Source organism: Scyliorhinus canicula, chromosome 12 (assembly GCF_902713615.1).
Source record: "Scyliorhinus canicula chromosome 12, sScyCan1.1, whole genome shotgun sequence".
NCBI classification, from domain to species: Eukaryota; Metazoa; Chordata; class Chondrichthyes; order Carcharhiniformes; family Scyliorhinidae; genus Scyliorhinus; species Scyliorhinus canicula.
In genome coordinates, this window is record NC_052157.1 from 64,608,414 (window position 1) to 64,679,957 (window position 71,544).

General features: G+C 51.9%; 1 protein-coding gene across 1 annotated transcript; it reads left to right on the plus strand.

The window, feature by feature from the left end:
* Nucleotides 1–9,034: 9,034 nt before the first annotated feature.
* Nucleotides 9,035–39,679, plus strand: LOC119974742 (fish-egg lectin-like). The gene is made up of 4 exons (XM_038813929.1): nt 9,035–9,263; nt 30,111–30,338; nt 36,611–36,950; nt 39,404–39,679. Exons 1-4 carry the CDS (start codon nt 9,215–9,217, stop codon nt 39,543–39,545), a joined length of 759 nt encoding a protein of 252 aa, XP_038669857.1. The 5' UTR covers nt 9,035–9,214; the 3' UTR covers nt 39,546–39,679.
* The last annotated feature ends 31,865 nt before the right edge of the window (nt 39,680–71,544 follow it).

Consider the following 71,544-nt stretch of genomic DNA (forward strand, 5'->3'; position numbering starts at 1 on the left):
TGGCTACCCTCACCTGTGGGACCCTGCTGGCTACCCTCACCTGTGGGACCCTGCTGGCTACCCTCACCTGTGGGACCCTGCTGGCTACCCTCACCTGTGGGACCCTGCTGGCTACCCTCACCTGCTGGCTACCCTCACCTGTGGGACCCTGCTGGCTACCCTCACCTGCTGGCTACCCTCACCTGCTGGCTACCTTCACCTGCTGGCTACCCTCACCTGCTGGCTACCCTCACCTGTCGGACCCTGCTGGCTACCTGCTGGCTACCCTCACCTGCTGGCTACCTGCTGGCTACCCTCACCTGCTGGCTACCCTCACCTGCTGGCTACCCTCACCTGCTGGCTACCTGCTGGCTACCCTCACCTGCTGGCTACCTGCTGGCTACCTGCTGGCTACCCTCACCTGCTGGCTACCCTCACTGCTGGCTACCTGCTGGCTACCTGCTGGCTACCCTCACCTGCTGGCTACCCTCACCTGTGGGACCCTGCTGGCTACCCTCACCTGTGGGACCCTGCTGGCTACCCTCACCTGTGGGACCCTGCAGGCTACCCTCACCTGTGGGACCCTGCTGGCTACCTGCTGGCTACCTGCTGGCTACCTGTTGGCTACCTGCTGGCTACCACTACCACTACACCTACCACTATCACTACCACTTCACTACCTGCTGGCTACCCTCACCTGTGGGACCCTGCTGGCTACCCTCACCTGTGGGACCCTGCTGGCTACTTGCTGGCTACCCTCACCTGTGGGACCCTGTCCTAAAATAAAATAATGATTACTTAGTCCCACTCTAACAATCCACAACTACAAGATGATCTCCAATGAATCCATGCCCCAGATTTTAATACTCATACTGTGTGACTAACGCAAGTCAGAAATATGTGAGGAATTTTGTCAGTTTAACTGTCACTAAACTGCTGAAAATTTCACAATGAAAAAATCGTTGGAAATTAGTCATTCATTAGGAAATCATCAATGTGTGGGGCACATTGCAACAGCGGAGATAAAAGATGTTCAAATCTCTCTCTGCGCTGAGGCAACTGGTCCTGGATTTAATTCCCAATACAGGGACCCAACTCCAAAATCCAGGGCAACACTCCCAGTGTCAATACGGAGGGAGTGCTGCACTGTCAGAGGGTCAGTACTGAGGGAGTGCTGCACTGTCAGAGGGTCAGTACTGAGGGAGTGCTGCACTGTCAGAGGGTCAGTACAGAGGGAGTGCTGCACTGTCAGAGGGTCAGTACTGAGGGAGTGCTGCACTGTCAGAGGGTCAGTAATGAGGGAGTGCTGCACTGTCAGAGGGTCAGTACTGAGGGAGCGCCGCACTGTCAGAGGGTCAGTACTGAGGGAGTGCTGCACTGTCAGAGGGTCAATACTGAGGGACTGCTGCACTGCCAGAGGGTCAGTGCTGATGGAGTACTGCACTGTCAGAGGATCAGTACTGAGGGAGCGCTGCACTGTCAGAGGGTCAGTACTGAGGGAGTGCTGCACTGTCAGAGGGTCAGTACTGAGGGAGTGCTGCACTGTCAGAGGGTCAGTACTAAGGGAGCGCCGCACTGTCAGAGGGTCAGTACTGAGGGAGTGCTGCACTGTCAGAGGATCAGTACTGAGGGAGTGCTGCACTGTCAGAGGGTCAGTACTGAGGGAGCGCCGCACTGTCAGAGGGTCAGTACTGAGGGAGTGCTGCACTGTCAGAGAGTCAATACTGAGAGAGTGCTGCACTGTCAGAGGGTCAATACTGAGGGAGTGCTGCACTGCCAGAGGGTCAGTGCTGATGGAGTACTGCACTATCAGAGGATCAGTACTGAGGGAGTGCTGCACTGTCAGAGGGTCAATACTGAGGGAGTGCTGCACTGTCAGAGGGGCAGTACTGAGGGAGTGCTGCACTGTCAGATGGTCAGTACTGAGGGAGCGCCGCACTGTCAGGGGGTCAGTACTGAGGGAGTGCTGCACTGTCAGTGGGTCAGTTCTGAGGGAGTGCTGCGCTGTCAGAGGGTCAGTGCTGATGGAGTGCTGCACTGTCAGAGGGTCAGTACTGAGGGAGCGCCGCACTGTCAGAGGGTCAGTACTGAGGGAGTGCTGCACTGTCAGAGGATCAGTACTGAGGGAGTGCTGCACTGTCAGTGGGTCAGTACTGAGGGAGCACTGCACTGCGAGAGGGTCAGTACTGAGGGACTGCTGCACTGTCAGAGGGTCAGTGCTGATGGAGTGCTGCACTGTCAGAGGGTCAGTACTGAGAGAGTGCTGCACTGTCAGAGGGTCAGTACTGAGGGACTGCTGCGCTGTCAGAGGGTCAGTGCTGATGGAGTGCTGCACTGTCAGAGGATCAGTACTGAGGGAGTGCTGCACTGTCAGAGGGTCAGTACTGAGGGAGTGCTGCACTCAGAGGGTCAGTACTGAGGGAGCGCCGCACTGTCAGAGGGTCAGTACTGAGGGAGTGCTGCACTGTCAGAGGATCAGTACTGAGGGAGTGCTGCACTGTCAGAGGGTCAGTACTGAGGGAGTGCTGCCCTGTCAGAGGGTCAGTACTGAGGGAGTGCTGCACTGTCATAGGGTCAGTACTGAGGGAGCGCCGCACTGTCAGAGGGTCAGTACTGAGGGAGTGCTGCACTGTCAGAGGATCAGTACTGAGGGAGTGCTGCACTGTCAGAGGGTCAGTACTGAGGGAGCGCCGCACTGTCAGAGGGTCAGTACTGAGGGAGTGCTGCACTGTCAGAGGGTCAATACTGAGGGACTGCTGCACTGCCAGAGGGTCAGTGCTGATGGAGTACTGCACTGTCAGAGGATCAGTACTGAGGGAGCGCTGCACTGTCAGAGGGTCAGTACTGAGGGAGTGCTGCACTGTCAGAGGGTCAGTACTGAGGGAGTGCTGCACTGTCAGAGGGTCAGTACTAAGGGAGCGCCGCACTGTCAGAGGGTCAGTACTGAGGGAGTGCTGCACTGTCAGAGGATCAGTACTGAGGGAGTGCTGCACTGTCAGAGGGTCAGTACTGAGGGAGCGCCGCACTGTCAGAGGGTCAGTACTGAGGGAGTGCTGCACTGTCAGAGAGTCAAAACTGAGAGAGTGCTGCACTGTCAGAGGGTCAGTACTGAGGGAGTGCTGCACTGCCAGAGGGTCAGTGCTGATGGAGTACTGCACTATCAGAGGATCAGTACTGAGGGAGTGCTGCACTGTCAGAGGGTCAATACTGAGGGAGTGCTGCACTGTCAGAGGGGCAGTACTGAGGGAGTGCTGCACTGTCAGATGGTCAGTACTGAGGGAGCGCCGCACTGTCAGAGGGTCAGTACTGAGGGAGTGCTGCACTGTCAGTGGGTCAGTTCTGAGGGAGTGCTGCGCTGTCAGAGGGTCAGTGCTGATGGAGTGCTGCACTGTCAGAGGGTCAGTACTGAGGGAGCGCCGCACTGTCAGAGGGTCAGTACTGAGGGAGTGCTGCACTGTCAGAGGATCAGTACTGAGGGAGTGCTGCACTGTCAGTGGGTCAGTACTGAGGGAGCACTGCACTGCGAGAGGGTCAGTACTGAGGGACTGCTGCACTGTCAGAGGGTCAGTGCTGATGGAGTGCTGCACTGTCAGAGGGTCAGTACTGAGAGAGTGCTGCACTGTCAGAGGGTCAGTACTGAGGGACTGCTGCGCTGTCAGAGGGTCAGTGCTGATGGAGTGCTGCACTGTCAGAGGATCAGTACTGAGGGAGTGCTGCACTGTCAGAGGGTCAGTACTGAGGGAGTGCTGCACTCAGAGGGTCAGTACTGAGGGAGCGCCGCACTGTCAGAGGGTCAGTACTGAGGGAGTGCTGCACTGTCAGATGGTCAGTACTGAGGGAGCGCCGCACTGTCAGAGGGTCAGTACTGAGGGAGTGCTGCACTGTCAGTGGGTCAGTTCTGAGGGAGTGCTGCGCTGTCAGAGGGTCAGTGCTGATGGAGTGCTGCACTGTCAGAGGGTCAGTGCTGATGGAGTGCTGCACTGTCAGAGGGTCAGTACTGAGAGAGTGCTGCACTGTCAGAGGGTCAGTACTGAGGGACTGCTGCGCTGTCAGAGGGTCAGTGCTGAGGGAGTGCTGCACTGTCAGAGGGTCAGTACTGAGGGAGTGCTGCACTCAGAGGGTCAGTACTGAGGGAGCGCCGCACTGTCAGAGGGTCAGTACTGAGGGAGTGCTGCACTGTCAGAGGATCAGTACTGAGGGAGTGCTGCACTGTCAGAGGGTCAGTACTGAGGGAGTGCTGCACTGTCAGAGGGTCAGTACTGAGGGAGTGCTGCACTGTCTGAGGGTCAGTGCTGATGGAGTGCTGCACTGTCAGAGGATCCGTACTGAGGGAGTGCTGCACTATCAGAGGGTCAGTACTGAGGGAGTGCTGCACTGTCAGAGGGTCAATACTGAGAGAGTGCTGCACTATCAGGCGGTCAGTACTGAGGGAGCGCTGCACTGTCAGAGGGTCAGTACTGAGGGAGTGCTGCACTGTCAGAGGGTCAGTACTGAGGGAGTGCTGCACTGTCAGAGGGTCAGTACTGAGGGAGTGCTGCACTATCAGAGGGTCAATACTGAGGGAGTGCTGCACTGTCAGAGGGTCAGTACTGAGGGACTGCTGTGCTGTCAGAGGGTCAGTGCTGATGGAGTGCTGCACTGTCAGAGGATCAGTACTGAGGGAGTGCTGCACTGTCAGAGGGTCAGTACTGAGGGTGCGCCGCACTGTCATAGGGTCAGTACTGAGGGAGTGCTGCACTGTCAGAGGGTCAGTACTGAGGGAGTGCTGAACTGCCAGAGGGTCAGTACTGAGGGAGTGAGGGCAGCACGGTGGCCTAGTGGTTAGCACAGCTGCCTCACGGCGCTGAGGTCCCAGGTTCGATCCCGGCTCTGGGTTACTGTCCGTGTGGAGTTTGCACATTCTCCCCGTGTCTGCGTGGGTTTCACCCCCACAACCCAAAATGTGCAGAGTAGGTGGATTGGCCACACTAAATTGCCCCTTAATTGGAAAAAATAATTGGGTAATCTAAATTTATTAAAAAAAAGTACTGTGGGAGTGCTACAGTGTCAGAGGGAAAACAAAGCCACTGCCGCGACGCACAGAACAGACGTTTCAGCCCAGGTCTTGAGGGAACACCCGGCCTGGAAGCTACATTTAAATGTCCCCCAACCAGCCACTTACCGCGGGAACTCGTATTCTACCAAACCCACGGGGGTATCAATCAGTCGTTCCCCTGGGTCCTCGAGAGGGTTATCATTATCACACTTCCCTAAAGCTCATTCGTAAACCAGATAGGGTTTTACAGCCGTCAGGGATAGTTGGGATGGGACAGAATCATCTCAGCTGGCTGGGCGAGGGAGTCACAGTGTTTAGCGGAACATGATGACCTGACCTTGCATACGTGGGGGTCTGGCCTCACATGTCGGTCAGACCAGGCAAGGATGGCCGATTTCCTGTGAAATGACCGAGTGGGACACTTGGATGAAGAGGTAAATAGGGATGGGCAGTTCATTCTGGCCCAGCCAGTGACACCCATACCCCCATGAATGAATTTAAACAAGTGATACAACATAGGGAGCATGAAGTGGATGGCACACATTCATTGCACCTGCTCCATCTGCTGCTGCGACCTGGAACCCTAACTCCTAACCTCAATCTCTGCACAGGATGTCACACTTGGGCCCACCTGCCCAGGCTGAGCACAACAGATCTTTCATCCTTATAAGACCATAAGACCGTAAGACATAGGAGCAGAATTAAGCCACTTGGCCCATCAAGTCTGCTCTGCCATTCAATCATGGCTGATATTTTCTCATCCCCATTCTCCTGCCTTATCCCCATAACGCCTGATCCCCTTATTGATCAAGAACCTATCTATCTCTGTCTTAAAGACACTCAGTGAATTGTCCTCCACAGCCTTCTGCGGCAAAGAGTTCCAGAGATTCACCACCCTCTGGCTGAAGAAATTCCTCCTCATCTCTGTTTTAAAGGATCGCCCCTTTAGTCTGAGATGGTGCCCTCTGGTTCTAGTTTTTCATACAAGTGAAAATATCCTCTCCCTGTCCACTCTATCCAGGCCTCGCAGTATCCTGTAAGTTTCAAAAAGATCCCACCTCATCCTTCTAAACTCCAATGAGTACAGACCCAGAGTCCTTAACTGTTCCTCATATAACAAGCTCTTCATTCCAGGGTTATTCTTGTGAACCTCCTCTGGACCCTGTCCAAGGCCAGCACATCCTTCCTTAGATACGGGGCCCAGAACTGCTCACAATACTCCAAATGGGGTCTGACCAGAGCCTTATACCTCAGAAGGTCCCTGGTCTTGTATTCTAGCCCTCTTGACATGAATGCTAACATTGCATTTGCCTTCTTAACTGCCGACTGAACCTGCATGTTAATCTGAAGAAAATCGTGAACAAGGACTCCCAAGTCCCTTTTTGCTTCTGATTTCCCCATTTAGAAAATAGTCTGCCTAAATTCCTCCTTCCAAAGTGCATAACCTCACACTTTTCCACATTGTATTTCATTTGCCACTTCATTGCCCACTCTCCTAGCTTGTCCAAATCCTTCTGCAGTCCCCTTGCTTCCTCAATACTACCTGTCCCTCTACAGATCTTTGTATCATCTGCAAACTTAGCAACAGTGCCTCCAGGTGGCACAGTGGTTAGCATTGCTGCCTACGGCGCTGAGGACCCGGGTTCGAATCCCGGCCCTGGGTCACTGTCCGTATGGAGTTTGCACATTCTCCCCGTGTCTGCGTGGGTTTCGCCCCCACAACCCAAAGATGTGCAGGATAGGTGGATTGGCCATGCTAAATTGCCCCTTAATTGGAAAAAATAATTGGATACTCTAAATTTAAAAAAAAAAACAGTGCCTCCAGTACCTTCTTCCAGATCATTAATGAATATTGTAAAAAGTTGTGGTCCCAGCACAGACCCCTGAGGCACACCACTAGTCACAGGCTGCCATCCTGAAAAAGACCCCTTTATCCCCACTCTCCTGCCAATCAGCCAATCCTCTATCCATGCTCGGATCTTACCCTGAAGGTGGATAAGTCACCTGGACCGGATGGTCTACACACCATGTGCTCTTAACTTATTTCATAGTCTCCGATGCGGCATCTTCTGGAAATCTAAATAAATCACGTCCACTGGTTCTTCTTTGTCTAACTTCCATGTTACCTCCTCAAAGAACTCCAACAGATTTGTGAGACATGACCTCCCTTTGACAAAGTCTTGCTGACTCAGTCCTATTTTACCATGCACTTCCAAGTCCTTTGCGATCTCATCTTTAATGACAGACTCTAAAATCTTACCAATGACCGAAGTCAGGCTAACCGGCCTATAATTTCCCATCTTCTGCCTCCCTTCTTAAACAACAGTGTTACATTCGCTACTTTCCAGTCCTCTGGAACCCTTCCTGCCTCCAGTGATTCCTGAAGGATCACCACCAATGCCTCCACAATTTCCTCCGTTATCTCTTTTAGGACCCTGGGGTGTAGTCCATCTGGTCCAGGTGACTTATCCACCTTCAGACCTTTCAGTTTCCCCAGAACCTTCTCCTTAGTGATGGCCACTGCACTCACCTCTGCCCCCTGGTTCTCCTGGAGCTCTGGCATCCCACTGGTGTCTTCCACCGTGAAGACTGATGCAAAGTAACTGTTCAGTTTGTCTGCCATTTCTTTGTTTCCTATTATTACTTCTCCACCCACGTTTTCCCGTGGCTCAATGTCTATTTTTGCCTCCCTCTTACCTTTTATATACTGAAAGAAACTCTTCCTATCTTCCTTTATATTACTAGCTAACTTGCACTCATACTTCATCTTCCCCCCCTTATTGCTTTTTTAGTTGTCCTCTGCTCGCTTTTAAATGATTCCCAATCCTCTGGCTTCCCACTAATCCTCGCCACTTTGTAAGCTTTTTCTTTTGCTTTTATGCTGCCCTTGACTTCCCTCGTCAACCATGGATGCCTTGTCCTGCCCTTAACATGTTTCCTCCTCCTTGGGGTGAATTTAATGTTGTGCCTCCCGAATAACCCCCCAAAACTCCTGTCATTGCTGTTCCACTGTCTTCCCTGCTAGTCTCCTTTTCCAATCAACTCTGGCCCGCTCCTCCCTCATGTCTTTGTAGTTACCCTTATTTAATTGTAATACCGTTACATCTGACTCCAGCTTCTCCCTCTCAAACTGCAGGGTCAATTCTATCATATTGTCGTCCCTAAGGGTTCCTTCACCTTAAGTTCCCTAATCAAGTCTGCCTCATTACACATCACCAAATCCTGAACTGCCTGTTCCTTAGTAGGCTCTGTCACAAGCTGCTCCAAAAAAAAACATCACTTTGACATTCCACAAGTTCCTTTTCTTAGAATCCGCTGCCAACCTAATTTTCCCAGTCCACCTGCGTATTGAAGTCCACTATGATTATTGTAATGTTGCCTTTCTTATATTTCTTTTCTATTTCCTGATTTATTTTCTGCCCCACCTTCTGACTCCTGCTGGGGGGCCTGTACATAACTCCCATCAGGGTCTTTTTACCTTTGCGATTCCTCAACACTACCCACAGAGATTCTATGCCTTCTGATCCTATATCGTTCCTTGCTATCGATTTAACTTCATTCTTTACTAACAATGCAACCCCGCCCCCTTTTCCTATCTGCCTGTCCTTTCGATAGGACACATATCCTTGTATATTTAGATCCCAGCCCTGATCCCCTTGCAGCCACGTCTCTGTGATGCCCACAACATCGTACCGGCCAATTTCAATGGGCGCAACAACCTCTGCTTATCATTAGACGGGGCATCTGAATTACAAATACAGTGTCATCACCACTCGGCTTATCATCTGCCCCCAACTCCCAGGTCCCCTCCCAGAAGGAAAAAACAGTGAAATGGGAAAAGTAGAATACTGGTCTGAACTACTCTTTTCTCCTGGGCTCCTCTTTCCCTTCTCCGAGTCCTGATAGGTGGTGACAGGGAATATTAAATATCTACCCTTTCCCTCTGTTGTCTTTCCCATGACAACCCCATCAATGCAAGTCTTTCTGGGCTGCTGTGGATTTGGTAATCACAATTCTGTGGTGAGTTTTGTAAACTGACCAACTTATTGGGACATTGTAACTGCCTGAGCTGTTGGGAGTTTCGTAAGTCACAACAGCATTGGGGATTTGTCAGCACTTCCCAATAAATATACCTGCAGCATTGTGTTGGGACACTGTACATCTGCAGGATTGTCAGTGTGTGTGACACACCACAAGACAATGAGAGTGTGCATCTTCCTGTTGCTGCTCTGTGCTGGAGCCTCTTGGGGTGAGTTTGACACCTTAAACGCAGAGTTGTGTTAATGTTTAGGGACTGCAATGTGAAACTGTAAACCGAGTGTTCAGGGTCAGACATCCCCCTGAACTGCTGCTTCTTTTCACTGTACCCATTGGAACATGTGTCTGCAAAGCTTTCATCACAGGTTCTGTCACTCAAGGTCATTAATTTAGTGCCTCTGGTTTGCTGTCTGTCAATCTTGCTCGCTCACATCGTTTTTCATTTTCTCTCAGTCCTTAACTTACTGGTGCTCTCACTCTCTCTCCTCCACTCACTCTGTCTCACTCTCTCTCTACCTCCTCCACTCACTCTGTCTCACTCACTCTCTTTCTCCCTCCTCCACTCACCCTGTCTCACTCTCTCTCTCTCTGCCTCCTCCACTCACTCTGTCTCATTCATTCTCTCTCTCTCTCTCCTCCACTCACTCTGTCTCACTCACTCTCTCTCTCCCTCCTCCACTCACTCTGTCTCACTCACTCTCTCTCTCCCCCTCCACTCACTCTGTCTCACTCACTCTGTCTCACTCACTCTCTCTCTCCCCCCTCCACTCACTCTGTCTCACTCTCTCTCTCTCTCCTCCACTCGCTCTTGCCTCACACATTCTCTTTTACCCCCACTCACTCTGTGGGCGAGATTCTCCGAGCACTGCGCCGGGCCGGAGAATTGGCGCAACTGCGTCACGCCGCCCCCCACGCTGGGTGGCAGAATAGCGGGAGGGCCTCCCGACATTTTTCAAGTCCTCCCGCTATTCCCCCCCCCCCCCACCACCGCCACGGCCGCCCCACGACACAAATCGCTGCTCGCCGTTTTTTACGGCAAGCGGCGATTCTCCGAGGCCGATGGGCCGAGCGGCCGGGCCTTCACGCCCGTTTCACCACGGCAGCAAACACACCTGCTCGCTGCCGTCGTGAAACGGGCGCCAGATGCCCGTTTGTGGCATCTGGGGGCCCGATTGGCACGGCAGTACCACGGCCGTGCCAAGGGGGGCATAGGCCAGTGATCGGTGCCCACCGATCGCGGGCCGTGCATCCGTAACTCTTTATCCCTCTGCCGCCCCGCAAGATCAAGCCGCCACGTCTTTCGGGGCGGGTGAGGGAAAAGACGGCAACTGCGCATGCGCGGGTTGGCATTGTCCAACCTGCGCATGCGCGGCTGACATCATCGGCCACGTCAGCCGACGTGACGCTTGGCGTGCGGCCGTGACTCATGGGGCCGCTCTCCTGGCCCCGCCCGGGGGTGAGAATCGGCCCCGGAAGTGGGCATGAAGGCTGCCGTGGGTCACGGCCTGTCCCACGGCAGCCTACGATTCTCCGCATTTGCGGAAAATCTCGCCCCCTGTGTCTCACTCACTCTCTCTCTCCCCATTCACTGTGGCTAACACACTCACCCTCTCTCTCTCCCCATTCACTGTGGCTAACACACTCACCCTCTCTCCCCATTCACTGTGGCTAACACACTCACCCTCTCTCTCTCCCCATTCACTGTGGCTAACACACTCACCCTCTCTCTCTCCCCATTCACTGTGGCTAACACACTCACCCTCTCTCTCTCTCCCACTCACCCTGTGTCTCACTCACTCTCTCTCTCCCCATTCACTGTGGCTAACACACTCACCCTCTCTCTCTCTCTCCCACTCACCCTGTGTCTCACTCACTCTCTCTCTCCATTCACTGTGGCTAACACACTCACCCTGTGTCTCACTCACTCTCTCTCTCCATTCACTGTGGCTAACACACTCACCCTCTCTCTCCCTCCCCATTCACTGTGGCTAACACACTCACCCTCTCTCTCCCTCCCTCTCACCCTGTGTCTCACTCACTCTGTCTCTCCCCATTCTCTGTGGCTAACATTTCACCCTCTCTCTCTCTCTCTCACTCACTCTCTCTCTCCATTCACTGTGGCTAACACACTCACTCTCTCTCTCCCTCCCTCTCACCCTGTGTCTCACTAACTCACTCTCTCTCTCCCCATTCTCTGTGGCTAACACATTCACCCCCTCTCTCTCTCTCTCTCACTCACTCTCTCTCTCCATTCACTGTGGCTAACACACTCACTCTCTCTCTCCCTCCCTCTCACCCTGTGTCTCACTCACTCACTCTCTCGCTCTCCATTCACTGTGGCTAACACACTCACTCTCTCTCTCCCTCCCTCTCACCCTGTGTCTCACTCACTCACTCTCTCTCTCCATTCACTGTGGCTAACACACTCACTCTCTCTCTCCCTCCCTCTCACCCTGTGTCTCACTCACTCTCTCTCCATTCACTGTGGCTAACACACTCACCCTCTCTCTCTCTCCTCATTCACTGTGGCTAACACACTCACCCTCTCTCTCTCCCACTCACCCTGTGTCTCACTCACTCTCTCTCTGCTCATTCACTGTGGCTAACACACTCACCCTCTCTCTCTCCCACTCACCCTGTGTCTCACTCACTCTCTCTCTGCTCATTCACTGTGGCTAACACACTCACCCTCTCTCTCTCCCACTCACCCTGTGTCTCACTCACTCTCTCTCTGCTCATTCACTGTGGCTAACACACTCACCCTCTCTCTCTCCCACTCACCCTGTGTCTCATTCACTCTCTCTCTCCTCATTCACTGTGGCTAACACACTCACCCTCTCTCTCTCCCACTCACCCTGTGTCTCACTCACTCTCTCTCTCCCCATTCACTGTGGCTAACACACTCACCCTCTCTCTCTCTCTCCCACTCACCCTGTGTCTCACTCACTCTCTCTCTCCCCATTCACTGTGGCTAACACACTCACCCTCTCTCTCTCCCCATTCACTGTGGCTAACACACTCACCCTCTCTCTCTCCCCAACTCACCCTGTGTCTCACTCACTCTCTCTCTCCCCATTCACTGTGACTAACACACTCACCCTCTCTCTCTCTCCCCATTCACTGTGGCTAACTTTTTGCACTAGAGTGCTGAACTTGTGGCATTTGAGTGCGACAGTGTGAGTTTGGTGACTGAGGGAGTTAGGTGAGGAGGGAGTAAGGTGCTCCTGACATTTAATTTCCTATATTTATCAAAGAGCGCGAAGGGAGCCAGGAGTTTAGAGTACAGCTGACTGGAAGCAGAGTCAGAGGGCAGAGGTCCAGTTGGTCTACAGGGCAGCTAATTCTGTAAAGTAAGAGGGGATGGAGGCTGGGGCAGTTGCATGCTCTTCCTGTAGGATGTGGGTGGTGAGGGATACCACTGGTGTCCCCGCTGACTATACCTGCGGGAAGTGCACCCAGCTCCAGCTCCTCAGAGACCGTGTTAAGGTACTGGAGCTGGAGCTGGATGAACTTCGGATCATCCAGGAGGCAGAGGGGGTTCTCGAGAAGAGTTACAGGGAGGTAGCCACACCAAAGGTACTGGACAAGAGTAGCTGGGTTACAGTCAGGGGAAAGAAAACTAACAGGCAGACAGTGCAGGGATCCCTCGTGGCCGTTCCCCTTCAAAACAAGTATACCGTTTTGGATGCTGTTGGGGGGGATGACCTACCGGGGGAAGGCCCCAGCGGCCAGGTCTCTGGCACTGAGTCTGGCTCTGGGGCTCAGAAGGGAAGGGGGGAGCATAGAAAAGCAATAGTAATAGGAGATTCAATGGTTAGGGGAATAGATAGGAGATTCTATGGTCGCGAGCGAGACTCCCGAAAGGTATGTTGCCTCCCGGGTGCCAGGGCCAGGGATGTCTCGGATCGTGTCTTCAGGATCCTGAAGGGGGAGGGTGAGCAGCCAGAAGTTGTGGTGCACATTGGTACCAACGACATAGGTAGGAAAAAGGGTGTGGAGGTAATAAACAAGTTTAGGGAGTTAGGCTGGAAGTTAAAGGCCAGGACAGACAGAGTTGTCATCTCTGGTTTGTTGCCGGTGCCACGTGATAGCGAGGCTAGGAATAGGGAGAGAGTGCAGTTGAACACGTGGCTGCAGGAATGGTGTAGGAGGGAGGGCTTCAGGTATTTGGATAATTGGAGCGCATTCTGGGGAAGGTGGGACCTGTACAAGCAGGACGGGTTGCATCTGAACCAGAGGGGCACCAATATCCTGGGGGGAGGTTTTCTAGTACACTTCGGGAGGGTTTAAACTAATTTGGCAGGGGAGTGGGAACCGGATTTGTAGTCCAGCAACTAAGGAAGCCGATATTCAGGACGCCAAAGCACGTAGTGATGCAGTGGGGAAGGTAACACTGACAAAGGAGAGTACTTGCAGGCAAGGAGATGGGTTGAAGTGTGTATACTTTAATGCAAGAAGCATCAGGAATAAGGTGGGTGAACTTAAGGCATGGATCGGTACTTGGGACTACGATGTGGTGGCCATCACAGAAACTTGGATTGAAGAGGGGCAGAAATGGTTGTTGGAGGTCCCTGGTTATAGATGTTTCAACAAGATTAGGGAGGATGGTAAAAGAGGTGGGGGGGGGGGGGGGTGGGGGGGTGGCACTGTTAATTAGAGATAGTATAACAGCTGCAGAAAGGCAGTTCGAGGGGAATCTGCCTACTGAGGTAATATGGGTTGAAGTCAGAAATAGGAAAGGAGCAGTCACCTTGTTGGGAGTTTTCTATAGGCCCCCCCAATAGCAGCAGAGATGTGGAGGAACAGATTGGGAAACAGATTTTGGAAAGGTGCAGAAGTCACAGGGTAGTAGTCATGGGTGACTTCAACTTCCCAAACATTGAGTGGAAACTCCTTAGATCAAATAGTTTGGATGGGGTAGTGTTTGTGCAGTGTGTCCAGGAAGCTTTTCTAACACAGTATGTAGATTGTCCGACCAGAGGGGAGGCCATATTGGATTTAGTACTTGGTAATGAACCAGGGCAGGTGATAGATTTGTTAGTGGGGGAGCATTTTGGAGGTAGTGACCACAATTCTGTGACTTTCACTTTAGTTATGGAGAGGGATAGGTGCGTGCAACAGGGCAAGGTTTATAATTGGGGGAAGGGTAAATACAATGCTGTCAGACAAGAATTGAAGTGTAGAAGTTGGGAACATAGGCTGTCAGGGAAGGACACAAGTGAAATGTGGAACTTGTTCAAGGAACAGGTACTGCGTGTCTTTGATATGTATGTCCCTGTCAGGCAGGGAAGAGATGGTCGAGTGAGGGAACCATGGTTGACAAGAGAGGTTGAATGTCTTGTTAAGAGGAAGAAGGAGACTTATGTAAGGCTGAAGAAACAAGGCTCAGACATGGCGCTGGAGGGATACAAGATAGCCAGGAGGGAACTGAAGAAAGGGATTAGGAGAGCTAAGAGAGGGCATGAAAAATCTTTGGCAGGTAGGATCAAGGAAAACCCCAAGGCCTTTTACACATATGTGAGAAATATGAGAATGACTAGAGCGAGGGTAGGTCCGATCAAGGACAGTAGCGGGAGATTGTGTATTGAGTCTGAAAAGATAGGAGTGGTCTTGAACGAGTGCTTTTCTTCAGTATTTACAAACGAGAGGGGCCATATTGTTGGAGAGGACAGTGTGAAACAGACTGATAAGCTCGAGGAGATACTTGTCAGGAAGGAAGATGTGTTGCGCGTTTTGAAAAACTTGAGGATAGACAAGTCCCCCGGGCCTGACGGGATATATCCAAGGATTCTATGGGAAGCAAGAAATGAAATTGCAGAGCCGTTGGCAATGATCTTTTCGTCCTCGCTGTCAACAGGGGTGGTACCAGAGGATTGGAGAGTGGCGAATGTCGTGCCCCTGTTTAAAAAAGGGAATAGGGATAACCCTGGGAATTACAGGCCAGTTAGTCTTACTTCGGTGGTAGGCAAAGTAATGGAAAGGGTACTGAGGGATAGGATTTCTGAGCATCTGGAAAGATACTGCTTGATTAGGGATAGTCAGCACGGATTTGTGAGGGGTAGGTCTTGCCTTACAAGTCTTATTGACTTCTTTGAGGAGGTGACCAAGCATGTGGATGAAGGTAAAGCAGTGGATGTAGTGTACATGGATTTTAGTAAGGCATTTGATAAGGTTCCCCATTGTAGGCTTGTGCAGAAAGTAAGGAGGCATGGGATAGTGGGAAATTTGGCCAGTTGGATAACAAACTGCCTAACCGATAGAAGACAGAGAGTGGTGGTGGATGGCAAATATTCAACCTGGAGCCCAGTTATCAGTGGTGTACCGCAGGGATCAGTTCTGGGTCCTCTGCTGTTTGTGATTTTCATTAACGACTTGGATGAGGGAGTTGAAGGGTGGGTCAGTAAATGTGCAGATGATACGAAGATTGGTGGAGTTGTGGATAGTGAGGAGGGCTGTTGTCAGCTTCAAAGAGACATAGATAGAATGCAGAGCTGGGCTGAGAAGTGGCAGATGGAGTTTAACCCTGACAAGTGTGAGGTTGTCCATTTTGGAAGGACAAAAGAGATCTTGGGGTCTATGTTCATAGATCTTTGAAAGTTGCCACTCAAGTGGATAGAGCTGTGAAGAAGGCCTATGGTGTGCTAGCGTTCATTAGCAGAGGGATTGAATTTAAGAGCCGTGAGGTGATGATGCAGCTGTACAAAACCTTGGTCAGGCCACATTTGGAGTACTGTGTGCAGTTCTGGTCGCCTCATTTTAGGAAGGATGTGGAAGCTTTGGAAAAGGTGCAAAGGAGATTTACCAGGATGTTGCCTGGAATGGAGAGCAGGTCATACAAGGAAAGGTTGAGGGTGCTAGGCCTTTTCTCATTAGAACGGAGAAGGATGAGGGGCGACTTGATAGAGGTTTATAAGATGATTAGGGGAATAGATAGAGTAGATAGTCAGAGACTTTTTCCCCGGGTGGAACACACCATTACAAGAGGACATAAATTTAAGATAAATGGTGGAAGATATAGAGGGGATGTCAGAGGTAGGTTCTTTACCCAGAGAGTAGTGGGGGCATGGAATGCACTGCCTGTGGAAGTAGTTGAGTCGGAAACGTTAGGGACCTTCAAGCGGCTATTGGATAGGTACATGGATTAGGGTAGAATAATGGAGTGTAGGTTAACTTCTTAAGGGCAGCACGGTAGTATTGTGGATAGCACAATTGCTTCACAGCTCCAGGGTCCCAAGTTCGATTTCGACTTGGGTCACTGTCTGTGTGGAGTCTGCACATCCTCCCCGTGACTGCGTGGGTTTCCTCCAGGTGCTCCGGTTTCCTCCCACAGTCCAAAGATGTGCAGGTTGGGTGGATTGGCCATGAAAAATTGTCCAAAATTCTTTGATTAACCTAGGACAAAAGTTTGGCGCAACATCGTGGGCCGAAGGGCCTGTTCTGTGCTGTATTTCTCTATCTCTATCTCTAACACACTCACCCTCTCTCTCTCTCCCCATTCACTGTGGCTAACACACTCACCCTCTCTCTCTCTCCCACTCACCCTGTGTCTCACTCACTCTCTCTCTCCCCATTCACTGTGGCTAACACACTCATCCTCTCTCTCTCTCTCCCACTCACCCTGTGTCTCACTCACTCTCTCTCTCCCCATTCACTGTGGCTAACACACTCACCCTCTCTCTCTCTCCCACTCACCCTGTGTCTCACTCACTCTCTCCCTCTCCATTCACTGCAACTAACACACTCACCCTCTCTCTCTCTCCCCCACTCACCCTGTGTCTCACTCACTCTCTCTCTCTCTCCATTCACTGTGGCTAACACACTCACCCTCTCTCTCTCTCCCCCACTCACCCTGTGTCTCACTCACTCTCTCTCCCCCCATTCACTCTCTCTCTCCTCCACTCATTCTGTATCTCACTCACTCACTCACTTGCTGTCACTGTCTCACTCAGTCTTCTATTCCCTCTCCAACCCTCTCACTCACTTTATCGCCCTTTGTTTTTCTCTTTCTCTCACTCAATCTCTTTCTGCAACAAATTCTCTTGCTCAATCTCTCACCTTCTCTCTCACTTTCTCTTTGTCTTTCACCCCCTTTCTCTTTCTCGCACATTCTCCCACTCATTCTCTCTCAAACTGTCTGACTCACTCATTCCCTTTCACCTTTATCACTTTCTCATCTGTTTCTCCTTCTTGCTCACTCTCACTCATCTCTCTCAATTTATCTCACTCACTCATTCACTCACTTATTCAATCTTTCACTCCCTCTCTCTCACCCTCTCTCCCACTCTTAGTCAGCCTCTCTCTCACTCCTCACTCTCTATCTCAAACTATCTTTCTCATCCTCTCTCTCACTTTCTCTCTGTCTTTCTCACCCCTCTCACTCTCACTCATTTGCACTCTTTCTCACTCTCTTTTGTTCAATCGCTCACTCACTCACTTGCAAACTCCTCACTCACTCACTCACTCTCTGTCACACTCTTTCACTCTCTCTCATTCACTCATTCTCGCTCTCACTCACTCGCTCTCTCACTCACTTTCTCTCTCATTCACTCACTCTCTCACTCTCTCTTGAAAGCTGTAAATTCTTTTCATTGTTGTATTCGCTCTGGAATATCTTCCAGCCATGAACCAATTATCTGGGGTGATTGTTAGCAGTAAATGGATTGAGGTTTTAGTTCTGGAGCCTTTAGACCCAACAGATACCGCCTTCCCCCTTTTCTCAATCCTTCGGCGTTTAAAGGGATGTTTTATTTTCCATAACGATTATCCTGGTTTTGTCTCTAATGCCTGAAAATTGCCCTGGGACAGATGGGAGTTGAGAATCAAACCACCTTAATCATTTTTCTCTAACCTGGGGCGGGATTCTCCGATAATGGGGCTAAGTGTTGAAGTTGTTGTAAACGCCGGAGTGTTTTACGATGGCGTCATCTGGCCACTAGGAGCAGCGATTCTGTGCCGCACAGGGAGCCAGCACAGCACTGGAGCGCTTCACGCAGCTCCAACTGCTGTTACGGGCGGCGCGGGTCCGCGCATGCACGCCACGGCTGGCCCGGGTCTGTGCCCCACGGCCGACGCAGGTCCGCGCATGCGCATAGATTGCCATCTCCATGTCGGCTCCCGGGCAACATGGCGGAACCCTATAGGGGCTCGTCGCGGAAGAACATAGACCCCCCCCCCCCCGGAATTAGCCCGCTCGCAGGACCCCCCCCCCCCCCCGGCGATTCTCCGGTGAATCCCGCCCCTGGTGTCACCTCACGTGAGAGTTACATACTCTGGCTGGAGGCATTCCTGGAGGTTTTAATCACACAAATGTTATATAAACCCATAAAAGCAATTGAAGATTTTGGGGAAAATTGTTAAAAATGCTGAAGAACTTTGAATAAAAGTTTTCGCAGCAACGCTGCAAGATTTTTGGAACTCAAACCTTGTGCTGCTAACATCAAAGGGGACAAGGGACTGGTGCCTCTGAACCATGTCTCTGCCCCTCATTGCCCCCATCAGTGAAGGCTGCATTGTACAGACAGGGGGAACAGCTCCAAAGGCCCTCCCACTAAAAAGGGAAACTTGCAATTTAAATCGAGGGTCTGCAGTGTCCGCCTTAATCTTTCCGCTGCCTGGAAAATGAAAAATGAAAATCACTTATTGTCACAAGTAGGCTTCAATTAAGTTACTGTGAAAAGCCCCTAGTCGCCACATTCCGGTACTTGTCCAGGGAGGCTGGTACGGGAATCGAATCATGCTGCTGGCCTGCTTGGTCTGCTTTAAAAGCCAGCGATTTAGCTGAGTGAGCTAAACCAGCCACAATTAAAAATCTGGCCCCATTTGTTTAATGCCTGGGTTGTTTTCCTCTTGTGCGTTTACACCCAAAACCATGTCCTGGAGGTCAGTGGCCCAGTGGTATTGTCACTAGACTAGAACCCAGAGACCCAGGGTTATGCCGTGGGGATGCAGTTTCAAACCCCAGCATCAGGGGCATCAGCATCACGGCACACGGCAGCACGGTAGCATGGTGGTTAGCATAAATGCTTCACTGCTCCAGGGTCCCAGGTTCGATTCCCGCCTGGGTCACTGTCTGTGTGGAGTCTGCAGGGGCAGCAGGGTAGCATGGTGGTTAGCATAAATGCTTCACAGCTCCAGGGTCCCAGGTTCGATTCCCGGCTGGGTCACTGTCTGTGTGGAGTCTGCACGTCCTCCCCCTGTGTGCGTGGGTTTCCTCCGGGTGCTCCGGTTTCCTCCCACAGTCCAAAGATGTGCGGGTTAGGTGGATTGGCCATGCTAAATTGCCCGTAGTGCCCTAATAAAAGAAAGGTTAAGGGGGGGGTTGTTGGGTTATGGGTATAGGGTGGATACGTGGGTTTGAGTAGGGTGATCATGGCTCGGCACAACATTGAGGGCTGAAGGGCCTGTTCTGTGCTGTACTGTTCTATGTTCTATCCCAAATGTTGAAATTTAAATTTGACAAAAATAAAAATCTGAAATTAAAAGTCTAATGATGACCATGAAACCCATCTGGTTCATTAAGGTCCTTTGATTAGACCGTAACAGATCAGCCACCTAACTTGTCCCCATTTCCCTTAATCCCTTCTGACTAACAAGAAACTCCCAATCTCAGATAAGAGCTTATCCATTGATACAGCATCAATTGCCATTTGTGGAAGGAGAGTACCTCTCTTTTGTGTGTTTACATCAGATTACACAGGAGAGACGGCCCAGAAACAGGCCATTCGGTCCATCCAGTCCATGGCGGTGTCTGTGCTCTAATCGAGCCTCTTCCCATCTTTTCTCACCTAAATCTCCCCCGTAACTCGGCATTCCCATCTTCCTCATCTGCCTGTTCAGCTTCCTCTAAAATACATTGATACTATGTGCTTCCTAACTCCCCCCCCCCCCCCCCGCCCCCGGAAAAGCCTGACTCTAAGGACGGGATTCTCCGAGCCCCCACGCCGAAATCACGCTAGGTGCGGGGGTGGAGAATGAGGCCTCAGACCCGCGATAGGGTCCGGCGCCGGGGTGTGATTCTCCGTGGACCGGAGAATCGCCACCAGCCATATGCGCATGGTCGTTGCGGTGCCGGTTGGGGGCGGCGATTCTCCGCGGTCGAACGGCTGCGTTCTGCCGGTGTGAATCCAACATGGTTCCACCTGGTGGGAGTTCGGACACACGGCCGCGGCAGCCATCCTGGTGGGGGGGCAGGGGATCAGTCTCCGGGGGGGGGGGGGGGGCTTCATGACGGCCAGGCCTGCGATCGGGGGCTTCCGATCGGCGAGCACGCGCGATCCTGGGGGGGCCTATCTCCTTCCGCGCCAGCCCGCTGTGTGGCTCTGCCATATTGCACGGTCCTGGCGCGGAAGTGGCCGATGTGCTCATGCATGACCCGTGGCCAGAAGTGCAGGGCCCCCAATTGGCAGTAGGATCTGCACAACGTACGCCAGGGCCCTGCTATCCCTCTTAAAATCGGAGAATCACTCCATACATTTTGAAAAAAGTCTGGAGTGATTCGCTCCTGTTTTCTGGCAGGCCTGGGGACATAGCCCCATTATTGGTGAATCCCAGCCCAAATTTTAAACTCGGCTCCTTGGACTCCACAAGCTGTGGAAATATTTTCCCATTTCCCCCATCGTTTGTGTTTTTTATGTGGGAAACTTCAATCAATTCATCCCCCCATCACCCCCCCCGCCCTCCCCCCCCCCTCCCCCCCTCCCGCACCCCAAACTGACCCTCCCCGGGCCTCTCAATCTTCTAGATTCTAAGGAATTGGAAATAAACAAGACCATTCTTGGGATGAGGGGGTTACCTTATGAAGATTGAACAGGTTGGGCCTATTGGGATGTAGAAGATTGATGGGTCTTCTTAATGAAGCATATAAGATCCTGAGGGGCTTTAATGGGGTAGGTACCAAGAGGGTGTTTTCACTTGTTGGAGAGATGAGAACGAGGGGGACACAGTTTAAGAATAAGAGGAATCCCAGTTAAAACAGAAACAAGGAGAAACTGATTTCCCTCAAAGGGTCATTAGTCTGTGGAATTCTATTCCCTAGATAGCCTGGAGGCTGCAGGGTCATTGAATTTATTCAAGGCAGAGTTGGAAGGATTTTTGATAGACAAGGGAGTCAATGGTTAAGGGAGGAGCGGATATGGGTCAAAGGGAAAGAGCAGTTGAGGCCACGACCAGATCAGTTATGATCTTAGGGTGATGGAGCAGGCTCAAGGGGTCAAATGGCCTACTCCTCCTCCTAGGTCCTAGAGAAGACAACTTGATTTGTAAAACACCCCCCTTGCTATGTTCTTGTTGGATGGACTGATTTATATTACAAGAACACTTGTAGCTAAAGCTATGAACGATTTATTAACATTGACTCTGGGGCAACCATGTACAAAACAACAGATGAATGACAGTATCATCATGCACAAGCAACCTCTCTCTTCCAGCTCTCCAGTCAGTCTGAGGTCACCTGACTCTAACATTCACTTATATACTAATGGGACCCCTAGTGGTCAGTCAGTGAATTACAACACAACCATGATATCACTACATCCCCTTTCCTTTGAAGGAATAAATGATTGCATTATCATCAGTATATTTACATGTGATATCATTAGCCGGTGAGTCCAACAGTATTATTTTTTCTTTTAAAATTAAAAACTAGTTTAACAAATATATATATATATAGAACAGCAAACATAGTATGTACAAATAGTCCAAATCTACAAATTGAATCGATCAGATTTTCTTCTGACTCTTATTGATCTTCTCAAAGTTTGACCTTGCTGCTCAGAACTTGTAGATTCAATGTTCACCATGACATCCTCATGCTCAGGAACTGCTGAACTATCTGACACTCCACCTGACATTGATTATGACATAGATTTGTCATCCATCACGTTGTTGTGAAAGTTTTCCCTAGTTTTCAAGACTGTGCGATGATTTCTTCTTCAAACCAACCCTTCCTCTGTCTGTACATTGTAGGAACGAGGTGCTACATCTCCAAGTACAATGCCTTTTCTCGACCAATTGCCTGAATCTTTTACTCTTACGATGCCATCACTACTCAGAGGTGGTAAAGTTCTTGACACTCTATCATATAATTGCTTTTGTTTTGCTTTAATGTTTTGCATTTCCTGCAATACCATTGCATTCTCCTTCTTGGCCAAGTATGGAAGTGTGGTAAGCAACCTTCTATTCATGAGTAACTCTGCTGGCAATCTGCCATATGACAATGGTGAAGCTCTGTAACTCAATAGTGCGAGATATGGATCAGATTGGCTTTGCACTGCTTTTTGCAACAATTGCTTGACAATATGTTCACCATTTTAGGCTTTTCCATTGGCTTGTGGGTACAAATTGACGGGATGCAACATGATTGAAATGATACATGACTGCGAAGTGTTGCCATACTTTATAGCTAAAGCAAGGACCATTGTCACTTGAGGAATTCCGTGTCAAGCAAAACAATTGACTTGGTATGCAGTGTTACGCGGCTTGCCGCTACGTTTGGCAGTAGAGCCATTTCGGAATAGTTTGAAAAATAGTCCATGATCATTAAATAATCTTTCCTTCATAGGTGAAAGAAATTAATAGCTACTTTCTGCGTAGGCAAATCAGATATTTGCAGTTTCTCTTGTTTGCTTGCAACAATGCGTCTGGCATATGTAACAGCAACTGACCATTCCGTCAATATCCTGGTTTATACCTAGCCAGTAAACAGTCACAAGCTCTCCGTTTACACTTCTCAATCGTGAGATATCCTTCATGTATCCTCTTAAGTACACCCTTGCAACGAGATTGAGGTATAACTATAGTGTTCAAACGAAGTACCACTCCATTAACAATACTGAGTTCAGATTTTATATTGTACAACTCCATACATAGATTTCTGGGCCAGTGTGAGTTGATGTTCCTCATCATCTCTTGAAGAGTTTGATCCTTCCTGGTCTCTTCTTGGATCTCTCAGAATTTTGTATCTGATACTGGTAGTAGTGTGGAAATAAGATTGACATGCAGATCTTCTGCAATTTCACTGCTAATATTTTGTATCGGCATTCTCGATAATACATCTGCTAAGAGCAAATATTTGCCTGGCGTGTAGATGAGATTGAAGCCATAGGGGTGTAACTTGATCATCAACCCCTGAATGCGCAGAGACATCAGGTTGAGATTCTCGTTGACGATGGTAACCAAAGGACGATTATCAGTCTCAACTGTGAAAGGTGGAAGCCTATTCAGGTAGCCGTGGGATTTCTCCAAGCCTACAACTAAACCTAGGCATTCTTTTTCTATTTGAGCGTACTTCTGCTCTGTTGTCGTCATGGATCGTGATGCATACGTTACTGATGCGGCCTCCAACCAGCTGGTGGTGATAGAGATCTACCATGTAACTCGAAACTGCCAGATATCACCACCAGTAAGTCGTACAAGAGGAGAGTCGCATTAGAAGTAGCTCCAGAAGAATTCACTGAATTCATTGATTTGTTATTGTCTGTATCACAATTCGTTAGGTACCTTTCCATGTGTTAATCTTGTTAATAAATAATCTGACAGTCAAAGAACGAGATGTTCTGTGTGGATCTATACTACAGCCATAACGTGGAACACAACAACGTACACCTTTGATGCCTTTGATTATGTGCTCCATGGCACGGTGAGAAATTTCTGATGCCAAACGGCATTCTCAGAAAACGGTACTGTCCAAATGGCATATTAAAATTGCAGCACTTTGTACTTTGTTCCTCTAACGTTAGTTGCTGGAAACCTTGAGAAGTGTCACGTTTCGTAAAGAATTGTGCACTCGCCATCTCAGGTGTGATTTCCTCACGCTTTGGGATGTAGTGATGTTCTCTTTTGATAGTCTTGTTAAGACCTTTGGGATCCATACAGCTGTGAATATTGCCATTCTGTTTCTTTTAAAAAAATATATTTTTATTGAAGTATTTGCAAAATTTTTATATAACAATAACAAACAGAATAATAATAACATAAACATCAACATGGTAAACTAAACATTTCCCACCCAACCCCTTCTGTACATCCCTCAACCATATTGCACCTATCCCCCCCCCCCTTCAGAATGCTGCTGCTGCTGACATTTTAATTTTCCCCGAGAAAGTCGACGAACGGCTGCCACCTCCGAGAGAACCCTAACATGTTACTCACCCAGGTCTCTACACACGGGGGCTTCGAGTCCCTCCACATTAACAGGATCCGTCTCCGGGCTACCAGCGAGGCAAAGGCCAAAACGTCGGCCTCTTTCACTCCCCGAACCCCAGGTCTTCTGACACTCCAAAGATCGCTACCTCCGGACTCAGCACCACCCGCGTACCTAGCACCGTGGACATTACCTTGGCAAGCCCCTGCCAGAACCCTCTAAGCTTCGGGCATGCCCAAAACATATGGACATGGTTTGATGGACTTCCCGTGCACCTCGCACATCTGTCTTCCACCCCGAAAAACTTGCTCATCCTCGCCGCCGTCATGTGTGCCCGGTGGGCCACCTTAAATTGTATTCGGCTAAGCCTGGCACATGAAGAGGAGGAATTAACCCTGCTTAGGGAGTCCGCCCACAGACCCGCCTCTAACTCCCCACCCAGCCCCTCCTCCCACTTGCCCTTCAGTTCCTCCATCGGGGTCTCCCCCGCCTCCAACAACTCCTGATAGATATCTGACACCTTTCCCTCCCCCACCCAGGTACCAGACGCTACTCTGTCCTGTATCCCCCGTGGCAGCAACAGTGGGAAAACCAACACCTGTTTCCTCAGAAAGTCCCGCACTTGCAGATATCTGAAACCATTCCCCGGCGGCAGCTTGAACTTGTCCTTCAGCGCCTTCAGACTGGGAAAGCTCCTGTCTATGAATAGATCTCCCATCCGTCTAATTCCTGCTCTCTGCCAGCTCCGGAACCCGCCATCTATCCTACCCAGCACGAACCTGTGGTTATTGCACATTGGGGTCCAGACCGACGCAGCCTCCACCCTCTTATACCTCCTCCATTGCCCCCAAATCCTCAATGCTGCCACCACCACTGGACCTGTGGAGTAACAGGCCGGCGAGAACGGCAGAGGTGCCATTACCAAACTGGTGCCTTTGCATGACGCCGCCTCCATCCATTCCCATGCTGACCCCTTCCCCACCACCCACTTCCTAATCATCGCTGTATTAGCCGCCCAGTAGTAGTTGCAGAAGTTCGGCAGCGCCAATGTCTCCAAAAAATTATTCTTCTCTATTATTGCTCCAACAATCAATGATGTTCATCACTGGAGACTGTGGCCTGGAATCCTCCCTACCTGGCGGGGCGGGGGGTCCTGGCATGTTGGAGTGGCGTGAACCATTCCGGCGTCGGGCCGCCCCAGGTCTCCGCACCTTTAGGGGCCAAGCCCCCACATTGAGGGGCTAGGCCCCCACCGGAGTGGTTCCCGCTCCACCGGCTGGCGTGAACTGCCTTTGGCGCCACGCCAGCAGGGGCCGAAGGACTTCGCCGGCCGGCGTACGTCCGCACATGCAGCAGAGCGTCAGTGGCTGCTGACGTCATACCGGCGCATGCGCAGGGGAGGGGGACTCTTCCGCCCCCGCCATGGTGAAGACCATGGCGAAGGCGGAAGAAAAAGAGTGCCCCCCACGGCACAGGCCCGCCCGTCGATCGGTGGGCCCCGATCGCGGGCCAGGCCACCGTGGGGGCCTCCACCGGGGTCAGATCGCCCCGTGCCCCCCCCAGGACCCCGGTGCCCACCCGCGCCGCCTGCTCCTGCCGGTAAGGTAGGTGGTTTAATCCACGCCGGCGGGAGAGGCTTGCCAGTATTGAGTAGTGGGGGGAAGGGTGAGAGGGAGTGAGTAGTGGGAGGGGGAGAGGGAGTGAGTAATGGGGAGGGGGAGAAGGAGTGAGTAATGGGGGTGGGGGAGAGGGAGTGAGTAGTGGGGGAGGGGGGAGAGGGAGTGAGTAGTGGGGAGAAGGGGAGAGGGAGTGAGTAGTGGGAGAGGGTGAGGGAGTAGTGGGAGGCAGGGGGAGAGAGTGAGTAGTGGGGGAGGGGGAGAGGGAGTGAGTAGTGGGAGGGAGGGGAAGAGGGAGTAGTGGGAGGGGGAGAGAGAGTAGTGGGAGGGGTGAGAGGGAGTAGTGGGAGGGGGGAGAGGGAGTAGTGGGAGGGGGAGAGGGAGTAGTGGGAGGGGGGGCAGGGAGTAGTGGGAGGGGGGAAAGGGAGTAGTGGGAGAGGGCGTGAGTAGTGGGAGCGGGGGTGAGAGAGTGAGTAGTGGCGGGGAGGGAGAAGTGGGGGTGAAGAGAGGGAGTGAGTAGTGGGAGGGGGAGAGGGAGTGAGTAATGGCGGGGAGGGAGTAGTGGGGGGGAATAGAGGGAGTGAGTAGTGGGAGGGGGAGAGGGAGTGAGTAGTGGGAGGGAGGAGGAGAGGGAGTGAGTAGAGGCGGGGAGGGATTAGTGGGGGGGAAGAGAGGGAGTGAGGTGGGAGGGGGAGAGGGAGTGAGTAGTGGGAGGGGGGGAGAGGGAGTGAGTAGCGGGAGGGGGGAGAGGGAGTGAGTAGCGGGAGGGGGAGAGGGAGTGAGTAATGGGGGAGGGGGAGAGGGAGTGAGTAGTGGGGGAGGGGGGGAGAGGGAGTGAGTAGTGGGGGGGAGGGGGAGTAGTGGGAGGGGGAGAGGGAGTAGTGGGGGGGGAGAGCGAGTAGTGGGGGAGGAGGGAGTAGTGGGAGGGGGAGAGGGAGTAGTGGGAGGGGGGGAGGGAGTAGTGGAGGGGGGAGAGAGGGAGTAGTGGGAGGGGGGGAGGGAGTAGTGGGAGGGGGAGAGGGAGTAGTGGGAGGGGGAGAGGGAGTAGTGGGGGGAGAGGGAGTAGTGGGGGAGAGAGGGAGTAGTGGGGGAGAGGGAGTAGTGGGGGGGGAGAGGGAGTAGTGGGAGGGAGAGGGAGTAGTGGGGGAGGGAGAGGGAGTAGTGGGAGGGGAGAGAGGGAGTAGTGGGGAGAGGGAGTAGTGGGGGGGAGAGGGAGTAGTGGGGGGAGAGGGAGTAGTGGGAGGGGGGAGAGGGAGTAGTGGGAGGGGGGAGAGGGAGTAGTGGGAGGGGGGAGAGGGAGGAGTAGTGGGAAGGGGGAGAGGGAGTAGTGGGAGGAGGGGGAGTAGTGGGAGGGGGGAGAGGGAGTAGTGGGAGGGGGAGGGGAGTAGTGGGAGGGGGAGAGGGGTAGTGGGAGGGGGGAGAGCGAGTAGTGGGAGGGGGAGAGGGGAGTGTGAGGGGGAGTAGTGGGATGGGGAGAGGGAGTAGTGGGAGGGGGGAGAGCGAGTAGTGGGAGGGGGAGAGGGAGTAGTGGGAGGGGAGAGAGGGGAGTAGTGGGGGAGAGGGAGTAGTGGGGGGGAGAGGGAGTAGTGGGGGGAGAGGGAGTAGTGGGGGGGGTGAGGGAGTAGAGGGAGGGGGAGAGGGAGTAGTGGGAGGGGAGAGGGAGAGTGGGAGGGGAGAGGGAGTAGTGGGAGGGGGGAGAGGAGGGAGTGGGAGGGGGGAGGGAGGGTAGTGGGAGGGGGGAGCGGGAAGTAGTGGGAGGGGGGAGAGGGAGTAGTGGGAGGGGAGCAGTGGGAGGGGGAGAGGGAGTAGTGGGAGGGGGGAGAGGGAGTAGTGGGAGGGGGGAGGGAGTAGTGGGAGGGGGAGAGGGAGTCGTGGGAGGGGGGAGGAAGTAGTGGGAGGGGGAGAGGGAGTAGCGGGAGGGGGGAGAGGGAGTAGTGGGAGGGGGGGAGAGGGAGTAGTGGGGGGAGAGGGAGTAGTGGGAGGGGGGAGGGAGTAGTGGGAGGGGGGGAGAGGGAGTAGTGGGAGGGGGGAGAGGGAGTAGTGGCGGGGTGAGGGAGTAGTGGGAGGGGGGAGAGGGAGTAGTGGGGGGGTGAGGGAGTAGTGGGAGGGGGGAGAGGGAGTAGTGGGAGGGTGGAGAGGGAGTAGTGGGAGGGGTAGAGGGAGTAGTGGGGGGGAGATGGAGTAGTGGGAGGGGGGAGAGGGAGTAGTGGGAGGGGGGAGAGTGCGAGTATTGGGGGGGAGAGGGAGTAGTGGGGGGGAGAGGGAGTAGTGGGAGGGGGAGAGGGAGTAGTGGGAGGGGGGAGAGGGAGTAGTGGGAGAGGGAGTAGTGGGAGGGGGAGAGGGAGTAGTGGGAGGGGGGAGAGGGAGTAGTGGGAGGGGGAGAGGGAGTAGTGGGGGGGAGAGGGATTAGTGGGAGGGGGGAGAGGGAGTAGTGGAAGGGGGGAGAGGGAGTAGTGGGAGGGGGGAGAGGGAGTAGTGGGAGGGGGGAGAGGGAGTAGTGGGAGGGGGGAGAGGGAGTGAGTAGTGGGGGGAGGGGGAGAGGGAGTGAGTCGTGGGAGGGGGGAGAGGGAGTGAGTAATGGGGGAGGGGGAGAGGGAGTGAGTAGTGGGGAGGGGGTAGAGGGAGTGAGTAGTGGGGGGAGAGGGAGAGAGAGTGAGTAATGGGAGGGGGAGAGTTAGAGGGGGAACACTATTCCATTTTCATCCATATGTCTATCCAGTGACCACTTAAATGTCCTTAAAGTTGGCGAGTCTACTACTGTTGCAGGCAGGCATTCCACACCCCTACTACTCTGAGTAAAGAAACTGCCTCTGACATCTGTCCTATATCTACCACCCCTCAATTTAAAGCTATGTCCCCTCGTGTTGGTCATCACCATCCGAGGAAAAAGACTCTCACTGTCCACCCTATCTAACCCTCTGACTATCTTATATGTCTCTATTAAGTCACCTCTCAGCCTTCTCCCCTCTAACGAAAACAACCTGAGTCTGAGCCTTTCCTCGTAAGACCTTCCCTCCATACCAGGCAACATCCTAGTAAATCTCCTCTGAACCCTTTCCAAAGCTTCCACATCCTTCCTATAATGTGGTGACCAGAACTGCACGCAGTACTCCAGGTGCGGCCGCACCAGAGTTATGTACAGCTGCAGCATGACCTTGTGGCTCCGAAACTCAATCCCCCTACTGATAAAGGCTAGCACACCATATGCCTTCTTAACAGCCCTATTAACCTGGGTGGCAACTTTCAGGGATTTATGTACCTGGATGCCGAGATCTCTCTGTTCATCTACACTACCAAGAATCTTGCCATTAACCCAGTACTCTGTATTCCTGTTACTCCTTCCAAAGTGAACCACCTCACACTTTTCCGCATTAAACTCCATCTGCCACCTCTCAGCCCAGCTCTGCAGCTTATCTATGTCCCTCTGTATCCTATAACATCCTTCAGCACTATCCACAACTCCACCGACCTTCGTGTCATCTGCAAATTTACTAACCCATCCTTCTACATCTTCTTCCAGGTCATTTATAAAAATGACAAACAGCAGTGGCCCCAAAACAGATCCTTGTGGTATACCACTAGTAACTGAACTCCAGGATGAACATTTGCCATCAACCACCACCCTCTGTCTTCTTTCAGCTAGCCAATTACTGATCCAAACCGCTAAATCACCTTCAATTCCATACTTCCTTATTTTCTGCAATCGCCTACTGTGGGGAACCTTATCACACGCCTTACTGAAATCCATATACACCACATCAACCGCTTTACCCTCATCCACCTGTTTGATCACCTTCTCAAAAAACTCAATAAGGTTTGTGAGGCATGACCTGCCCTTCACAAAACCGTGTTGACTATCGCTAATCAACTTGTTCTTTTCAAGATGATTATAAACCCTATCTCTTATAACCTTTTCCAACATTTTACCCACAACCAAAGTAAGGCTCACAGGTCTATAATTACCAGGGTTGTCTCTACTCCCCTTCTTGAACAAGGGGACAACATTTGCTATCCTCCAGTCTTCCGGCACTATTCCTGTCGACAAAGACGACATAAAGATCAAGGACAAAGGCTCTGCAATCTCCTCCCTGGCTTCCCAGAGAATCCTAGGATAAATCCTATCTGGCCCAGGGGACCTATCTATTTTTACACTTTCCAAAATTGCTAACACCTCCTCCTTGTGAACCTCAATCCCATCTAGCCTGGTCGACTGAACCTGAGTATTCGCCTCGACAACATTGTCTTTCTCCAGTGTAAACACTGACGAAAAATATCCAAATGACCTTTCTTTCTCTCTCTCCAGCTCTTGTCTGTAGGCAGGTCGCAGGGCGCATGAAACAAATCGACGCCAGCAATGGCCAGGTGTTTGCGGTGGATTTGCGTGGTAACGTCTTCACCAGAAGGGGTGAATTTTGGGCCAGAGTGCCAGGAAACCTTGGCCATGTCACCGTGGGTGCGGCTGGAGTCTGGGGTGTCGGCAGGGACCAGAAGCTTTACAGACTGGTTGAAGGATCCTGGGCTATACTGGCAGGTAAGCTATTCAACTCCTGTAAAAGCACTGATCCCATTCATTTCTGACTTGCATTTCTCAATAGGTCCTCTGCATCATCCTTGACTGTGCTTGCCCTTGGCGAGATTGAGCTGCAGTACTGAAGACCTGTTCAAATATTTCCAATTCCCGATCATTTACCTCATTTAATTTTGTTCTGCACAAACTGGGTGACTGCCTTTCCTACATTTCAACATTGGCTCCATATCAATGGTGCTTAATTGACTGCAAAAGGCCTTGGGATGCGTAGGGTTCTACATAAATACATGCTCGATTTTTTCCTTCCTTGAGCGAAAGCACATCATGTCGATCAAAAGACTTTACAAAGTGTAGAGTCATCGGTATAATCATAAAAAATATGAGCCACACATCGTGGCCATAATTTGTACTGTATAACTATCTCACTGTGTTTTGCTGGAGAAATCGCCCTGCTTCACTTGGGAAGCTTTGCTGTAGTTTCGGACAGAGGCTCTATTCGCTGTCGCTCAGAGAAACTCTTTTTCAACAGAACCTGCAGGCATTTTGCTCTGACGTGCTGTTTGGATAAACTTTGTATTCTGTTGCAATTATGTTGCAATGCATTAAACCAGGCATTTTCAAAGTCGGGATCGTGGCCCGCGGGTGGGTCGCGGGCGGGTGTCGGGAGGGTCACGGAGCCGTCCATTGCAGTGGTTCCGATTGCGCAAATTCACGCGCTACAACTGGCTTTTAACAATGCCGGCTGCAAGCGGCCTTCAAAATGACAGTCGCGACCATATAAACAAAATCCGGGCGCACTGCGCATGTGTGCCTGCTCACAGGTGCGCACATGCAGAACCACCTGTTTATGCGCATGTACACCAATTAGCAGGCACGCACTTTTTAATATGGTCGCGACCATCATTTTGAAGGCCACTTGCAGCCGGCATTGTTAAAAGCCGGTTGTTGCGCGTGGATCTGCGCAATCGGAAACGCAGCGGGAGACTTTTTAAAGAAATTTATGTAATGTTCCAGCCTGAAGGGAGGCAGGGAGCAGGTCACGTCCCCCACAAAGTCGACGTCACGTGCTTTGGCCGCGATTCCTCCATTTTGTCAGCGGCAAACAAGGAAAGAGGAAATGGTGGATCGCAAAGCTCGGCCGGCGTGGGTCACGAAGATCAGCCGGCGGGTGTTGCGAAAGTCGGCCGGCATGGGTCCCAAAGGTTGGTCTGCAGGAGTTGCGAAGTTCAGCTGGCGTGGGCCCCGAAGGTCGGCCAGCAGGGGTCGCAAAGGTCGGCCGGGGTGGGTTCCGAAGGTTGGCCGGTTGGTAAAAATGGGTCCCCGGTGTGGTGATATAACCACTGTAGTTATGTGTACTTGCTGTAGGGGGATGTATGCCTGTACCTGTAATACAGGTTCCTCCGGTAAGCCCCTGCCGGCTAGCTCCGCCCACAGGGAGCTTGTGTATAAATATGCGTGTGAGTCACTCAGACCTTAGTCTACAGTTGCAGATGGAGGAACAGCATCGCACAGCAATAAAGCCTCGATTGTACATGTCTCTCGTCTTTGAGTATAATTGTTAGCGCTACAATTTATTGCTGTGTGATTTTCCGTACACCATGGACATCAGAATCAAGCCTGACCGTCTGCAGCTGGATCCGCAGTCGCCTCACGCCAGAAAAGACTTTGTTCACTGGCTGGCAGTCTTTGAGGCCTACATCTCTTCAGCGGACCCTCCCCCGACGGAGGCTCAGAAAAAGCAACTCCTGTACTCCAGACTTAGCTCCAGCGTCTTTCCGCTAATTCGAGATGCGACCGATTACACCGCAGCTATGGAACTGCTCAAGGAGAACTATGCACAGTCGGCGAACACCCTGTTTGCGAGGCATCAACTCTCTACTCGCGTCCAGCAGCCGGGTGAGTCAATTGAGGACTTCTGGAGGGACCTTGTACCTCTGGTACGAGACTGCGACTGCCGGGCCCTCACAGCCACGGAACATTCTGACTTACTCATGCGCGATGCCTTTGTTACAGGCATTGCAATGACTGCTGGAAGGGGCCCTACCCTCATGGACCCCGCAAACAGCCCCCAGGCCCACCCGTCCTACCACTCGTGGACCCCACAAACGGCCCCCCCAGCAGCCGCCCCCGCGCACTATGCCTGTGCTGCATGCCGCACCGCCCTCCCTGGGGGTCCCCACTGTTACTTCTGCGGTCAGCAGAAGCACCACCGCCAGCGCTGCCCGGCCCGCACAGCGACCTGCAAAGCTTGTCCAAGAAAGGCCACTTTGCAGCGGTGTGTCAGTCCCGGGCGGTTGCCGCTATCGCGCCCCCGGTCCTCTCGCCTCAGCTGCTTGCTCAATGGACCCCGCCGTCCGCTTCCCCTGACCCCACGTGCGATCAGTGGGCGCTGCCATCTTTCGCCGCCCCTGCCACATGCGCTCCATGGGCGACGCTATCTTCATCCACCACAGCCATGTGCGTTCCATGGGCGCCGCCATCTTGTCCCGACCCCACAACGTGCGCTCCATGGGCGCCGCCATTTTACCCACAGGTACTCCAGATGCCGCCATTTTGTCCTCCCCCCAGGACGGGGCCACGGGACACGGGTCGCTACTGCTCCTCGCTGGACTCATCTGACTTGACCGCCAATCGCCCGCTACTCGCCTCCGTTATGCTCGACCAGTCGCGTCCTCGCAACCTGGCACCCTCTTCCACATCGGTGCTGGTCAACGGCCACGTGACCTCCTGCCTCATCGACTCCGGGAGCACCGAGAGCTTCGTCCACCCGGACACAGTAAGGCGCTATTCCCTTGCGGTCCATCCCGCCAACCGGCAGATCTCCCTTGCCTCCGGTTCCCACTCTGTCCCGGTCCAGGGTTTCTGCCTGGTTAACTTACTTTACAGGGCATGGAATTTGACCGTTTCTGTCTGCACATTCTCCCCAACCTCTGCGCGCCACTCTTACTAGGCCTGGATTTGCAGTGCAATCTCCAGAGCCTCACCCTCAAATTCGGCAGACCCCTACCTTCCCTCACCGTTTGCGGCCTCGCGACCCTCAATGTCGAGCCTCCCTCATTCTTTGCCAATCTGACCACAGATTGCAAGCCCGTCGCCGCCAGGAGCAGACGGTACAGCGCCCAGAACAAGGCCTTCATCAGGTCCGAAGTCCAGCGGCTGCTTTGGGAGGGTATCATCGAGGCCAGCAACAGCCCTTGGAGAGCCCAGGTGGTAGTGGTTAAGACCGGGGAGAAGCACAGGATGGTCGTGGACTACAGCCAGATCATCAACCGGTACACGCAGCTCGACCCGTACCCCCTCCCCCGCATTTCTGATATGGTCAATCAGATTGCACAGTACCGGGTCTTCTCTACTATTGACTTGAAATCCGCCTACCACCAGCTCCCCATCCGTAAATCGGACCGTCCCTACACTGCCTTCGAGGCAGACGGTCATCTGTACCAATTTCTTAGTGTTCCCTTCGGCGTCACGAATGGAGTCTCAGTATTTCAACGAGAAATGGACCGAATGGTTGACCGGTACGGACTGCAGGCCACCTTCCCGTACCTCGACAATGTCACCATCTGCGGCCATGACCAGCAGGACCATGATGCCAACCTTTCTAAATTCCTTCACACCGCATCGCTCCTTAATCTCACGTACAACAAGGAGAAGTGCGTGTTCCGCACAGGCCGCTTAGCCATCCTTGACTACGTAGTCCAAACGGACGTTTGGGGCCCGATTCCGACCGCATGCGCCCCCTCATGGAGCTTCCACTCCCCCACTGCCCCAAGGCCCTCAAACGCTGCCTGGGGTTCTTTTCTTACTACGCCCAGTAGGTCCCACAATACGCGGACAAGGCCCGGCCACTTATCCAGTCCACACATTTTCCCCTCTCGGCCAAGGCACAACAGGCCTTCGCCTGCATTCGATCTGACATAGCCAGGGCGGGGATGCACGCGGTAGACGAGACACTGCCTTTCCGAGTAGAAAGCGATGCTTCAGATGTCGCTCTTGCCGCCACGCTGAATCAGGCCGGCAGACCCGTGGCATTCTTTTCACGCACCCTCCACGCCTCCGAAATTCATCATTCCTCTGTTGAAAAGGAGGCCCAGGCAATCGTTGAAGCTGTGCGGCACTGGAGGCATTACCTGGGTGGCAGGAGATTCACTCTCCTCACTGACCAACAGTCGGTAGCCTTCATGTTCAACAACACGCAGCGGGGCAAGATCAAGAATGACAAAATCTTGCGGTGGAGAATCGAGCTTTCCACCTTCAACTACGAGATCTTGTATTGCCCTGGCAAGCTTAACGAGCCCCCAGACGCCCTCTCCCGAGGTACATGTGCCAGCGCACAAGTGAACCAGCTCCGTGCCTTGCACGAGAGCCTTTGCCATCCAGGGGTCACTCGCTTGTACCATCTGATCAAAGCCCGCAATCTGCCCTACTCCGTCGAGGAAGTGCGGACAGTCACCAGAGACTGTCAGGTCTGTGCGGAGTGCAAGCCGCACTTCTACCGGCCAGATCGCGCGCGGCCTGGTGAAAGCATCCCGCCCCTTTGAACGCCTCAGCGTGGACTTCAAAGGGCCCCTTCCCTCCACCGACCGCAACACCTACATCCTTAGTGTGGTCGATGAATTCTCTAGGTTCCCCTTCGCCATCCCATGCCCGGATATGACGTCTGCCACCGTCATCAAGGCCCTGGATTTCATTTTCGCCCTGTTCGGTTTCCCCGACTACATCCACAGTGACAGGGGATCCTCATTCATGAGCGATGAGCTGCGTCAGTTCCTGCTCAGCAGGGGTATCGCCTCCAGCAGGACGACCAGCTACAACCCCCGGGGAAATGGGCAGGTAGTGAGGGAGAACGGGACGGTATGAAGGGCTGGCCCTACTGTCCAGGAACCTCCCAGCCTCTCGCTGGCAGCAGGTCCTCCCTGATGCGCTCCATTCCATTCGGTCACTACTGTGCACCGCAACTAACAGTACACCCCATGAACGTGTTTTTGCCTTCCCTCGGAGGTCTACATCCGGGGTGTCGCTCCCGACGTGGCTCACGACTCCGGGCCCAGTCCTTCTCCGTAGGCATATCCGGCACCACAAGGCGGAACCCCTGGTGGACAAAGTACGCCTTCTCCACGCCAACCCTCAGTATGCCTACGTGGAGTTCCCCGACGACCGCCAGGACACAGTCTCTCTCCGGGACCTGGCTCCCTCAGGTGCCGATCCCATGCCCACACCCCTTTCTCTCCCCCGCGCCAAACTCCTTTCCCCGGCGCCCCCCTATTCGTCCCCACCAGGTCCATCCCTCGTCCCCCTGCCCACACTGGAGGACACGGAAGATTTTGGATCGCTCTCGGAGTCATCCTGCCAGCAGTCAGCACCAACACCGTCAGCACCTGCACCATCGTTGCCATCACCGCCTGTTCCGACGTCGCCACCACAGCTACGCGGATCACAGCGGAACGTTCGACCGCCGATTCGACTCAACCTGTAACCTGCTAACTGGATGGACTCTTGGTTTTCTTTGTTTGAACCCTTTTGTTAATACATCATCCTTTGTATTATAGTTACACATCACCCCCGCTGGACTCATTTTTACAGGGGGTGAATGTGGTGATATAACCACTGTAGTTATGTGTACTTGCAGTAGGGGGATGTATGCCTGTACCTGTAATACAGGTTCCTCCGGTAAGCCCCTGCCGGCTAGCTCCGCCCACAGGGAGCTTGTGTATAAATATGCGTGTGAGTCACTTAGACCTTAGTCTACAGTTGCAGATGGAGGAACAGCATCACACAGCAATAAAGCCTCGATTGTCCATGTCTCTCGTCTTTGAGTATAATTGTTAGCGCTACACCCGGATAAAAGTTTGAAAAACACTGCATCAAACAAATAGACTGCAGGCTATTTGTTGTCATGCACAGTTTAAATAGGCTGCTGTGGTGTACTGTTTAAATAGACTCAGTAAACTGGTTGCTGTGGATGTGCTGATTAAGTCAGATCCTGCAGACTGTTTGCTGTGCTGGGCCAATTAAGTAGACTTCTACATTACTTGTGCTGCAGTGATTAAAAAGACTCTGCAAACTGTTTGCTGTGCTTTGCTGTTTAAATAGACACTGTAGACAGTTTGCTGGATTGCACTGTGTAAACTGACTCTTTAATGATCACATAGTCTCTGTTCTTTGAATGAGTAGACTGTTTACAGTGAGTTTCACCCCAGCCTCAATTCACTGATGTGACAACAGTAGGTCAATGGAATGTAATTCCCTCACCCTAATGTGTTCCCTCCTGACAGGACTGCTGATGCAGGTCGATGCTGGTGGGGATCAGATTGTGGCTGGAGTTGACAGAGGCAAAAATATATTTTGTTGCAACAAGCAAGCCGCAGTCACAGCAGCCAGCTATTTTACCCCAGCTTACACGAGAATTCCTGGTAAGATGAGGTATTATTCATGCGGACCCGGGACCTGCTGGGGTATCTCCGCTGCCGGCAACATCTACTGCCGATTGAAGGTCAAGCCGGTGTCCTGTGCTGGGTCAAAGTGGCTGAGGGTACCTGGTCGATTCCGGATGGTTGAGGTTGGAACGGATGGGACGGTCTATGCAATTAACTACGGAGGGGTGGTCTATCGCAGGTACGGAACTCGTGTCATGGATGAAACCGGTTGCACCATTTCAAAAATAAATGTGCAATAAGATATTTATTTCCCAGTTCATATAATCAAGGAAATGACGGAAGCTTTGCAGAATGAACAAAGGCCATTCAGTCCATCTTGTTGGTTCCTAGTCACCAGCCTAATCCCACTTTCCGGCACTAGCTCCATTCCATTGTACATTATACCACTTCAAGATCATATCCAACAACTTCTTAAATGTGATGGTGGCTTCTGGCTCCCTCTTGCCCTTTAGGCAGGAAGTCCAGATCCTCACAACACTATGGATGAAAAAATATCCTTGAATCTCCAACCTTTAACATAGATTTTAAGGTGCCCCAGATTAGAGGCCCCTTGACCATGAGGTATTGGGCCTTCTGATCTGTTCTATCTGCAGTTCTCATAATTTTAAACTCTTCAATTAAGTCTGCCCTCAGCAGAAGTACTGAGGGAGTGCTGCACTGTCAGAGGGTCAGTACTGAGGGAGGGCTGCACTGTCAGATGGTCAGTACAGAGGGAGTGCTGCACTGTCAGAGGGTCAGTACTGAGGGAGTGCTGCTCTGTCAGAGGGTTAGTACTGAGGGAGGGCTGCACTGTCAGAGAGTTAGGATTGAGGGAGTGCTGCACAGTCAGAGGGTCAGTACTGAGGGAGTGCTGCACTGTCAGAGGGTCAGTACTGAGGGAGGGCTGCACTGTCAGATGGTCAGTACAGAGGGAGTGCTGCACTGTCAGAGGGTCAGTACTGAGGGAGTGCTGCACTGTCAGAGGGTCAGTACTGAGGGAGTGCTGCACTGTCAGAGGGTCAGTACTGAGGGAGTGCTGCTCTGTCAGAGGGTTAGTACTGAGGGAGGGCTGCACTGTCAGAGAGTTAGGATTGAGGGAGTGCTGCACAGTCAGAGGGTCAGTACTGAGGGAGTGCTGCACTGTCAGAGGGTCAGTCCTGAGGGAGGGCTGCACTGTCAGATGGTCAGTACAGAGGGAGTGCTGCACTGTCAGAGGGTCAGTACTGAGGGAGTGCTGCACTGTCAGAGGGTCAGTACTGAGGGAGTGCTGCACTGTCAGAGGGTCAGTACTGAGGGAGTGCTGCTCTGTCAGAGGGTTAGTACTGAGGGAGGGCTGCACTGTCAGAGAGTTAGGATTGAGGGAGTGCTGCACAGTCAGAGGGTCAGTACTGAGGGAGTGCTGCACTGTCAGAGGGTCAGTACTGAGGGAGTGCTGCACTGTCAGAGGGTCAGTACTGAGGGAGCGCTGCACTGTCAGAGGGTCAGTACTGAGGGAGCGCTGCACTGTCAGAGGGTCAGGATTGAGGGAGTGCTGCACTGTCAGAGGGTCAGTACTGAGGGAGTGCTGCACTGTCAGAGGGTCAGTACTGAGGGAGTGCTGCACTGTCAGAGGGTCAGTACTGAGGGAGTGTCGCACTGTCAGAGGGTCAGTACCGAGGGACTGCTGCACTGTCAGAGTGTCAGTACTGAGGGAGTGCTGTACTGTCAGAGTGTCAGTACTGAGGGAGTGCTGCACTGTCAGAGAGTTAGGATTGAGGGAGTGCTGCACAGTCAGAGGGTCAGTACTGAGGGAGTGCTGCACTGTCAGAGGGTCAGTACTGAGGGAGCGCTGCACTGTCAGAGGGTCAGTACTGAGGGAGCGCTGCACTGTCAGAGGGTCAGGATTGAGGGAGTGCTGCACTGTCAGAGGGTCAGTACTGAGGGAGTGCTGCACTGTCAGAGGGTCAGTACTGAGGGAGTGCTGCACTGTCAGAGGGTCAGTACTGAGGGAGTGTCGCACTGTCAGAGGGTCAGTACCGAGGGACTGCTGCACTGTCAGAGTGTCAGTACTGAGGGAGTGCTGTACTGTCAGAGTGTCAGTACTGAGGGAGTGCTGCACTGTCAGAGAGTTAGGATTGAGGGAGTGCTGCACAGTCAGAGGGTCAGTACTGAGGGAGTGCTGCACTGTCAGAGGGTCAGTACTGGGAGAGCGCTGCACTGTCAGAGGGTCAGTACTGAGGGAGTGCTGCACTGTCAGAGGGTCAGTACTGAGGGAGTGCTGCACTGTCAGAGGGTCAGTATTAAGGGAGGTCAGCGAAGGAACTAAATAATTATTTGTGATAGTAAAAGTCGAGATGCTGAGTGTATGCCTGGGGGTGGCTACGAGAGACGCAATGAGCATGAGGGGTGAGTTTGAGAGACTGAGTGAGTGCCATGAGAATGAGAGAGACTGAGTGAATGAATGTGTGGGGTGAATGCGAGACTGGCTGAATGAGGAGGGCTGAATGTGAGTGGTTGTGGGGTGAGTACAAAAGAATGCATGAATGTGTGAGGGAGTGTGGTCAGTACTGATGGAGCGCAGCACTGTCGGAGGGTCAGTTTTGAGGGAGGTTGGTGAAGGAACCAAATGATTATTTGTCATTGTAAGAGTCTTGTTCTGCCTTTATTCCGCAGAGTTGGAATCAGCGCGCTTAAACCCCAAGGGGTACAATGGGCCCGTATTCACTTCTTGGGGAGAAAGTTCCGGCACGTGACCGCTGATCTGGGAACTCTGTGGCTAGTCGAAATGAATGGCAACATCATTCGCTGCCAATAGAATGTTGCGAGTGGCACCAACGTGGAAGAACTGCATTTGGCAGAATATTTCAGTCTGATTAAAGAGAAGTCCTCTCTATCTATATGTGCCTCTGTATCTGCTGGATTTTGAATTAAATGCTGGCTTTAATCCTGTCCCAGTGAAAGTGATTTCAATAATGGTCGAAATGATAAACAGCTGTTTCCAATACACTCTATCCATAATAGAATTCTCTGTCTCTCTCCATGTAAACACGTCAGATTGTGATTACACACTCGAACCACAAGGGATGTTTCCAGTCGCTATCTAACCCCGTACTGTACCTGTCTTGGGAGTGTTTGATGGGGACAGTGCAGAGGGAGCATTTACTCTGTATCTAACCCTGTGCTGTACCTGTCCTGGGAGTGTTTGATGGGGACAGTGTGGAGGGAGCTTTACTCTGTATCTAACCCCGTGCTGTACCTGTCCTGGGAGTGTTTGATGGGGACAATGCAGAGGGAGCTTTACTCTGTATCTAACCCCGTGCTGTACCTGTCCTGGGAGTGTGTTTGATGGGGACAGTGCAGAGGGAGCTTTACTCTGTATCTAACCCCGTGCTGTACCTGTCCTGGGAGTGTTTGATGGGGACAGTGTAGAGGGAGCTTTACTCTGTATCTAACCCCGTGCTGCACCTGTCCTGGGAGTGTTTGATGGGGACAGTGTAGAGGGAGCTTTACTCTGTATCTAACCCCGTGCTGTACCTGTCCTGGGAGTGTTTGATGGGGACAGTGTAGAAGGAGCTTTACTCTGTTTCTAACCTCGTGCTGCACCTGTCCTGGGAGAATTTGATGGGGACAGTGTAGAGGGAGCTTTACTCTGTATCTAACCCTGTGCTGTACCTGTCCTGAGAGTGTTTGATGGGGACAGTGTAGAGGAAGCTTTACTCTGTATCTAACCCCGTGCTGCACCTGTCCTGGTAGTGTTTGATGGGGACAGTGTAGAGGGAGGTTTACTCTGTATCTAACCCCGTGCTGTACCTGTCCTGGGAGTGTTTGATGGGGACAGTGTAGAGGGAGCTTTACTCTGTATCTAATCCTGTGCTGTAAGAATCCTGGGAGTGTTTGATGGGGTCAGTGTGGAGGGAGCTTGACTCTGTTTCTAACCCCGTGCTGTACCTATCCTGGGAGTGTTTGATGGGGACAGTGTAGAGGGATCTTTATTATGTATTTAATCCTCGCAAAGCGTTGAGTAAAATGGAGAATGTTTAATTCCGCTGCTGTAATTCACTCTGAATTGTACAAAAATCTCAACAGTGAAATGTTGGAATGAGTGGAATTCTGTTGAAGTTTTGTACAATCCTCCATCTTCAAGAGAATTGCCAATGCAATGTGATCAAAGAGAATGGGCCTATGGAGGCGAGAAGGATGAGAGGTGATCTTGTGGGAATACACCAAATCTCACTCGCGTTTCACATGGGATCAATGGTGTGATATTTTTCAGTTCACCCCATCCCCCCTCCCCGGCTGGAGAGTCCTGAACTCAGGGGTCAAAGGTCACGGTAAGGGGTCGGCCATTTTGAGCCGAGATGTGGAGAAATGTCTTTACTCAGAGGGAGGTGAATCTCTGGAATTCTCTTCCCCAGAATGTTTGCTCGGTCACTGAGTATACTCAAGACTGAGATTGATAGTTGTTGGGCTACTATGAGAGGTGAAGGGGACAGAGAGGGGGAGTTGAGGCAGAAAACAAGCTATTGAATGAGGGAGCAGGATGAAGGGGCCAAATAACCTCCTGCTCCTGTTTTGGATTTTTATTTGCGTGAACAACGCCTTCCCACTGCAAACTGAGATCAGTATAAACTGAGATTTAACACGGAAACTCCATGGTCTGTCCACTTCAATCCAACACACCTAGCAGTACAATATAGTCCCTCGCAGACAATGGTTTCCGTGCCTGGAATTTGGTGGAGTTCAGACTTCCGGATCTGCCATGGATGCACTCCTGATAAAGTGACAACTCGTGCCAGTTAGTGACAAGGACAGGTTACAGACTGTCATAGGAACACACAAAATTTAGCCCCTTGAGCCTGTTATTTGCCAACCCCCCCAAATTCAATAAGACCATGGCTCATCTTTATGTGATTCTAATTCCCATCAACTCTGTTGGAACCAACAATGCTACGGACATGTGCTTGTAGGATTAGAATAGCGGTTTTAATATACTCACAACAGAGCCAGCCTATTAGACATTGAACTTTCGGTGAACTGGCCAGCTGACCATGAGGGACTGAGCTTTTAAACAGCAGCTTCCGGGGGAGGAGTCCTGGGCAGAGCCAAGGGAGAAGCCCCATACAACTCGAGCATTCCCAGAGCTACTCCCCCTGGAGGACAGGTAGTGCAACTGCACTTACAATACAGACACATGTACAATCGAGTGTGAATCACATTCACCACAAACTCCCAGCCGATAACCTTTGATTTTATCTACCTCCAGCATGAACATATTCAGTGCCATGGGCCTCCACCGCATTCTGAGGCGATGAGTTCCAAAGCCACACAATCCTCAGAGAGAAAAAGATTCCCTCCATCTCTACCTAAAAGGGGTCTCCCTAATTTTTAAACAGTGCCCCCCAGTTTGAACTCACCCACAAGAAGAAACATCTTTTTAACATCCACCTTGTCGTGACCGTTCAGAATACTTCAATCAAGTCTCCCCTCACTCTTCAAAACTCCAGTGGAAACAAGCTCCAGCCTGTCTAACATTTCCTCATCAGACAACCTGCCTATTCCAGTGATCAATCAGGTCAACAATGCCTGACATATTTAAATTGTTCCTGAAATAAGGAGACCAACACTGCACACTCACCCCCACACACTCACTCAGTCTCACACTCACCCCCACACACTCACTCAGTCTCACACACCCCCACACACTCACTCAGTCTCACACTCACCCCCACGCACTCACTCAGTCTCCCACACCCCCACACACTCACTCAGTCTCACACTCACCCCCACACACTCACTCAGTCTCACACTCACACCCACACACTCACTCCGACTCACACTCACCCCCACACACTCACTCAGTCTCACACTCACCCCCACACACTCACTCCGTCTCTCACTCACCCCCACACACTCACTCACTGTCCCACACGCCCAGACTCACACTCACTCCGTGTCTCACACTCACCCCCACACACTCACTCGGTCTCCCACACCCCCACACACTCACTCAGTCTCACACTCACCCCCACACACTGACTCAGTCTCCCACACACCCACACACTCACTCAGTCTCACACACACCCACACACTCAATCAGTCTCACACTAACCCCCACACACTCACTCAGTCTCACACTCACACCCACACACTCACTCCGTCTCTCACTCACCCCCACACACTCACTCACTGTCCCACACGCCCAGACTCACACTCACCCCCACACACTCACTCCGTGTCTCACACTCACCCCCACACACTCACTCAGTCTCACACTCACCCCCACACACTCACTCAGTCTCACACTCACCCCCACACACTCAGTCAGTCTCACACTCACCCCCACACACTCACTCCGTCTCTCACACTCTGAGAAACATAGTAAATAGGAGCAAGATGAGGCCAGTTGCCCTTTGCGCCCGCTCCGCCATTCATATGATCATGACTGATCATCCAACTCAATAGTCCAATCCTGCTTTCCCCCCATATCCTTTGATCCTCTTCACCCTATGTACGATATTTAACTGCTTCTTGAAAACTAATAATATTTTGGACTCAACTCCTTCCTGTGATAATGAATTCCATAGGCTGACCACTCTCTGGGTGAAGAAATCGCTCCTTATCTCTGTCCTAAATGGTCTACCCCAACAGTGAAGCACTCCCTCCGTACTGACCCTTCCGGCACTTCAAACTGTAAACCAGAATGTCCCTGTGAGAGAAGGAATGTGTCCTCACCTCCGTCCCAATATGAGGTTGCTTATTTTCAAACTGCATCCCCTCATTCTCGCTTTCCCATGTGAGGAAATAGCCCCTCGGCATCAAACCTGCCAAATCCCTGCCCCCCCCCCCCCCCTCCCACTGAATCACATTAACATCTTCTCTCACTCGTCTAAACTTCAATGCACATAGGAACAACCTGCTCAACCATTCCTCATAAGACAAATCCCTTCATCCCAGGCACCAGCCTTGTGAACCTTCTTTGAACTGCAGCCAGTGCAGGTATTTCCCGCCTTTAAGAAAGGACAGCAAAACATAAAACAAAGAAATATAGAAAATCGGAGCAGGAGGAGGTCATTTGGCTCATCAGCCTGCTCTGCCATTCATTACAATCATGGCTGATCAGACAACTTAGTAAGTAACCTTTAATCCCTTCAGCCCCAAGTGCTATATCTAACTCTTTCTTGAAAACATACAATGTTTTGACCTCAATTGTTTTCTGTAATAGAGAATTCCACAGGCCGACCACTGTCTGGGTGAAGAAATATCTCGTTATCTCTGTCCTAAATTGTCTACCAGTATCCTCAAACTGTGCCCCCTGGTTCTGGACACACCCACCATTGGGAACATCCTTCCTGCATCTACCTTGCCTGGTTCTGTTAGAATTTTAGAGGTTTCTATGAGATACCCCTCATTCTTCTGAACTCCAGTGAATACAATCCTAACCGATTCAACGTCTCCTCATACGTCAGTCCCGCTTTTAGTCTGGTAAACCTGTGCTGCACTCCCTCTAGAGCAAGAACATCCTTCCGCAGATAAGTATAAAGGCCAACATTCCATTTGCCTTCTTTACCACCTGCTGTACCTGCATGCCTAAATTCAGTGACTGGTGTACGTGGACACCCAGGTCTTGTTGCACATTCCCCTCTCCTAATTTATGGCCCTTCAGATAACAGTCTGCTTTCGCGTTTTTGCTACCAAAGTGGATACATTCACATTTCTCCAAATCGTACTGCATCTGCAATGCATTTGCCCACTCACTCAACTTGTCCAAGTCACACTGAAGGATCTCTGTATGTTCCTCACAGCTCACCCACCCACACAACTTGGTGTCCTCTGCAAAATTGTGGATATTATATTTTGTTCCCTCATCTAAATCATGAATATATATTGTGAATAGCTGGGGTCCCAGCACCGATCCCTGCGGTACCCCACTAGTCACTGCCTGCCAATTTGAAAAAGACCCGTTAATTCCTACTCTTTGTTTCCTGTCTGCCAAAGAGTTTTCTATCGGACCCTACCTTCAATCCCATGCGGTTTAATTTTACACAATAATCTCTTTCTGCGGGACTTTGTCAAAAGCCTTCTAAAGTCCAAATATATCACATCCACTGGCTCCCCCTCATTAATTCTACTAGTTACTCACTGCCAAATACTCACTCAGTTTCTCACACTCACCCCCAAAGACTGACTCAATCCTTTGCACTCACCTCCATGCACTCTCCCAGTCTCTCACATTCACCCCCACACACTCACTCAGTCTTACACACTCACACCAGTCATTCAGTCTCTCACAATTATTCCCACCATTCACTCAGCGTACAATTCTCCCAAAAGGGAACAAAGTCCCATAGAGAGTGCATTTAGCCACATGTTTCCATGCGTTTGCAGTGCTGAGAAACACCAGGCTATTCATCGCGACTCGCATTGAATAAGGGGCCTGACCAGGGAACGTGCGGCCCGGGCCACACATAGCCCGTGAAAAATGCCAGCTTGGCACCCAGGCAGTGCCAACCTGGCCACACCCATGCCAGCTGGCAGTTTCACTTGGGTGTCTTGGCTGTGCCAGGCTGACATCCAGGTGTCACTGCCAAGCGTACCAGGCTGGCACTTCCATGGAACCCCAGTGACACAGCCAGGGTACCCAGGTAGCACCAGCAGTGTTAGGGCACCACCCTGCCCAAAGGCCGTGCAGCTGGGGGCCTCCAATCGTCTGGGAGATCCCCACGAGTAACGTTCTGTCTAATCCCCGTTTGTAGGGACCAGTTTGTGGCGACCAGTATAAACAGTGCTTGCCCAAGGTCTCTGAGGAGATGGGGTTGAAACCCAAAGCTTCAGGTACTTTGGGAATCAACACATTAGAGTGAGACTTTTTAAAATTCATTTCTGGAATGTTGACTTTGCTGATTAGGCCAGCATTTATGGTCCATCCCTAGTTGCCCTTCAGAAGGTGGTGGCGAGCTGCCTTCTTGAACAGCTTTAGTCCTTGTGGTGTAGGTACACCCACTGTGCTGTTAGAGAGGGAATTCCAGGATTTTGCCCCAGCGACAGTGAAGAAACGGCGATATGTTTCCAAGTCAGGGTGGTGCATGGCTTGGAGGGGAACCTCCAGGTGGTGGTGTTCCCAGGTATCTGCTGCTCTTGTTCTGTTAGTGGTCATAATTTTGGAAGGTGCTGTCTAAGGAATTTTGGTGAGTTACTGCAGTGCATCTTGAAGATGGTACACACACCTGCCACAGTTCGTCGATGTTGGCGGGTTTGAATGTTTATGGATGGAGGAGCAATCTGGCAGATATCGGATACTCTTTGCAGGGGGTGGTCAGGAGGTGAGTTACTCGCCGTAGGATTCTTAGCCATTAGACCTGTCCTGGTAGCCACAGTATTAATGTGGCGAGTCCAGTTCAGTTTCTGATCAATGGTAACCCCCAGGATGTTGATTGTCAGGGACTCAGCGATGGAAATGCCATTGAATGTCAAGGGACGATGGTTAAATCCTCTCTTGTAGGAGATAGTCATTGCCTGGCACTTGTGTGGCATGAATGTAACTTACCAATTGTCAGCCCAAGCCTGGATATTGCCCAGGTCTTGCTGCATTTGGACATGAACTACTTCATTATCTGAGGAATCACGAATGGTGCTGAACTTTGTGCAGTCATCGGCAAACCTCTCCATTTCTGACCTTATGGTGGAAGGGAGCTCATTGATGAACCAGCTGAAGATGGTTGGCCTCGGACACTATAATGAGGAACCCCTGTAGTATGAGTGTGTGTGAGTGTTTGTGGATCTGTATGTGCGTGTGAGAATCTGTGTGTGTGTGAGGGTGTGAGTCTGTCTATGTGTGGAAATGTACGTGTATGTGTTTCTGCGTATGTGTGTGTGGTCGCGTGTGTGTGTATGTGAGAGTGTGTGTGTGTATGTCGGTCTGTGAGTGTGTGTGTGGATTGGCTTGTGTGTGTGTGTGCAGGTATGTGTGTGTGTTGTGGGTCTGAGTGTGCGAGTGTGTGGGCCTGTGTGTGGGTGTGTAGGAGGGACTGCGTGTGTGTCCCACATATATGGCTGTATCTGTATGAAAGTGTGTGTGCGTCTGCGCGTGTGTGGTAAGAGTGATTGTGAAACCTGTGACTTGGCTTAAGGCAAACTGACCCCACACATTCACTCAGTCTCTCATACTCCCCCTCCCACCCACACTCAGTCTCTCACACTCTCCCTCCCACCCACACTCACTCAGTCTCTCACACTCCCCCTCCCACCCACACTCACTCAGTCTCTCACACTCCCCCTCCCACCCACACTCACTCAGTCTCTCACACTCCCCCTCCCACCCACACTCACTCAGTCTCTCACACTCCCCCTCCCACCCACACTCACTCAGTCTCTCACACTCACTTGCACACACACACCCAGTCTATCACATTCACCCCCACACACTCACCTCACAGTCTCACATTCACTCGGTCTCACACTCACCTCCTCACACCCACACAGTCTCTCACACTCACCTCCTCACGCTCACTCAGTCTCACACTGTGTATGTGTGGCTCTGTATCTCTGTGTGTGTGAGTGTGTGTAGTTGGTCTGTATTTGTGAGTGCATAGGTGTGTGAGTGTGTGTGTCCATGTCTAAGTGTGTGAATATGTGTGTGTGTTCTACTATGTATGTGTGTGTGTGTGTGTGAGTGAGTGTGAGTCTGTGTGTGAGAATATGGGTCCTTGTCTTTTTTTTAGTGTCTTGGAGTATAGTGTTCAATTCTGGTCACCACACTACCAGAAGGATGTGGAGGCTTTAGAGAGGGTGCAGAAGAGATTTACCAGGATGTTGCCTGGTATGGAGGGAATTAGCTATGAGGAGAGGTTGAATAAACTCGGTTTGTTCTCACTGGAACGAAGGAGGTTGAGAGGTCTACAAAATTATGAGGGGCATAGACAGAATGGATAGTCAGAGACTTTTACCCAGGGTAGAGGGGTCAATTACTAGGGGATATAGGTTTAACGTGTGAGGGGCAAGGTTTAGAGGAGATGTACGAGGCAAGTTTTTTACACAGAGGGTAGTGGGTTCCTGGAACTCGCTGCTGGAGGAGGTGGTGAAACCAGGGACGATAGTGACGTTTAAGGGGCATCTTGACAAATCCATAAATAGGATGGGAATAGAGGGATACAGACCCAGGAAGTGTAGAAGATTTTAGTTTAGACGGGCAGCATGGTCGGTACGGGCTTGGAGGGCCGAAGGGCCTGTTCCTGTGCTATACTTTTCTTTGTTCTTTGTTCTTTATTAATTTACGGGATGTGGGTGTCGCTGGTTAGGCCAGCATTTATTGTCCATCCCTAGTTGCCCTTCAGAAGGTGGTAGTGAGTTACCTTCTTGAATCGCTGTAGCCATGAGGTGTAGGTACACCCACTGTGCTGTTAGGATGGAGTTCCAGGATTTTGCCCCAGCGACAGTGAAGAAACGGCGATATATTTATAATCTTTATTGTCACAAGTCGGCTTACATTAACACTGCAATGAGGTTACTGTGAGAAACCCCGAGGCGCCTGTTAAGGTACACAAAGGGAGAATTCAGAATGTCCAAATTACCTAATAGCATGTCTTTCAGGATATATGGGAGGAAACCGGAATACCCGGAGGCAAGCCACGCAGACACGGGGAGAACGCGCAGACTCCGCACAGAAAATGACCCAAGCCGGGAATTGAACCTGGGACCCTGGTGCTGTGAAGTTATGACCACTATGCTACCATGACCACTATTCCCGTACCAGCCTCCCCGGACAGGCGCCGGAATGTAGCGACTAGGGGCTTTTCACAGTAACTTAATTGAAGCCTACTCGTGACAATAAGCGATTTTCATTTCACTGTGCTGCCCAAGCCATGATGGCGAGTGACTTGGAGGGGAACATCCAAGTGGTGGGGTTCCCAGGTATCTGCTGTTCTTGTCCTGTTAGTGGTTGTGATTTTGGAAGGTGCTGCCTAAGGAACCTTGGTGAGTTACTGCAGTACATCTTGTAGATGGTACACACGGCTGCCACTGTTCGTTGGTGTTGGAGGGATTGAATGTTTGTGGAAAGGGGAGCAACTGGAAGGCTGCTTTGTCCTGGATGGTGTTGAGCATCTTGAGTATTGTTGGAGCTGCACTCACCTAGGCACATGGAGAGTATTCCATTACACTCCTGACTTGTGCCTTGTCGATGGTGGATATCTTTTGAGGGTCAGGAGATGAGTTACTCGCCATAAGACACCTAGCCTTTGACCTGTGCTGGTAGCCACAGTATTAATATGTCTAGTCCAGTTTGGTTTCTGATCAACCCCAGGATGTTGATGGTGGGGGATTCAATGATGGTAATGCCATTGATTGTCAAGGGTCGATGGTTAGATCCTCTCTTGTAGGAGATAGTCATTGCCTGGCACTTGTGTGCCACGAATGTAGCTTGCCACATGTCAGCCCAAGCCTGGATATTGTCCTGGTCTTGCTGCATTTGGACATGGACTACTTCAATATCTGAGGAGTCGCGAATGGTGCTGAATATTGCGCAGTCATCCGCAAACTTCCTCACTTCTGACGTTATGATGGAAGGGAGCTCATTGATGAATCAGCTCAAGATGGTTGGGCCTAGAACACTACCCTGAGGAACTCCTGCACTGTGAGTGTGTGTGTGAGTGTTTGTGAGTCTGTATGTGCGTGTGAGAATCTGTGTGTGTGTGATGGTGTGGGTCTGTCTATGTGGGGAAATATGTGTGTATGTGTTTCTGTATATGTGTGAGTGGTCGGGTGTGTGCATGTGATTGAGAGTGTGTGTATTTCAGTCTGTGAGTGTGTGTGTGGATAGGTTTGTGTGTGTGCATGTGTGTAGGTGGGGCTGAGAGTGTGAGTGTTTCGGCCGATGTGTGCATGTGCGTGTGTATATGTGTGCGTATGTGTGTGTGTTAGTGGGGCTGTGTGTGTGCCTCACATGTGGAGCTGTATCTGTATGAAGGTGTGTGAGTGTATGCGTGTGTGTTTGTGTGGTAAGGCGATTGTGAAACCTGAAACTTGGCTAAAGGCAAACTCACCCCACAAATTCACTCAGTCTCTCACTCACCTGCACACACACACACACAATCTATCACATTCACCCCCACACACTCACTCAGTGTCTCACACACAGCCCTACACACTCAGTCAGTGCCTCACAATCACCTCCAAATGATCACTCAGTCTCTCACACTCAACTCCTCACACTCAGACTCTAACACTCATCTCCTCACACTCAGGTTCAGTCACTCAGTCTCACACTCACCCCCACACACTCACTCAGTCTCTCACACTCACTCAGTCTCTCACACTCACTCAGTCTCTCACACTCACCCCCACACACTCACAGTCTCTCACTCAACCCCACACACTCACTCAGTCTCTCAAACTGACCCCCACACACTCACTCCGTCTGTCACACTCACCCCCACACTCAAGTCTCTCACACTGAAGCCCACACACTCACTCAGTCTCACACTCACCCCCACACTCACTCAGTCTGTCACACTCACCCCCACACTCACTCAGTCTCACACTCACCCCCACACACTCACTCCGTCTGTCACACTCACCCCCACACACTCACTCAGTCTCACACTCACCCCCACACACTCACTCAGTCTCTCACACTCACCCCCACACACTCACTCAGTCTCTCACACTCACCCCCACACACTCACTCAGTCTCTCACACTCACCCCCACACACTCACTCAGTCTCTCACACTCACCCCCACACACTCACTCAGTCTCTCACACTCACCCCCACACACTCACTCAGTCTCTCACACTCACCCCCACACACTCACTCAGTCTCTCACACTCACTCAGTCTCTTACTCACCCCCACACACTCACTCCGTCTGTCACACTCACCCCCACACACTCACTCAGTCTCTCACACTCACCCCCACACACTCCCTCAGTCTCCCACACCCCCACACACTCCCTCAGTCTCTCACACTGAACCCCAATGAAGTGTTGGGCACTGTGGACTGTGAAGCAGACATATGCCACCAACACTGAAGAAGGTTCAACACTATTTTATTAACTACTTATAAAATAATAGACATACGAGAACTGTGGGTTTAAACAATGCTAGTTTAACTAGAGACCTGTGCCTGTCCGAACCAGTTGAATCTCTCAGCACGTGGTGTGAGTCTGTACTGTACTTGATGAGCTCTTGTGCTTCTGAGAGGCAGCACCCAGAATGAGCGGGAAAAGTGATGCCCTCTGTCTTTATAGTGCGTGTGTTCTAGCTGGTGATTGGCTGCTGTGTTTGTGCATGTTGATTGGTCCCTGTGTATGTCCATCAGTGTGTATGTCTGCACCATGATATACTGGTGTATATCATGACATCTCCCCTTTTAACAAAATGCTGATGTGAATGTGTGACAATAAATAGTGTGGGTGCGTGAAGAATGTTCCTAACTACATGTGAGGCGCGAAGACATATGTACAAATCTATATACAGGAAAACGAAGCAATATACAAGGGAAGGTGCCTGGTGCAGATAATTAATATGCAGCAAATTGAACAAGAACAGTGCTATATACCAACCAATAGGAAATGATTTAACAAGGAAGGAAACATCTCAGAGAGTCCATAAATTTGCAAAGTTCATAAATTCAGTCTCTGAGGTGGGCGACGAACTCTGGTTGACCGCCTCAAGGGTGGGTCGCTAGCTGCCAGGTCAGGAGCTGGGTGGGCTGCACACAGTCAGGGGGAGGCAGAGTAACCAGAAGCTCTGCACAGTCCATGGCAGGGTCAGCAGAGGGGCTGGGTGGGCTGCAGCACAGTCAGGGGGAGGCAGAGTGACCGGAAGCTCTGCACAGTCCATGGCAGGGTCAGCAGAGGGGCTGGGTGGGCTGCACACAGTCAGGGGGAGGCAGAGTGACCAGAAGCTCTGCACAGTCCATGGCAGGGTCAGCAGAGGGGCTGGGTGGGCTGCAGCACAGTCAGGGGGAGGCAGAGTGACCGGAAGCTCTGCACAGTCCATGGCAGGGTCAGCAGAGGGGCTGGGTGGGCTGCAGCACAGTCAGGGAGAGGCAGAGTAACCAGAAGCTCTGCACAGTCCATGGCAGGGTCAGCAGAGGAGCTACACGGAGGACCCCGTGATGATTGTGGAACAAGGCAAAGGGCACGCCGAATGCGGCGCCGAATGGAACCGTCCGGTAACCGGACCAGGAAGGAGCGGGGGGGCCACCTGCCTGAGAACAACAGCAGTTGCAGACCAGCCACCATCCGGGAGATGAATGCAAACCTTGTCGATTGGCTGGATGTCAGAGAGATCAGCAGCACGTGAGTCGTGTGTAGCTTTTTGCTGGGCCTGAGACGTCTGCATCCTGTGAAGCACGGGGATATGATCGTGATTCGGGGTGAGAATCGATGGCACTGCCATCCTGAGGGTGCGGTTCATCAGTAACTGTGCAGGCGACAGCCCAGTGGAGAGGGGGCGGAGCGATAGGCTAACAGAGCAAGATGGAAGTCAGATCCGGCATCGGCAGCCTTGCAGAGCAGCCTCTTGACTATATGAACCCCCCTTTCTGCCTTGCCATTGGACTGAGGGTACAGGGGACTGGATGTGATGTGTGCGAAGTTGTACTGCCGGGCGAAGCTGGCCCATTCCTGGCTTGTGAAGCAGGGGCCATTGTCCGACATCACTGTGAGCGGGATGCCATGCCGGGCAAACGTCTCCTTGCACGCCCGAATAACAGCAGAAGATGTGAGATTGTGCAGTGTGATGACCTCCGGGTAGTTGGAGAAGTAATCAATGATTAGGACATAGTCTCTGCCCAATGCGTGGAACAGGTCAATGCCCACCTTGGTCCAGGGTGATGTGACCAACTCATGGGGCATCAGGGTCTCCCGTGGTTGGGCGGGTTGAAAACGCTGGCAGGTGGGGCAGTTGAGTACCGCATTGGCAATGTCACCGTTAATGCCCGGCTAATAGACAGCTTCCCTGGCCCTGCGGCGACATTTTTCAACTCCTAGATGGCCTTTGTACAGTTGCTCTAGGACCAGCTGGCGCATGCTGTGCGGGATCACGATGTGATCCAACTTCAGGAGCACCTCGTCAACAACCGCCAGGTCGTCACGGACATTGTAAAATTGTGGGCATTGGCTCTTGAGCCACCCGTCTGTCATTAAGTGCATCACGCGCTGCAGAAGGGGGTCATCTGCTGTCTCGCGGTGAATTTGTACCAGGCGTGCATCGATGCTGGCAAGTGGGAGGTTGCGAACTGAACTTGAGCGTCGACCTGGCAAACGAACCCTTCGTGATCGCATGGAATGGTGACCGACCTGGAGAGGGCATCAGCAACGACAAGGTCTTTGCCAGGGGTATAAATGAGTTGGAAGTCATACCTCCGTAGATTCAGCAGGATGCGTTGGAGGCGAGGCGTCATATCATTCAAGTTCTTTTGTATTATGTTGACGAGCGGACGATGGTCGGTTTCAACAGTTAACTGGGGAAGTCCATATACGTAGTCGTGGAACTTCACGACACCGGCCAGAAGGCCGAGACACTCTTTCTCAATTTGTGCGTAGCGCTGTTCCGTGGGAGTCATTGGCCGTGACGCATACGTAACGGGGTCCCATGACGAGGCCTTGTCTCGTTGCAGAAGCACGGCACCAATCCCACACTGACTGGCATCAGTAGAGATTTTAGTCTCTGTTCGGATCGAAAAAGGCCAGCACTGGGGCCATGGATAGCTTGGCCTTCAGTTCCCTCCACTCAAGCTCGTGGGCAGGGAGCCACTGGAAGTCCATTGTTTTACGAACCAGGTTCCTGAGGGCTGTGGTGTGCGAGGCGAGATTCGGAATGAACTTCCCGAGGAAATTCACCATGCCCAGGAACCGGAGGACCGCTTTCTTGTCCTCGGGCGTTTCATGGACGTGATCGCCGCAATCTTGTCCTCATCCGGCCGCACACCCAAATGAGAAATGTGGTCACCCAGGAATTTAATGTCCGACGGGCCGAAGGAGCATTTGGCCCTATTGAGGCGGAGGCCATGCTCGTGAATGCGCTTGAAGACGCGCTTGAGGCGGCTGATGTGTTCCCTCGGGGTGGTGGACCAGATTATTATGTCGTCGATGTAGACACGGACTCCTTCGAATCCCTCCATCATCTGTTCCATTGTTCTATAGAATACTTCGGACGCTGAGATAATGCCAGATGGCATTCGGTTGTAGCAGTATCTGCCAAAGGGCGTGTTAAATGTACACAGCTTTCTGCTCAATTCATCCAACTGGATTTGCCAGAAGCCTTTTGAGGCGTCGAGTTTTGTGAAGAGTTTGGCGTGGGCCATTTCACACGTGAGCTCCTCACGTTTTGGAATCGGGTAGTGCTCCCGCATGATGTTCCGATTAAGATCTTTAGGATCTATACAGATCTTTAGCTCGCCGGACGGTTTCTTCACACAGACCATGGAACTCACCCAGTCGGTCGGTTCCGTGACCTTGGAGATAACCCCTTGGTCCTGGAGGTCCTGGAGCTGTTGCTTGAGGCGGTCCTTATGGGGCGCTGGGACCCTGCGAGGTACGTGTACCACAGGCGTGGTGTTGGGCTTGAGTAGAATCGTGTATGTATACAGGAGTGTGCCCATGCCCTCGAAGACGTTGTGGTAGTGTTGGATGATGGAGTCGAGTTGCGCCCTGAAGTCGGTGTCAGGAGAGGCAGACACATTGCTGGGAGAGAGAGAGTGAACCCTCTGCACCAAGTTCAGCAGCTTACATGCCTGCGCACCAAGCAAGGAAGCTTTCGAGGAGGCAACGATCTCGAAGGGTAGTACAGCTGTGTCAGCACGGTGCGTCACCTCGAGTTGGCAGGAGCCACTGGCAGCAATGGCATTTCCGTTGTAGTCAAGCAGTTGGCATGCAGATGGCAGGATGGCAGGCTGGACACGGAGGCTGCGAAGGTCAGATGACGCAATGAGATTGGCAGAGGCGCCAGTGTTCAGGCGGAACCTCACTGGGGACCGGTTGACCGTAAGGGTGGCACACCACTCATCATCCGGATCGATGCTGTGTATTGGAATGGGTTTGGTGCTGTGCTTAGGAGACATCCTGTGCTTGGTTATGATGCCAACTTGGAAGGGGGCTTGCAGGTCATCGCTGTCAAGGTTGGAGGACAGGTCTGGAACAGGTTCGTTGATTGTGGGCTGAATGGCCCGGACATCCATGCGGGGCTGGCTGGATCTCCTGAAACTAGCAGGCTGGGTCGACCTGCATAAAGCAGCATAGTGGCCAAGTTTGCCACACTGCAGACAGCGTCGGGTCTTCGTGGGACATTGCAGCTGTAAGTGGGCGGAGCCACAGATGCCGCACGCCGTTGGGTCGGCACGTTCGTTGCGCCACCGTGCATGCGCGGGACGATCCAGTGAGTTGCGTGCCTGGGGAGAACGGTCCTCGACGTCCCCGCGTTCGCTGCGTGGCAGCGCGGGACCCCGCAAAAAGCGCGCGAAATGGCCGCCATCGTCCAGACCAAGGCCCTGGAGATAATTTATAATTTGGACCCGTTCTGCCTCGTGGGGAGTTTGCCCCGCCGTTTCAGTGGCCTGGATGCGGGAATATCGTGTGGAGGCGTGTTCATGGAACATGCAGGTCTCTATGGCAGTGGACAGGGTGAGCTGTTTGACTTTGAGCAGCTGCTGGCGAAGGGGCACCGACTGCACACCAAAAACTATCTGGTCACGTATCATGAGTCAGAGGCGGACCCGTAGTTGCAGGACTGCGCAAGGACACGGAGGTGGGTGATAAAGGACTGGAAAGGTTCGTCCTTACCCTGTAGGCGCTGCTGAAATACACATCGTTCGAAGCTCTCGTTTACCTCGACCTCGCAGTGGCTGTCGAACTTTAGGAGGACCGTCTTGAGCTTTGATTTATCTGCCCCATCAGCAAAGGTGAGCGAGTTAAAGATGTGTAGGGCATGGTCCCCAGCTGTGGAGAGGAAGAGAGCAATCTTCCGTGTGTCCGAGGCAGCTTCCAGGTCCATGGCCTCGAGGTATAGCTGGAAGCGCTGTTTAAAAATCTTCCAATTGGAGCCCAGGTTCCCGGTAATGTGGAGGGGCGGCGGCAGGCGATCGGAGTCCAAACTGCAGGATGGCTGAAGACTGGGGGAAGGCTGATCACTGGTAGGTAGGTCTCAGAAGTACTAACATCTCTCAACTACTGGTACCATGAAGTGTTGGGCACTGTGGACTTGTGAAGCTAACATATGCCACCAACACTGAAGAAGGTTCAACACTATTTTATTAACTACTTATAAAATAATAGCCATGATGTGGAGATGCCGGCGTTGGACTGGGGTGAGCACAGTAAGAAGTCTTACAACACCAGGTTAAAGTCCAACAGGTTTGTTTCAAACACGAGCTTTCGGAGCACGGCTCCTTCTTCAGGTGAATGGAAAGGCTTGTTCCAGAAATGTTTATATAGACACAATGATGTGGAGATGCCGGCGTTGGACTGGGGTGAGCACAGTAAGAAGTCTTACAACACCAGGTTAAAGTCCAACAGGTTTGTTTCAAACACGAGCTTTCGGAGCACGGCTCCTTCTTCAGGTGAATCACCTGAAGTTTGATTCACCTGAAGAAGGAGCCGTGCTCCGAAAGCTCGTGTTTGAAACAAACCTGTTGGACTTTAACCTGGTGTTGTAAGACTTCTTACTATATAGACACAGTCAGAGATGCCCCGGAATGCGAGCACCTGCAGGCAATCAAATCATCAAAGATGCAGAGAGAGAGGTAACTCCAGGTTAAAGAGGTGTGAATTGTCCCAAGCCAGTTCAGTCGGTAGGCCTCTGCAAGTCCAGGCTTGTTGGTGGGGGCCGAATGTAATGCGACATGAATCCCAGATCCCGGTTGAGTCCGCATTCATGCGTGCGGAACTTAGCTATAAGTTTTTGCTCAGCAATTTTGCGTTGTCGCGTCTCCTGAAGGCCTCCTTGTAGAATGCTGACCCGGAGATCAGAGGCTGAATGTCCTTGACTGCTGAAGTGTTCCCCAACTGGAAGGGAACAGTCCTGCCTGTTGATAGTCGCACGATGCCCGTTTATTCGTTGTCGCAGTGTCTGCATGGTCTCGCCAATGTACCACGCTTCGGGACATCCTTTCCTGCAGCGTATGAGGTAGACTACATTGGTCGAGTCGCACGAGTATGCGCCGCGTACCTGGTGGGTGGTGTTTCCACGTGTAATGGTGGTGTCCATGTCGATGATCTGGCATGTCTTGCAGAGATTGCCCTGGCAGGGTTTTGTGGTGTTGTGGTTGCTGTTCTGAAGGCTGGGTAATTTGCTGCAAACAATGGTTTGTTTGAGGTTGCGCAGTTGTTTGAAGGCCAGTAGTGGGGGTGTGGGGATGACCTTGGCAAGATGTCCATCCTCGCTGATGATGTGTTGGAGGCTGCGAAGAAGATGTCGTAGTTTCTCCGCCCCAGGAAAGTACTGGACGACGAAGGGTACTCTGTCAGTGGTGTCCCGTGTTTGTCTTCTGAGGAGGTCGGTGCGGTTTTTTGCTGTGGCGCGGTGGAACTGTCGATCAATGAGTCGAGCGCCATATCCCGTTCGTACGAGGGCATCTTTCAGCATCTGTAGGTGTCTGTTGCGCTCCTCCTTGTCTGAGCAGATCCTGTGTATACGGAGGGCTTGTCCATAGGGGATGGCTTCTTTAATGTGTTTCGGGTGAAAGCTGGAGAAGTGGAGCATCGTGAGATTATCTGTGGGCTTGCGGTAAAGCGAGGTGCTGAGGTGACCGTCCTTGATGGAGACGAGTGTGTCCAAGAATGGAACTGAATTTGGAGAATAGTCCATGGTGAGTTTGATGGTGGGATGGAACTTATTGATGTCATCGTGTAGTCGTTTCAGTGATGTCTCGCCGTGGGTCCAAAGGAAAAAAATGTCATCGATGTATCTGGTGTATAGCATCGGTTGAAAGTCCTGTGTGGTGAGGAAGTCCTGTTCAAACTTGTGCATGAAGATGTTGGCATATTGAGGTGCAAATTTGGTCCCCATGGCTGTTCCGTGCGTCTGGATGAAGAATTTGTTGTCGAAGGTGAAGACGTTGTGGTCTAGAATGAAACGGATGAGTTGCAGAATTGCGTCTGGAGATTGGCAGTTGTCGGTGTTGAGGACTGAGGCTGTTGCAGCAATGCCGTCGTCATGGGGGATGCTGGTGTAGAGTGCCGAGACATCCATTGTGACGAGGAATGTTCCTGGTTCAACTGGTCCGTATACACAGGATCTGCTCAGACAAGGAGGAGCGCAACAGACACCTACAGATGCTGAAAGATGCCCTCGTACGAACGGGATATGGCGCTCGACTCATTGATCGACAGTTCCACCGCGCCACAGCAAAAAACCGCACCGACCTCCTCAGAAGACAAACACGGGACACCACTGACAGAGTACCCTTCGTCGTCCAGTACTTTCCTGGGGCGGAGAAACTACGACATCTTCTTCGCAGCCTCCAACACATCATCAGCGAGGATGGACATCTTGCCAAGGTCATCCCCACACCCCCACTACTGGCCTTCAAACAACCGCGCAACCTCAAACAAACCATTGTTTGCAGCAAATTACCCAGCCTTCAGAACAGCAACCACAACACCACAAAACCCTGCCAGGGTAATCTCTGCAAGACATGCCAGATCATCGACATGGACACCACCATTACACGTGGAAACACCACCCACCAGGTACGCGGCGCATACTCGTGCGACTCGACCAATGTAGTCTACCTCATACGCTGCAGGAAAGGATGTCCCGAAGCGTGGTACATTGGCGAGACCATGCAGACACTGCGACAACGAATAAACGGGCATCGTGCGACTATCAACAGGCAGGACTGTTCCCTTCCAGTTGGGGAACACTTCAGCAGTCAAGGACATTCAGCCTCTGATCTCCGGGTCAGCATCTACAAGGAGGCCTTCAGGAGACGCGACAACGCAAAATTGCTGAGCAAAAACTTATAGCTAAGTTCCGCACGCATGAATGCGGACTCAACCGGGATCTGGGATTCATGTCGCATTACATTCGGCCCCCACCAACAAGCCTGGACTTGCAGAGGCCTACCGACTGAACTGGCTTGGGACAATTCACACCTCTTTAACCTGGAGTTACCTCTCTCTCTGCATCTTTGATGATTTGATTGCCTGCAGGTGCTCGCATTCCGGGGCATCTCTGACTGTGTCTATATAAACATTTCTGGAACAAGCCTTTCCATTCACCTGAAGAAGGAGCCGTGCTCCGAAAGCTCGTGTTTGAAACAAACCTGTTGGACTTTAACCTGGTGTTGTAAGACTTCTTACTATAAAATAATAGACATACGAGAACTGTGGGTTTAAACGATGCTAGTTTAACTAGAGACCTGTGCCTGTCCGAACCAGTTGAATCTCTCAGCACGTGGTGTGAGTCTGTACTGTACTTGATGAGCTCTTGTGCTTCTGAGAGGCAGCATCCAGAATGAGCGGGAAAAGTGATGCCCTCTGCCTTTATAGTGCGTGTGTTCTAGCTGGTGATTGGCTGCGGTGTTTGTGCATGTTGATTGGTCCTAGTGTATGTCCATCAGTATGTGTCTGCACCATGATATACCGGTGTATATTATGACACCCCACACACTCACTCAGTCTCTCCCACTCACCCCCACACACTCCCTCAGTCTCTCACACCCCCACACACTCCCTCAGTCTCCCACACCCCCACACACTCCCTCAGTCTCTCCCACTCACCCCCACACACTCCCTGTCTCTCACACCCTTGCCCACACACAGTCTCTCACGCTCATCTCCTCACATTCATTCAGTCTCTCACACTCACCTCCTGACACTCACTCAGTCTCTCGCACCCTTGCCCACACACTCAGTCTCTCCCACTCACCTCCACACACTCACTCAGTCTCTCCCACTCACCCCCACACACTCACTCAGTCTCTCCCACTCACCCCCACACACTCTGTCTCTCACACTCACCTCCTGACACTCACTCAGTCTCTCATGCTGACCTTCACAGACCAACTCAGTCTTTTAAATTCACTCCCACTTACTCCATTTCCCTTCTTTCCTGATGCCCTGCCCCCTCCTCTATCTGCTATCCTGCCAACCTACCTCCTCATGCGCCTGTCACATGTCCCACCCATCATATCCACACCTAACCTCCACCCTCATACCACTCACCCAACTGACCCTCTCTGCACATTCCTCCTCACCCACCTTCCACCTCACACTTCTATCATCCCACCCACTGAGCACCCTTGCCACCTCATCCTCACCCATTTGCAACATCACCCACTAGTGACCCCATCTACATATAAGGCATCCATTTAGTTTTTTTATAAATGTTTTTTATTGAGTTTTCATATTTTATATATGACAAATTACAAATTATTAGAGAAAAAAAAAGAAAACACAAAAATTTAACATGAATATTTACAGGTAAGCATCTTCATAACAACAATTGTGGCGGCCCCCTTTAGCCAACATACATATTTTACATTCCCCAATATGGCCGAGGCACATGTTTATAGGCATTTATTTATAGTTTGGTTTTGGGCCTTGGCTTGCCATCAAACCCCCATAACGAGTCCGTTAATCCCCCCCCCTCCCCCCGGCTACCTTCCCCCGATTCCCATCCATTTTCCCCTGATTCTTGGCCACCCGACTATTCTTCCTCTTGTACGTTGGCCACAAACAGGTCCCGGAACAGTTGCATGAATGGCTCCCACGTTCTGTGGAAGCCGTCGTCCGACCCTCGGATGGCGAATTTGATTTTCTCCATTTGGAGAGATTCCGAGAGGTCGGACAGCCAGTCTGCAGCTCTGGGCGGTGCTGCTGACCGCCAGCCAAACAGGATTCTACGGCGGGCGATCAGGGAGGCAAAGGCAAGGGCGTCCGCCCTCCTCCCCAGGAATAGATCTGGCTGGTCTGAAACCCCGAAGACCGCCACTATCGGGCATGGCTCCACCCTCACCCCCACCACTTTGGACATAGCTTCGAAGAAGGCTGTCCAGGACTCCACAAGTCTGGGGCAAGACCAGAACATGTGGGCGTGGTTGGCCGGGCCTCTTTGGCACCGCTCACATCTGTCCTCCACCTCCGGGAAGAACCTACTCATACGGGTTCTTGTTAAGTGGGCTCTATGTACCACTTTTAGTTGCGTCAGGCTGAGCCTTGCGCACGTGGAGGTGGAGTTGACCCTATGCAGTGCTTCGCTCCAGAGTCCCCACCCTATCTCCATCCCCAGGTCGTCCTCCCATTTCCTTCTTGTTGCGTCCAGTACGGTGTCGTCCCTATCTACCAGTCGGTCATACAGGTCACTACAGTTCCCTTTCTCTAGGATACTTGCGTCCAGTAGGTCTTCCAGTAGTGTCTGTCGTGGCGGTTGTGGGTACGTCCTTGTCTCCTTTCGTAGGAAGTTTTTGAGCTGCAGGTACCGTAGCTCGTTCCCCCCAGCTAGCCGAAATTTCTCTGTCAGTTCGTCCAGTGTTGCGATCCTGTCGTCCGTGTATAGGTCCCTGACTGTCAGTGTCCCCCCGTCCTGCCTCCACCTTTTGAAGGTGGCGTCAGTCAGTGCTGGTTTGAACCTATGGTTGTTGCAGATGGGAGCCTTGTCCGACATTTTGTACAGGCCAAATTGCTGCCGCAGTTGGTTCCGGGATTGGAGGGTGGCTGTCACCACTGGGTTGCTGGAGTGTTTTTTGGGTGGGGATGGGAGTGCTGCCGTGGTGAGGGCCCGGAGGGAGGTTCCCATGCAGGAGGCCTCCTCCGCACGCACCCACTCGGCTTCTGGCTCCTGGATCCATCCCCTTACTCGCTCGGCTGTTGCCGCCCAGTGGTAGAATTGTAGATTCGGGAGGGCTAGCCCCCCCCCTGGATTTTGTTTTTTGTAGGACCTTCTTTGGGATCCTAGCATTTTTACCCCCCCCCCCCCCATACGAATGCCATGATAAGTTTGTCCAGCGCTTTGAAAAAGGCCTTGGGGATGTAGATCGGAATGGATCTAAACAGGAAGAGGAACCTGGGTAGTACGTTCATTTTGATCGTCTGGACTCTCCCCGCGAGGGAGAGCGGGAGTGTGTTCCATCTTTGCAGGTCCTTTTTAACTTCCTCCGTCAGGCTGGTGAGGTTCCATTTGTGGATCCCTTTCCAGTCATGGGCTATTTGGATCCCCAGGTAGCGGAATATATGTCGGGCTTGTTTGAACGGCAGCCCCTTTAGTGCTGCCCCCCCCCCCCCCCCCCCCCCCCCCCCCCCCTTGCGGGTGTACTGGGAAGATCTCACTTTAGCTCATGTTGAGTTTGTAGCCCGAGAAGGCTCCAAACTCTTTCAGGAGCGCGATGATTCCGTCCATGCTGCTTTGTGGGTCCGAGATATAGAGGAGCAGATCATCCGCATAGAGTGAGACTCTGTGCTCTCTACCTCCCCTTCGGATCCCCCTCCAATTTTTTGCTGCCCTGAGCGCGATTGCTAGCGGTTCGATTGCTAGTGCGAACAGCAGCGGGGACAGTGGGCATCCTTGTCTGGTGCCCCTGTGCAGCTGGAAGTATTGGGAGTTGGTATTGTTGGTCCGTACACTCGCCATGGGAGCGTTGTATAGGAGCTTTACCCAAGCGGTGAACCCTGTTCCAAGCCCGAACCGCTCCAGTACCTCTATGAGGTATTTCCATTCGACTCTGTCGAAGGCCTTTTCTGCGTCCAGGGAGACGATCACCTCTTGTGTTCTCTCCCCGGAGGGGGTCATTATCACGTTCAGCAGGCGCCTGATGTTCGCGGTAAGCTGTCTACCTTTGACGAAGCCCGTCTGGTCCTCTGTGACCACCTCAGGTACACAGTCTTCTAGCCTTTTGGCAAGGATTTTGGCCAGTATTTTGGCGTCTGCGTTCGGCAGAGATATGGGTCTGTATGACCCACATTCCGTTGGGGCTTTGTCTTTCTTAGGTATCAGCGAGATTGAGGCCTGTGCTAACGTGGGTGGCAGTGTGCCCCTAGCTAGCGAGTCTGTGAACATCTCCCACAGGTGCGGGGCCAGCGCTGTCGCAAATTTTTTGTAGAAGTCCGCCGGGAATCCGTCCGGTCCCGGCGCCTTCCCCGTGGCATCCATTTAGTTGATTTTAAAGATGGATAAGGACCTGGAGCAGTGTGGGTAGTATCGCCAGATTTTGCTGCTCAATCTGGATGCAAAATTAGTCGGGATGGTGTTACTGTCACGGATAGACTGTCGGCTGGGGTGATGGGGGAGGACCAAACGGGGCTTATGAAGGGTCGCCAGCTGTCGGCAAATGTGCGCAGGTTGCTCAATGTAAACATGATGCCCTCGTAAGAGCAGAAGGTAGAAGTGGTGGTGGCAATGGTTGTGGAGAAGGCTTTTGATCTGATTGAGGGGGCGTATTAGTTGGAGGTGCTGGGCTGGTTCGGGTTTGGCTGGGGCTTTGTGGAATGGGTTTGGCTGCTGTACAGGGCCCGATGGCTAGTGTCCGGACGAACAGGACGAGTTCGGAATATTTAGGTTTGAACCGGGGGACGAAGCTGTAGTGCCCGATCTCCCTGCTGCCTTTTACTCTGACATTGGAACCATTGGCAATGGCACTCAGGGCATTGAAGGGTTGGCGAGGGAATAAGCTGGGTGGGGGGGGCAATCGAGCACAGGTTTTCGGTGTATGAAAATGATCTTCTATATATATCTCGGACCTGGTGGAGAGTTTCAATACGATGATGGAGATCCTGAAGGCATTTGGCTGGGTATATATTGAACATGGGAAAAAGTGAGGTGTTGCCGATTAATGCCAGAGAGCAGGAGAGGAGGCTCGGGATGTTGCCGTTCTGGGTGCTGAGCTTTCGGTATCTCGGGGTACAGGTGACGCGGAGCTGGGCCCAGCTGCATAAATTGACTTTGGCGCGACTGGTGGAGGGTTTAAGTTGGACTTTAGGAGGTGGGATGTGTAGCCGCTGTCACTGGCAGGGCGTTTGAAGATGGTTAAAATGACGTAGATGCTCAAGTTCTTGTTTGTGTTCCAGAACCTCCCTATCTTTGTTCCCAAGTCCTTTTTTTGGAAGGTGAATGGGATAACTTTGAGGTTCGTGTGGGTGGGAAACCTCCCTCGGGTAGAAAGGGGGTGAGGGGGGAGGGGGATGGTTGGAACTGCTGAGCTGAATTACTACTGGGTTGTGACTATCGCAATAGTCAGGAAATGGGCAGTGGAGGAAGGATCAGTTTGGGGGCAGATGGAGGCACCGTAGGGTGTCTAGATATGGGCACTGCTGTTGGCGCTGTGATGTTCCTTGTATAGTTCTCCAAGATGGCTAAAAGTCATAGTGTTGACAAAGAACGTCAAGCTATGTACTGGAAACAAAGCTGGTTTATTTTACACTTCCTCAAATGGTTTGCACACTTCACTAAGTAATAGCCAATAAAAGAACAGTATAAAATCTATGTTACAGAAATCTCTAATATCTTTTTAGTCCAGCTAACAATATATCTCAATCTCTCACTCTCCTTCACAACCTTCTCCCAGAATTCCTAGAGACGCAGCCTTCTGTAAGACTACTCTGTGGTGCCATCTAGTGTTGAGATACATGTTAACCCTTTACACTCCTTACATTATACATATCATTACAGATGCCCCTTCCGTTCTCGCCATCCCGGTATTCCGTGAACCTGGTGGTGGTCTCAGCGTTGCGAGTCTAGAACCAGCGCAGGCAATATTTCTGGTTGGAAGGCATGTCTCTGTGGGCGCCAATATGCGATAATCACAGGTTTGTGTCGGCGGGGCTGGATGTGAGGTTCCGGGGGTGGTGGCCGGTGGGTTTAGGATACTACAGGGACTTGTTTAAAAGGGATAAGTTTGCAGGCCTGGAAGAGCTGGAGGCAACATATCAGTTTCCTAAGGCCAATAGGTTCAGGTACTTGCAGGTGAGGGACTTTGTGAGGAAAGAGCTGGTGTCCTTCCGGGGCTGCCGTCTCCGGTGTTACAGGATAAGCTGTTGTCTGAAGATAACATTGGGGAGGGGAGAGTGACAGATATTTATGGAGAGCTGATGGAGCGGGAGGACGCTATGGTGGAGGAGATCAGGCGTAAATAGGAGGAGGAGCTACTGTGGGGCAGCACAGTAGCACAAGTGGATAGCACTGTGGCTTCACAGTGCCAGGGACCCGGGTTCGATTCCCCGCTGGGTCACTGTCCGTGCGGAGTCTGCACGTTCTCCCCGTGTCTGCGTGGGTTTCCTCCGGGTGCTCCGGTTTCCTCCCACTAGTCCGAAAAGACATGCTGTTAGGTAATTTGGACATTCTAAATTCTCCCTCTGTGTACCCGAACAGGCGACGGAATGTGGTGACTAGGGACTTTTCACAGTAACTTCCTTGCAGCGTTAATGCAAGCCTATTTATGACAATAAAGATTATTATTATCGGAGTTGGGGGAGGAGTTGAATGTTGGGCTGTGGAAGGAAGCCCTGCGGAAGGTGAACGCGCCCTCATCGTGTGCAAGGTTAAGCCTCATCCAGTTTAAGGTGGTGCATAGAACCCACATGGTGGCGAGGATGAGCCGGTTCTTTGCAGGGCTGGAGGATAGGTGTTGGCGGTGAGCGGGGGGATCTGTTCAGGGCATTTCTAAAGCTGAGGGGATTCTGGCAGGAGTTCTTGAATGTCATGTCCAAGATTCTGGGCATATTGGTGACCCCGAGTCTGGAGGTGGCAATATTATGAGTGTTAAAAGAGCCCCGATTCCAGGTGGGGAGAGAGGCTAATGTTTTGGCCTTTCCCTCCCTGATAGTCCAGAGACAGATTTTGTTGAGTTGGCGGGACTTGAAGCCGCTAAAGTTGGGGGTGAGGTTGAGCGACGTGGCAGAATTCCTGCACTTGGAAAAGGTTTGTCTTATGGGAGCGGAGGAGGGGTTCATCCAGAGGTGGAAGCCGTTTATCGACATCTTTAAAGTGAATTAAGGCGTCAGCGGGGACTGGGTTAGGGGTTTGGTATCTTTTCTTCGTTTCGGGAGGGGGGGGGGGGGTGGACGTGGGGAGATAAGGGGGAAAAATAAAGGGGGGGGGGTGAATTGTGGGCTTGTAATCAGTTGCGCAGTTGACTTGTGTTTTTGTATTTGTTGTTTTCTTTACAAAATGCCTTTAATAAAAATATATATTTTTAAATTATAGCCTTGGTTCAAACATGGACAAAAGAGCTGAATGCCAGAGGGGAGGTGAGAGTGACTGCCCTTGACATCAAGGCAACATTTGACCGATTATGGCATCAAGGAGCACAAGCTAAACTGGGAAAATTCCCAGGGGGAAAATTTTCTGCTGGTTGTAGTCATACCTGGCACGAAGGAAGATGGTTGTGGTCGTTGGAGGTCAGTCATCTCAGTCCCCGAACGTCATGGCAGAAATTCCTCAGGGCAGTACTGTAGGCCCAACTATCTTTTTTATAAAACATAGGGTGCAATCTACTGGCCACATGGCGCCGGGCGCAAAAATGAGCGGGCCAGTTATAGCGGGAGAAGCCAGAATCGGGAACCATGCTGGGCGTAGATCGGTTGCGGACTACCCAACTCTGTCCTGTTGGTGAGATCTGGATCCCGCCATGGTGTGGCAAGAAACCAATAATCACCAATTAATACCAATCTCCATACCATTAACGGGAAAGACCCCCTATCTAACGGCCCCCCCGTGACCTAACCACCCCCCCAGCGAGCGGTCACTGTTCAGTATATCAAACAGCTGAAGGCTATTACAGATGGGGAATTGGCAAGTCTAGTATGTGAGCACTTCACAGCTCCCAAGTGGGTGCCCATGGGTAAGCATGCCATGTCGCAGGTGGTTTTTACTGCCGTGAAGCCTGGACACTGCCTGAACTCTGGAATCATCAACACCACAGAGGCAGCAGCCAACATCCAAACACCCAAGAGCTGGGCTTCAGCACAGAGGCATCCCCATGAACAGAGGGTATGTGTGTGGACCTGGGAGGGAACAAGAGCACCATATAGGTAAAGCTTCGAGTGGGTGTCTGGGGTCCGGGGTCTGGATCCGGTGCCCAGGGACCTCGGCTGTGGCCGGGGTAAGTGTGCAGGGCGGGTTGGATGGCACCCTGAAGGATGGCAGGGGATGTGAGGGTGGGGGATGTTTAGGCAATCTCAGGGCACCGAGTGGATACCACAGCTGATTGTCAGTCTCGCACCCTCTCCAATTCCTTAACGATATTGCATTGCGGATGATATCTTCGACCCCCTCGTGCTGCCCTCGTGACGCTGCTGGCAGGCCAGGCTGCCAGACGCCAGAGAAGGTGGTTCTGCCTCAAGGAGGAGATGGTGCGGCACCTGTGCCATGTCCTTGCAGACTTAGCACCACGTGGAGGAGGAGGATACCCACCCCGGTGGCTGTCAAGGTCACTGCGGCCCTGAACGTTTACACCTCAGGATCATTCCAGGGCTCGAGCGGGAACTTGTGTGGCATTTCCCAATCAACAGCCCACAAGCGCATCTGTTAAGCCACGGATGCCCTGTTTGCCCAGGCAGCCGACTATATAAACTTTGACCTGGACCAGGCCCATCAAGACACCTGTGATGTGTTGGGTCTGCTGGGTCTGCGAGGACTGCGTTTACTGCAGCAGTGAGAGAGACAGGCTTCCAACACTTGGAGAAATGCAACTCAATTTTATTGAACTCTTAACTATTAAACATACTTTAACTGTGGGTTGACACTATGCTGAGTTGACTGAAGACCTGAGGCTAACCTGACCAGACTATCTTACTACCACATGGTGTATGTTCTAGTTGTTGCTCACGGGCTCTGACTGTCTCAGAGGCTGCATCCCAAGAGAGCGGGAAAACTAGTGCCCTCTGGCTTTATAGTGGCCGTGTCCTGGCTGGTGATTGGCTGCTGTGTTCTGTGTGTTCATTGGTCATCCTGTGTGTCAATCAATGCCTGTCTATGCACCATCACATACTTGTGTGTAAATTATGACAACCCGGACAGCAGTATTCTTCGCCGTCACCGGGATATCCCAGGTCCAGGGGGTAATAGATGGCAAGAATGTTGCCTTGTGATGTCCGATGGCAGCCATGGTGTGAGTGGTCACACACAGGGCAGCTCCTGTTTTAAGGCACAGAAAAGAGCTCTTTTTACCCGACATTGGGTCGAATGTTGATGAAAAGGTGTAGGTGAAGATCGGAGGAGTAGTTTCCCCTGGGAGTGGTATGTCCGCTGGTCACCACACCCGGCAGAAGACGGTGAGAGGCCTGGCCAAGGAGTTGGAGGAAACCTGTGCTGCAGCAGCCAGTGTAAGGATGGCTGAGAGGGAAGGGCTGGTGCAAGGAGGAAGGCCCCAGCTGGAGCAGTTGACAGCTTTTATTCAGGATGAACTCTGCCAGCAGAGGAAGGAAATACAGGAGGCTTCTCGAAGGCCATCGAATGAGCTGTGGCACCCCTGGGGAGTTTGTTGGAACGACTGGTGAAGTGTTTGGAAGCACAGGTGTCACAGATTCGGGAAATCGAAGGAGTGATCTCGGACCACAGTGATCGTGTGGTGGCTCTGGAGGCGGAGGTGGGGCTCCTACTGGACGTGTTTAAAGTGTTGGGGGCTAAAGTGGAGGAGCAGGAGAAGACCTCAAGAAGGCAGAACCTGCGAATAGTGGGCCTGCCTGAAGGAGTGGAAGGTGTGAGTGCCACGAGTTACTCTCGAAGATGCTAGTGGGGCTGGTGGCAAAAGGGGTGAGAAATAAGGTGCCTGAAGTCAACCGAGCGCATGGGACCCTGAGGCAAAAGCCTGGAGCTGGGGAGCCGCCGCTGGCAGTGATTGTGAGACTCCACAAATTTGTGGAGGAAGAGAAGATTTTGTGTTGGGTCAGGGAGAAGCGTAGCTGCGACTGGGAGGGGAATAAGGTACGAATTTATTGGGACATCGGAGGCGAGTTGGCAAAGCGGCGGACAGCATTCAACAAGGCCAAGGCGGTGCTGTACCGGTGGCAGATCAGGCTTGGGGTGCTCTACCCGGTGAAATTGTGGGTGACGTTCGGAGGCTGTGGGGTTATTATTTCGAGACCCCAGAAGCGGCCGAAAACCTCATTAAGGATCATAAACTGGGGGAGAACTGAGTGGACAATGCTTGGGAAACGGGGTGCTGACCCTTTGTAATGGTCTGGAACATGTTCGAAGTGGGGGGAGGGATTGGGGAATTTACCCCCCCCCCCCGCCCTCCACTTTGGAGGGGGTCCTTTTTTTGGTTTGTTGTTTACTGTTGGGATTGTAAGGGATGAAAAGTTTATGTGGGGATGGATGGTCCCAACCCCCCCTCCTGTTTTATGGGACTGTTTGTGTTTAACATTTGATTGATTGCGGCCTGGAGATCAGGAGAAGTCTTTGTTTGGGTGGGGGAGGTTTATGTGGGGTAAGGTTTGTATGGGGGAGGGTTTGGGTGGGGGAGGGTTTGGGTGGCGGAGGGTTTGGGTGGCGGAGGGTTTGGGTGGGAGAGGGTTTGGGTGGTGGAGAGTTTGGGTGGGGGAGGATTTGTGTGTGGGAGGGTTTGGGTGGGAGAGGGTTTGGGTGGTGGAGGGTTTGGGTGGGGTAGGGTTTGTGTGGGGGAGGGTTTGGGTGGGGGAGGGTTTGGGTGGTGGAGGGTTTGTGTGTGGGAGGGTTTGGGTGGGGGAGGGTTTGTGTGTGGGAGGGTTTGGGTGGGAGAGGGTTTGGGTGGTGGAGGGTTTGTGTGTGGGAAGGTTTGGGTGGGGTAGGGTTTGTGTGGGGGAGGCCAGCAGGGAGCCTTCCTCCTTGAGCTGAGGAGTGGGGGGAGGGGTGCCTTTGTGCAGGAGCTGTCACACTAGCAGGTGATGCTGGTGAACGGAAGTGAGGTTGTGGGGGAGAAGGGCGAGAGGGGTGGCCAGCAAGGGGGGGGGGGGGGGGGAAGGAGGGAGGAGGGAAAGGGGGGCAGGGGGAGAGGTTTTTACGATGTTGCAAGGGGTGAGAGATGACATGGTCAGGGGCGCACAAGGGGGCCATCTGGGATGGGCTAGGTAGAGGGTGGAATTAAGGGGGGTGGAGTTAAGTGGGGAAGATGATGGACGGAAGAGGAGATTGGAGGCGTAAGCTTCCAGTAAGGCATTGTAACTTGGAGCGTCCGGGGGCTGAATGGGCCGGTTAAAAGATTGTGGGTGTTTGCGCACCTCAGAAGCTTGAAAGCGGGGGTGGTATTTCTGCAGGAGACGCACCTCTGTGTAAAGGACCAGGTTAGGTTAAGGAAGGGGTGGGACGGGCAGGTTTTTCACTCGGGGTTTGATTCGAAATCGAGTCGATTGGCGATTTTAATGAGCAAAAAAATGGAATTTGTGAGTGCGAAGGAGGTGAGGGATCAGAGTGGGAGATGTGTGATTGTGAGTGGGGTATTGGAAGGGGCACCGGTGGTGTTAGAACAAAAGAACATGAGAACTAGGAGCAGGAGTAGGCCATCTGGCCCCTCGAGCCTGCTCCGCCATTCAATTAGATCATGGCTGATCTTTTGTGGACTCAGCTCCACTTTCCGGCCCGAACACCATAACCCTTAATCCCTTTATTCTTCAAAAAACTATCTATCTTTACCTTAAAAACATGTAATGAAGGAGCCTCAACTGCTTCACTGGGCAAGGAATTCCATAGATTCACAACCCTTTGGGTGAAGAAGTTCCTCCTAAACTCAGTCCTAAATCTACTTCCCCTTATTTTGAGGCTATGTCCCCTAGTTCTGCTGTCACCCGCCAGTGGAAACAACCTGCCCGCATCTATCCTATCTATTCCCTTCATAATTTTAAATGTTTCTATAAGATGCCCCCTCATCCTTCTAAATTCCAACGAGTACAGTCCCAGTCTACTCAACCTCTCCTCATAATCCAACCCCTTCAGCTCTGGGATTAACCTAGTGAATCTCCTCTGCACACCCTCCAGCGCCAGTACGTCCTTTCTCAAGTAAGGAGACCAAAACTGAACACAATACTCCAAGTGTGGCCGCACTAACACCTTATACAATTGCAACATAACCTCCCTAGTCTTAAACTCCATCCCTCTAGCAATGAAGGACAAAATTCCATTTGCCTTCTTAATCACCTGTTGCACTTGTAAACCAACCTTCTGTGACTCATGCACAAGTACACCCAAGTCTCTCTGAACAGCGGCATGCTTTAATATTTTATCGTTTAAATAATAATCCCGTTTGCTGTTATTCCTACCAAAATGGATAACCTCACATTTGTCAACATTGTATTCCATCTGCCAGACCCGAGCCCATTCACTTAACCTATCCAAATCCCTCTGCAGACTTCCAGTATCCTCTGCACTTTTCGCTTTACCACTCATCTTAGTGTCATCTGCAAACTTGGACACATTGCCCTTGGTCCCCAACTCCAAATCATCTATGTAAATTGTGAACAATTGTGGGCCCAACACGGATCCCTGAGGGACACCACTAGCTACTGATTCCCAACCAGAGAAAAACCCATTTATCCCAACTCTTTGCTTTCTATTAATTAACCAATCCTCTATCCATGCTACTACTTTACCCTTAATGCCATGCATCTTTATCTTATGCAGCAACCTTTTGTGTGGCACCTTGTCAAAGGCTTTCTGGAAATCCAGATATACCACATCCATCGGCTCCCCGTTATCTACTGCACTGGTAATGTCCTCAAAAAATTCCACTAAATTAGTTCGGCATGACCTGCCTTTTACGAACCCATGCTGTGTTTGCCCAATGGGACAATTTCTATCCAGATGCCTCGCAATTTCTTCCTTGATGATAGATTCCAGCATCTTCCCTACTACCGAAGTTAAGCTCACTGGCCTATAATTTCCTGCTTTCTGCCTACCTCCTTTTTTAAA

Bases quoted from the DNA above. Each gene is read 5' to 3' on its own strand.
- LOC119974742 (XM_038813929.1), top strand. From the start codon at position 9,215: ATGAGAGTGTGCATCTTCCTGTTGCTGCTCTGTGCTGGAGCCTCTTGG. The intron at 30,339-36,610 runs GTAAGCTATTCA...CCCTCCTGACAG, and splicing joins ATCCTGGGCTATACTGGCAG to GACTGCTGATGCAGGTCGAT. The intron at 36,951-39,403 runs GTACGGAACTCG...TTTATTCCGCAG, and splicing joins GGAGGGGTGGTCTATCGCAG to AGTTGGAATCAGCGCGCTTA.